The following is a 71152-nucleotide window of genomic DNA, read 5'->3' on the forward strand; positions in this document are numbered from 1 at the left end:
GAATCCCTCAAGCATTAATTTCTTGTTTTATTGGCTAGACGGTGCAATAGCTATGCAACAATATGAGCCAATGTCTCGAATTAAAACTCCCCAATCATGGTTAGAGAGAAAATAATTACAGGAGTCTGTGGCAGTAGCTGGCTAGCTTGTTGGATTATTTGTAATTGCCTACCAATTTGATCACGCAACATCAAAGCTGATAATGGGGTAACTGAATAGGCAGACCCAGTCCTGTTTGATCTGTCAGTGCTGTGTATGCCTCAGGCTGATGATGCTATTTGGTGGCTATTGATTGTGTTGGCAGTATGTGTTAAGTGACTCTGTTCTACTGCTCATGACCAGGTGAGCAGAGGGTGATGGTCTGATACATGTGTTGGTAGCCAGTGTTACACAGTTATAGTGTTACACAGGGTAGCAAGGTCACACGCAGGCCCCAGTGTGTAATATATTAGGTGGACGTGTTTGCTATGGATAGGTGTTCATGTGTGCATGTGTGTTCATTGTGGCGATGCTGAAACACGAGCACATTCTCTCCACTCTCTGGTGGTGTAGTGTTCCTGCCACAGGCTACGCTGAAGCTCAGGTTTCAAAGGGTCACTTTGCCCATCCCCTCCACAAACATGTCTGTGGGGAAATTCACATGATGTGTATTTGAGTGCTACATTTTGGCTATTATTCTGAGCTGTATGGTGTAGTTCCTTATGAGGGGGGTTTGGCCACAGTGCCATATTTCAGACAAACATTGGCACAGATGCTGACAATGAGGAAAACAACTTGCACTCCCTTTTTGTGTGTATAATCAGACAGAGAGGTAGGCCTAGCTAGTGAATAAGGGCTGAGGCCTCCCATCAAACTCTTGTGTTTTAACACTTTTAAGACAAGAGCAGTCTGAATTGCAGGTCATAGCTTGCTTTTATGTAAGAGGGGCTTTATATCTTGGCAAGAGCCCCAGCGGGACGCTGACCTTGTGCCACGACAGATATGCTGATGTTTGCTCCATGTAGCGAAGATGAGCCCGGGTCACTGATCCCATGTTGACACGCCGCCCTCTGAGGGAAGAGTAATGAGCTCTACTTTTTTTCTTAGTTGTGCATGCACTGTGTGTGTATTGCAGCTGCAAGAGGACAGCGTCCTACTTCTGCACCTTTTTTGGGGGTGGAGTTCCATCAGTGACATAATATTATTTGCATAGCAGATTATTTTATGTAGACCATCCTGCATAACTTACAGTTTGCAACTCCATTCACTTATATTGATATTGACATGCTTCAGGTTTGGTATATTCCTCATCTGCTTAACAGCAGTGTCCAGCTCACTAGCCCTACTAGCTGTTGCTTTACACTGCTGCTCCTTGAACCTTTTTGGTTGTTTTGGAACAATTTCTGGAACTGCAAAAAAAAATCCATCTCTCCATTCACTCTATCATTTTGGGTTCTACAAATAACTAGTGAGCTTACAATTACCAAGTTTGGATGCAGATTGACATGTGGTGACATGTGGTGAGAAGTCATAATTAAGGCACCTTACATCTTATGTAAGAGTAAAGGAAATCCATCAGCAACTGGAAACGCTGGAGCTCAGAATTTGATGATTGAGTGATGGATTGGCTCCGGCCCCCTGCCTGTCTTTGTGCGTCACATTCTAGTACTGTGAGAAGAAGGTGAAGGCCTATAGGAATGTAATGAAGAAGTCACTGTGTGACCAGCACAGCTTGGCCTCTCTGTCCTACTGTTGGTCACTTGTCTCTGGTTAGTGTGCAATCTTTCTGATGTTACAGTACTGATTTTGCAACCCCCCCCCCCCCATCCCCACATGCCTTTAAAGGTCAATACTGACTAAATGGATTGTAGGCAACCAGATGGAACAGATGTAGAATCTTGGATGACTGTCAGCCACCAGTCTACAATCATTGAGCCAGTCAGAGAGGAGGTTATAACTGGACTGTTTGACATTCAGGGTTAAGCAGGAACCATTGTAAAATTGTGAATTAAATATGTTTCAATCTGAAAAGAGCTCTAGCACCACGTTGGCTCCTCTTTCAGTATTACATCTGTTGATTGCAGAGTCATAGATGTGGTTTGACCTAAACTTGTGTGCTTACCCTGTATGTTGAAGATGAGAGGAAAAAGGTGTTTCACTACCTTCTAGAGAGTTTATTTTTGCTTTCCCACAGTCTGAGAGTGATTTATGAAAGCGCCATCGGTCCTTTACACCTTGGCAGGTCTTGTACTTTAAATATTTGTACTCCGGTATGGCAAGTCTTAACTAGTCCGGGGCCATTAAGTTTATAGGGAAAAGTTAATAGGAAAAATATCAACAGGAATGGCAATTCAACGGCAATGGGTGTGGGAGTTGTGGCTTGGATAAGACAAGGGGGAAGAGCTGGAGCAGGTCAATGTCACTGAGATCATTTGCATACACAGGCAAGAGGGGTGAAACAACAAGGGAGTTTAACTTACTGACTGGGTTTACAGAGCTGTAGAAGCGAGGGAGGTCTACTTACTGAATAAGAGGTGGTGATCGAGAGAGACTGCATACTGTTCCTTCAGCTCCCTGAGTGGGATTACCAAAGGAGCAGCATCCTGTAGTTTCACTGACTGGCACAGTGGTTGCGTAAGGGGGTCAAATTCTCCCCGTGGCTTATAGGTCATTTCCATTAGCCACATTGACCTGCTGGTTGACGGCCCCAGTGGACACGGGTTAGTCTTTAAAAATAGGCTAAACTGACTTTCCTTACATTACTGTAAGATGCACTTGGCTACAGAAGAATATCAGATATGTTCTTGTCTTCACCCCGCCTCTCTCACGATGGTAAACAAGCAACTAGTGCAACTGTTAGTTAGCTTTCTAACAAAATTAACATCTACTTTCTTATTAGCAGCTGGATAGCTATTTGTTCCAACTTCTGTAATTTTAATATTCTCTTGCATCATTTAACATAGTCTATGTTGGATAAGTGTTACTTCTCTTGTCTTTTGCCATTGTCATTTACAAGTAACTTTTAAGTGCAAAAAAGACACCGGTATGATTACAACTGAAAAAGCTCTCTCTTCTTTGTCCACACAGCAAATAATGTCTATCTGGCTGGACATGTTCAGTGTTTACTCAAAATCAGTTCTATTTGCAGGAGATTGCACCATTTACTTGGTATAATGCCAGTATACTAACCCCCTTCTTTATTCTGTTAGAGGGCTACTTCAGCCAAATGTAGTGTTTCCATGCCCTGGCTATATTCAGCAATAGGTAGCCAACTGTACCTGGAGCTACTCGCTTTCAGCCACACCTTACCTATACCTAGCTGTAAGTTGACATGACATTTTTAGGATGGCTGCATTTAAGTGCATCTGATTAAATTGTTGCAGAATCCTGACACCAGTGCAAGGGAAGTTGGGGAGAAGTGATTAGTACCTTTTGTAGCGATGGGGCCTTTAGTGCTCCAGCTTAAATTGAAGGCCAGGGAGGGACGACACCCTACATGAATTGGGGGTCACGCTCTTTGAAGCACAGCATACAGACAACAGAGGTAAAGTGGGTTGCAAAGTTCAGGGACTGAACGCAGTGCTTCAGCCAGTGAACGCATTGGACTCTCACTCACTCTGCCACCAAACCCCCCCCCCCCCCCCCCACCATGCTGTTATGCACTTTTTTGGTGAGGGAGTGTTGGGTTTATATTTAAACTCTGCTCTCACTGTCATCAGCTGAAGCCATTATCTGGCACAGTTACTAATTTGCCTTTCTTCTTTTTTGCCAAGCGCGGGAGCTGTTTTTAGTTCTCCCAGTTCAAGGTTATACTTAAAATTCCCCCTTGCAAGTTGAAATGTCTTGTGGAAAAAAATTCAGAGAGATTTATATATACACAATGATAATGATAATTGAGTATCAGAAACATGCTGTTCCATTTTTTTTCCATTGTGGAACACAGGCCTTTGGGGAGGGTGAGGCCTTTGGAGAGGGTGAGGGAGTCCAAGAGACCAAAGAAACGTATTGGATGGCATTGACATGGAGAGGAAGGAAATATGCCATTGCGCTCTTGCTTCAAACAACAAGTGTATTTTAAGTCACAATGAAAGGGTTTCACAAAATAAAGTGCAGTTTCCCATTCCTAACATGGTGGTGTCTGTTGAAAGTAGCATGTGTGGAGTTTAGCAGGGGCAGTATTTCTCTTCCCTGGATCAGTTCTCATGGTTGGCTTGCAGGCCGTTTGATTATTATAGTCACCGGATCAATGTCAGAAGCACGCTTACTGTCAAGATGAAATGTGACATGCTGCTAGGAGCTTGCAGTAACCAGATAACTCCAGCTGATTCTGGGACCACAGCCTTGAAGAATTTCCAAGCAATGTTAGAACGGCAGACACCTCCATAGCCCCTTGTCTTTAATCAGAATGGGAATTTGCCAGAGCTAGCACTGTATCACTCTGTCGCTCTGAAACAAGAACTTAGCCCTCGGAGGTCATGTTTTATGCCATGCAGGAAAATTCAGGCTATGGAAGTATACAATAATGACTGTGTGACTGTGCTGGACTGGGAGCTGCAGATGCATTTTCTAGCATCAGTACAAGACAAAGGGTGAAGTGTTTCACCATTCCACTTTGTTAAAGGTTTCACTCCTGTGGAGGCAATTGATAACATTTAGGGGGGTCATGCAGACCCCCAAACTGAACAATCAGTGACAAAGCCAGCAGAGATCATGGCTACTGAGACATTGAACCAACATTACCTTGCTCTCAGGCCCACTGCTTGTTCCACTGCTGGCGGTCCTTGGAGGTATTTGTGACCATAACATTAATCCAGACAGCTGATACACAATTCATGGAAGCCAACAGTGTTCTTGTGGGAATTGGGGTGTGTGGGATGTGTAGCACCCCATTTTCAGTCTCAAAGAAGCAGAGCACGGGCCTCTCCAATTGGAAAGGGATTTGGCTGAATTTCAGGCGGGTCCCACAAACCGAGGTTTGATTCTGCAAGCTCAGGGATGCTTGCATACGCGTGTTTTTTCTTGGCCTTGTCTCTAATGACCACTTACCCGGTTGGCGTGGTTTTCTATACCCTGTTCTGGGGTGGGATTACAGTGCTGACCTGGCAGACGCATCCTTCCTGGCAGCTCTCAGACTTTGCACTGGTGCAGAGGGAACTCCCTTATCTTTCCTTCCATTGTTCCCTGGCTCCCTTTGTCTTGTGGGATTTTGGTGGGACACTGAGATGTTACACAACCTTGAAATGGAGAGAGTCCAATAGATATTTATAGTCAGCCAGTCTGAGTGTTTAAACAGGGGATTTGTTTGGACGAATGCACTTGTTCAATAGCCCCAGCCTGTTCTGCTGCGTCAGGGCTGGTGTAACAAAACTCCGGCAGGGGAGTGATTGTGGCTGAACTTTACCTAGACTGACAGACACTGCTGTGTGCTGTGGTTGTGGGATCGCTGGGCGAGGAGTGAGTACAAGAAGAAGGAGTCCTTGGGAGTTTGGGTTCCAGTCCCTGTGGAAATGCTGTTGCTGTTCCCAGTTATTTCCTTGGGTTGCCTCAGAGAAAATAACCATATAGCTGTAGATGGTGGTCTGTGATCCTAATAGCTACTGAATGTCACTTCCCGGCTCCCAGTGTGTTTCGTAGGGCTGGTGTAGGGACATATGACTGGTTCAGCAGCTGATGTTTGCTGGCATTTGACAGGCTGATCGTTTAAGAGCTTTAATGTGATTCCATTAGGGTCTGGTTTCCATGGCTTGCTCACTAGGCATAGGGGTGGAAAGAGATTGTGAAATGATTGGAGGGGGGCTTTAGGAAGGAATGGCTGGGGTTCATTCAATGCAGATCCAGGCATTTATACATCATCAGCCACATAACTTTACTCCTGCCTCTCTATCCCAATCACACAGCTGCTTATATGGCTGTGTATGTGGCCATATAGGGTTTAGTAAGTGCTTTATATTCAACAGTGTTAGAGTAAGGTCACTTTAAAAGTACTGGGTGCAATAATTTAACTAGCACTACTGTACTAACGATGCTTCAAATGGTAATTCATATATATGGAGAAAGGTGTTTTACTGCGAATGTTCTCTTCTTCCATATTGTCAAATGGCCATCTTAATTGTGACTGAGGGAGAGGCATGGTGCATGATTGTGTAAGTGTCTGTGTGGCCAGGGAGCGTGAAGGTCTCTGCCAGGGTGACGTTTCCAGCCAGCGCTGCGACATGCTTGCACACGCAGCAGCGCTGCGGTGTTTGATGCGCCGCCACAGCCCTGCGACGCCCAGGACGCGCTCTCACAGATGACCAGATGCGCTGCGTCACACCCCAGCCTACTCCCAGCGTGGTGTCGCAAGCCAGGAGCCTGAATCACCCTCTGTGCGATATCTTCCCGCACAGCAACGTCACAGGGACACCGCAGCCCCGTCACCATGCTGATGTTATGGTACCATAAACCAGCAGCCTGGCTCATCGACCTCTAGATCTGCGACGTACATGTTAGTATACAGGAGGGCCGTTCACATTTCTGGTACCACAGATTGTATACTTTCATAGAATTGCTTTTTAGAACCAATTTAACATTGCGCAATGGGGCCACTACCTAGATGCTATTGTGAGGCTGTCATTATTCACAGCTCGTGCTTGTAAATGCAAATTTTGTGATTCCACAGAGCTCGCCTTCCGTGTGTGTGAGAGAGAAAAGGAGAGAAGAGGCCAGTTCGCAGTGCTATTGTGTCCTGTGAGCGTGTCTGACATTGCTTACGTATCCCATTGGAGGTCGTTGTCTGTATTTTTCCACTGCTGCCACCGCATTCCCTGTGTCCTTCAGCTGGAGAGTGTGAGGTTTGCCACGCTGTGAGTCAGGTAGCAGTCCCATCCCTCACCCCGCATCCCATTATCAGAGATGCAGCTGTCCTACTGGAAAATTCCACACGCCGTGCATCAGAGAGGGAGGGAGTGAGAGGCTGATGAGAAACGAGAAGTGGGGTGTGGGGTGAGGAGGAAAAGAAAGGGCCAGAAAGATGGTGAAGGAAGAAACAGTACCTCCCTGTGTACTTGTTGAAGTGCATAATATCAAATAAATTCCACAATGAAATATTTAGCAGTATCTGGAGCCCACTGGCCAGGCCGACCGCTGTCTGCGGGCATGGGCTGATGAGTAGCAGACCCAGCATGCTTTTCAGGAGGGAGGCGTAGGTCATTCCACTGCCTGTGTGAAGAAAAAGATGAGAGGAGTGAGGGATGTGCTGCAGAGAAGGAGGACGCAGAGGGAGAGAGGTGCAGGTTTGACTCAAGACGCCGGTTAGGGAGGGGGCCGGCTCTCTGCTCCGCAGGAACACGTGCGGCTCTATTCACATGCACAGAGGACCACAGAAACACCACACAGCAGCAGCTTCCACTGCAAAGGCTTCAAAATGATGCATTGCTTCACAAAGACGCACAGCAAGGCTGATACGCCGCTTGCACAGCAGTTTCAACGCTCACCTACTGCCACAGTGACACACTGAAGCTGATGCACAATATGCAACATTCACACATGTTCACAACATCAACACAGCATGCACAAACTTTCACATGCACATATCCTCTGATGATGACATGCAGAAAAAACAGCCATACGCACACTCTAATGGGTGACCTTCTGCAACATCATGCTTCCTGGTGTATTGAAACAAACATGGATATGCAGGTGCACAGTTAATATGGTACAAACACACCAACACGCACAGACAATGATACAGATACACGGAGCGAGTAACAGTATTGAATCCAGCGCTGAGGGAGACGCAGACACGTGAACTGCAGACTCGTGCTTCCAAAGGCTGTTCTGAAAACCCAATTTGCACTGTAAAATGTGCTACATGCTCTGCATGTCAGAGGCTGGTTTCAGCACATTTCAGCCGAATAGCCCTGCTGCCTCCCACCTGTTAAACCTTGCCACGGTGTGTGTATGTGTAGTATTGTGTGGCCGCGAGTGTGTTCTCATCCGTTCCCTGTCGCTAATTGAATTTCCGCTTAAAACTTTCAAAGCCAAGTTCAAATTTCAGAGTCTGACCCAGCGCTCATGGTGAGACATCTGCTTCTATTGGCTTGTGAGTGTAGGTTAGACCTGTGGGTGTCGCTGCTTGTGTCAGCTGACAGAGGCCTGGCTGACAGTTCCACAATCTTGTCACTCAGTATGGTGTCCACTGTGACTAATGCATGCACAATATGTGGAGATTTATGTTTTGCAACACATATAGTCATTTTTTTTATGTGTGTATCTATTTATGTCTGATCTGGTTTGTGCAGATTCTGCAGTTATGTATTCCTGTCCCTTCATGCCTTCCTGTGTAAGTGTGATGGTACCGGGTGGTGGAATTCCAAGAAGGCGGTCTAGGGGGGTGGGGTTTAGGGTGTCGGGTCCCCTGGAAAGCTGCTGGCTCTAATTATTGAAAAGTCCTCATTGACATTGCCTCATTTGCCACCTCTGTGGGAAGTGTAGCGTTGGTCTATCTGGTTTAAAACAAGGCTTGAAGTGCTGTAGGCACCTGCGTTTATATTTCCACAACATAATTCGCTTTCATCCTCGCTAATCAGGCTAGCTTTCGACAAGGTATCATACAGCAAATGTGTCTGGCGCCCTGAAGTCAACGATGGGGAATAAATCTGAGCAATAATGTGACAGTTTTAATGGGTGTTTATTCTGTATCATTTCACCTCGACCGATTGATGTCTGCTCCCTGTGTCAGTGTATCTCTACACTGAGGAGAATGATAGATGATTGTGTGAGCTTCAATTTGATGTCAACAATTTGATTAGGAAACAAGCAAGAATCCAGCTGTAATTGCAATTAAAGTAAAGATGGTAGAGATATCAGCCGAGATCCCCTTTCAGCCCACAGTGCGTATTGCACAAATAGGGGTTTGTGAGGACAGCAGTGTCTTTGTGTTTACTGACAGTCTGTCACAATGCCTGTGAAAGCTTCTCTGGTTGCAAGAGCCATTGTTCTGCACTGCAGGAAAATTATTCCGTGTCGCTCTCCCAGCTTTCGCGGGAATGTGCTGTCTGAAAGACACAGGACAGACTGGCCCACACACACTCCCACTCACACAGCTGCTCATAGGCAGACACAGCCACTTTGTGAAATTCATTGTGACAGCATAGCATCTCACCTCTGTAAATCCTAACACTAACCCCTATGCAGTTGTATTGTTGTCTTGTGGCCTTTGACACCTGTGTGACTTCACTTCCTATCAAGGTGTCAGACTGGCTAACGGGTGACAATGGAGACACCCGGTAGATAATTGTCTACTGATCTTGTTCCACCCTGCCCCACCTTGATGCTGGCCAGGGGTGTGAGCCCCACGGCAGCTGGTCTGGCTGGGTAATGACAGGGGGCCCACCTCGACGGGCAGACGGTTGGACAGCAGGGCTTAGGTTAGTGCTCCTGTGACATCGGATGTGGGTGGAAGTTTATACTGACTGTAATGACAGTGGGTTGGCCCGTTGCCCAGTTTACGTCATGACTGACAGAAGAAGGGCCAAGGCGCTGCGTGACGACACCTGCCCACAGCTGGACAAAGGCTGACACAGCAGGATGGCACTGACCTCACCCTGGTCACCACTGCCACTTAGTAATTACAGCTACCTAAGCTGGTCCTGGGTTTCAAAGAGATGGTGTGGTGGTGTGGGTATGGGAGAAGGCAGCATACATGAGCAGGAATGCTGGTCATTGTGATCTAATGAGTTCAATGTCATTTGGAGAGATCAGTCTCTCTCTTTCTCTCCTTCTCTTGCTCTCGGTGCGATCTACTCAATTCCAGTTGACATTGCCTAGAGAGAGTCAGACATGGACTATGTGTGAGTAACTGGAGTATGTGTGAGGAAGAGATCCGTCCCTCTGACCCCATCGGTCCCTCGGCCCTGCGGCAACAGGAGGTGACCTCAGGAGGGACAAGAGGAGGGAAGGGAGGGCGGTTAAGCAGTGAATGACACAGCCATCCAAGCCCAGCTCAGTCTGTCTTTGGAACGTGCCACACTGACTGGAACCAAATATCCCTGTCTGATCTAGCACTCAGCCAAGACAGATGGGACACGTTGCTCTAAGCAGAGGTGTAATCCACTGCGCAGAAATTTCGAATACCAATCAACTCAGTGCACAGAATAGCAATCTCCAGCCCACTGCCCCGTACTGCACACACTAACCCACTGCTCAATGTGGTAAACTGCAATAAAGAATTAAGAACTCCAAAATTGCTGTGTATTACACAGTTTTAATTTAAGTAAATCCATGTCATATTTTAAATATAGACACATTAAGGTTGTCTTAGTGCACTAATATATTTAATTTATTTTCATAAAATAAAATCTAGATGGAGACCCTATGTGTTACACATTGCTAAGTAAAAAGTGAGATATAGATACCAACAACACAAAGTACGTGTCAAGTATTAATGAGTGTCTTTCAAGAACCTGTGATGTCATGATAAGGATCCATATTTTGGTGGTCAGTTGTACTGCTGGATCAGTGTACTGAGGTACCTAGAGTGCTTTGTGTGTGTGTATGTGTGTGTGTGTTGGTGTGTGTCCAAAAGCTCAGCTTAATAATGCTGTGCATTTGGCTAATTTTGGTCCAACCTGAATCTACTCTTTTCCATTACCTAATCCTTAGCCAGTCACAGGGACTTGAATACTGTAAGCTGGTCTGTGAATCTGTTCAGCTGGTCAGCAGTTAAATGTCTTTGGCTTCAAATTGAACTGCTGTTGGTTCCACTGACACACACTGATGCCCGTGTAGCATGCACAGGCACTCTCAAGTACGTGGCTTCCTACTAGGCAAAATACCAAGAGAAAAGAGCCAACTGAAACGCCAATCATCAATATGTCAGGAGGACACGTGGCAAGCTGGAACAAGTCATGGCCTCAAAGTTCTGTCTTCTGTGTTCTGCTTTGAGGCTGTAAGCCCCAAAGTTGCAATTATGGTAAGCAGTAAAGCTAACTGTACCAGAAATGGTTGGACTCAGAGGTTGTGAAACATACAACTTTGGGTTTCAGGCAGTGTAACAGAACACAGGGCAAATTTGGTGAAAGTAGAAAAAGGCCCTGGACATTATTTCTTACCCTGGCATTTGGAATATCTGTGTGTATGTTGGTAGTCCACCACACGTGACATTTTGCAAGGCATATCTGACAGAGTTTGTATGCATATTATTCTTATACATGTTTACAAATGCCTATACGACAAACTTTTGTTTTTAAATTGACAAAATACTTAGAAAAAACACAGGTACACAACAAAAAAGCAGTTAATAATAAAATTTACAGTTACACAGCCCAGTTTCGCTTTACACTTGATATGGTTTAGTTTTCATCATCTGTGAGTAATGCACATACAGTTGTGGACCGTTTCTGTCTTTTGTCTTGTGACAGACATTTTGTTCCGTGTGTGTGTGTGTGTGTGTGATTTCTTTGAGCTCTGTGTAAGCCGGCGTTTGTGTGATTGGTCTGCGTATTGTTATGAGTAGGCAAGCGTGCATGGAAGGACTCTGAGTTCTTGTTGTGTTGTGTTGGTGCAAATGGACAGCATGCCAGTGTAATTCTGACCGTCCGTGAACTCTTCCCCTTTAACTCGTTGTCATGAGCCTCGGCGTTAAACTGCTCTCCAGCAGAAATTACATAACACACACTCTAATGAACCTCTCATATCTGCAGAAAAAAATGCACCCTCCCCATCGACCGCCCCAGTCAGAGGAAAACGTCAGGGCAGGGGTATATAATTTATACTTTGGCTTGTTTTTTCTTTTGAGCGGAACAAGGGGCTTTGCCGAGACATTTACAGCTGCTCTTTTCTTCTTTTCCTGGAAACCAAACTGAAGTCAGTGCATCTGTGTGTTGGAGGAGGGAGCTGGATGGGGCTGCGTGCCAGTGACCCGTGCCCTCAGGCACACCCACGCTCCCTGTGTTGTTTAGAAATAAGGGAATCCAGCAGGAATCGGGGGTGGGGGAAGGAGGGCGTTTTCCCGCACAAGAAGCTGCGGTTGGTCGGTGGCTGTAGCTTTGACAGAACTTTTCAACAATAACAGCGTACTCCTTCTGGGGCGTCTGTGAGAAAGTGTCAATAGTCAACATTTGGATTTAGATTTAGCCATTCTACTGGAGTTTGTCAGCCGCATGTGTTAACATTACCTCGTGCTTTTTGTTTTGATCATGTTTTGGTTTGACACACACAGCACTGTTGTGTATGGAGAGAATGCAGCTCATGCGTGCTTGTTTGCATGTACGTGTGCATGAGGGCTCTGATCCAAAGTCATCACATACCTCACGATGCCATATATTCCCAACTCAACAGGAGAGTGCACGTATGGAACCACTGTTCATTTTTGACGCAGCTGAAATGTTTGAAATGCGTCTCAAATGTGTTTCACATCTATTCAGAGTCCCCCTGCTTTTAATCATTCTGCGCTAATGGTGTGGAACAAAAGAGGGCTGACTGCCTGTGCTCTGCTACATGTGGAATAGCCAGACTGCCCCTAAGGACACTGTGTAACACTCTGAATCTCAAAAACAAATCAGCTTTTTTTGCTCTACATTTTGGCCTGTGAAACACTGATTGGGAAATGTGCAATTATATGTTGTGGTTTTGGTAAATCCTTGTTTTTTTAGGTCTCTGTATTTCAGGCTGTTACTGTTTTGTGTTTTCTTTCATGCATGGAGTGCATTGCATGTTGCACATTGCATCATTTCATTTTTTTTTTCTTTTTGTAAAAAACTTGCACCTACTGGAATTTCATTGGGCAAATACGACACAGCTTCTAAATCTCTTTTTCTGTTTCAAGGAGGAGTGGCCTATATTTCTAACAGACACAGCTGTTACGGAATTTTGTGGATGCTTTCACTCCTGGGCTTCTTCCAGTGTTACATCCCGTCATAAATGTGTACCTTGGGTTTGGACCTGTTTGGAGAACTTTTCCCCTGGGTTCACTTTGTGTCAGGTTAAATTATTTTGACCCGTGAAGACCTCTGATTTTTCGAGTCATTCTGTGAGGAGTAGGCCGCCCACACCCCGGTCTGCATGTGTGTAGACTGCAGCACGGCTGTGAGGGCTACAGGCCGTTACTGAAATAGGACCTGTTGAGAGATTGCTGGCTGTTTCTTCCCGCGCCACTGTGTGAGTCATGTTTCCCAAACCGGCTATGCTGAGCTCGGGGGTATTTCCCTTGGAGTCATTAGGCGGAGAGTTCTATTTTCCATTTAATGTCATTGCAAAACCGAGACTCATCCAGGGTTCCCGTTTGCAGACCTGAAATTGGACATGTTTGTCGCTGAAACCCCCGGTCTGAGGCTAAGACTCTGGACCAGTCTGAGAATTCTGAGAAGCCTCTCCCTCGGTGCCCCTCAGCCCCAGCAGATTTCCAGCTGGTTGGGCTGGCAGTAGGATTGTTTACTGTACTGCACTGGGTGTTCAGGAGCTTGAGAGTGTTTGTGTGTGCGTGCGTGCGTGCGTGTGTGCGCACGCATGCTTGCTTTATGGTTGACCTGATGGCTTCTCGTTTCCAAGGCTTTGCCCACTCTTTGAATACATGCGTTTGAGAAAGCTGTCTGTCACATTTGAATGTGAATCCAAAAAATAACAGAAATCCAGTCATAGTTTCACCTGGGTTGGCTCAGGTTTCTGAGTCATGCCTCGTAACCTGACTGTGCGGTATTGAGGTCATGCTTGAGCGAATGGTGTCTCAGTGTGTACATAAGTCATATAGAGTTTTGCCATACTGTGGTCATGACAAATACTTACCTCACAAACCAGAACTCGATGCAGTTCTGCATGGTTTATGGTGCAATTTCGGGTTGTAAATCGCCTCATTTGGTCTGTCTGTATTTTCCTGTATACCTGCTGCAAAAAGGATTTGTATGCTGTAATTTGGTGTGCTTTGGTTTTCCTGTGAATGGCGTCCTTTACTTGGACAGATTTTAAACAGCTCTTATCTGCTCGGCTCCATTGCGTAAGCCAAGCCTACATCACTTTCCAAGGAAGTTTCATTTATAATGTGAACACTGATGTCATTTCAATATATATTTTCTAAAATAAATGTATGCATACCCTTATTGCTTCCTGGCTTGATTACTGGGAATTTCTTCTTTTTTGGCACCTGGCTAAAATTGAGAAACTGCAGTATGCTCAGCTACCCCCGTTTTTGTACGGCATGCACCAGGTCATGTCAACACAGTGTTTAAACCCTGTAAACACTGGCTGCTGTTTAATTATCACATTAACTGCAAAGCTTTGTTGCTTACTGACAGATTACTGAATGGCCTTTTTCATGTCTGATATACTACAAGTTTCCCACAGGTAATGAAATTTCTAGAATAACAGGGAATTTAAAAAAAACCTTCCAGTTAGGGAAAATCAAACCAATTTTATTGTAAATGTTTTTTTTTCATCCATCTGTGGAAAATGTGTCAATCTGTCTCCATTTAATAATAAAAAACATTAGCTAAACATGGGATGTCATGATTGGGTGATAGGAATACAAAATGCATTGTTTATTGTCCTAACATTGATTGTTCTATCATGAGTGAATGACCTCTTCATAGTCATTGTAATTCATCATATAAGTCACAAATTAAATTATCACATAAATTCATATATAATAAATCGTAGTTTAATCTCTTGCTTAAAATAATTGATCGTTGTTGTTGTGCTTCAAGACATTGATTAAACTTACATTTCACTGAACCTCAGCTAATATTTTTGATTTGTCTTCATGGATTATTTTAACTTTTTAATGCTCAATACACTACCTGAGACTTTAAAGTTGGCAAGTGGACATCAGCATGTCCAAGTGTACTGTGGATATGTGGCTACTTCAGAGTGTTATATTCTTCCTTAGCCATTCTTGATGCCATTTATTTTGACATAAACATGTGATGTACAATCAGAGGAACATCATGGTTCAAAGTGCTGTTTTCAACTGGGAACAGCTGTGAAGCTTATGACCTACATGAGAGAGAGAAATGGTTATGTGTAAAACACATTCTTTAATGCCTAATTTACTTGCTTATAACCAGGACAACCAGGAGTAATTTCGGGGTGTGACAGTATTATTTCTGCAACTGGACCTCAGCATGGGCAAGTGATAAGGTGGGTGGAGGCCCGTGGGGAGACAGCAGTGGTTTCAGGGCACAGAAGGGCCATCTAGGCTGCTTAGTGACAGAGACAGTGGTGTGGAGCTGAAGCACCTGCAGTCAGCTGTGTGATGCAGGCTGTGCCATTACCTCTGTCCTTTTTTGAGGGTTTATTACTGCTTCCACTCAACAAGCCCACCCTGTCCCACTATTTCTCTATCACTGTATGAACTGTGTGTGTGTGTGTGTGTGTGTGTGTGTGTGTGTGTGTGTGTGGAAGAGAGACACGACTGATCTGCAATGCATCTGTATCTTGTATCTCTCAGGCTGAAAGGGTTGTTCAACTGGAGCTCATAATTACCTAATTGAATGCAATTGTTGGATGAGGTCACTCTTCTTGGCCTTTCTATGAGGGACAGGGAGATGCAGACCTGTTTAAGCTCACTCACGGTGATCCTTTAGGACTGAAGGCTTAATCCCCTGCAGTGGGCCAGCAGTCCCCATACTGTACTCTTCTTCCGTCTCTGGACCCCTGCCCTCTCAGTATAATTGATACCATGAGGTCAGCCTATGGTCTTGTCAGGATTTAGACCGGGGGGGGGGGCTCGATTGGATCTGGGGCATGGAGAGAGCATGCTGACAGTCCAATGGCTCACGTTGTCCTAAGGCTCCAGTGTCCAGAACTCAACTCAGGTCACAGATCCCCATTTTTGGGCGTGCTTTAAATTTTTGGGAAAGTTGTTGAGCAACACCTTGCCCACATGAGCACAGGGAGCCTAGATTTGGCAGCATGACACACAAATTGCTGCTTGGACTGGTACAAGAGGTCCAGTGGTTATTTTTAGGGCCTCTTAGAAGAGGGTTGGGACCGTAGTGTTGAAAAGGGATCAGTCTGTGAGATCTGCTGTGATAATGAGAGAGTAAGAGTAAGGACCCCTGTTACCCCCTGTTACTGTTACCAGTCCCTGAAGCTTCTGCACGTGCTGACAAGGGCCCCGTCCTCCTGGGGGACTGTCTGAGCTCCAGAAACTATATCCATGGATAGAACTGAGGGGACACATGGGATGTGTAACTGGGTCAGAATGGGGCTTTGTCACAGGCACGCGCGCACATACACACACACACACACACACACACACACACATCCACTTTGCAAAGTGGGTCAGAGTGGTCAGCTGGCAATTTCGAACCCCCCCATCTCAGTCACTCTCTGCTGAATCTCTATTCTGCAATACCAAACTGGGGATTTTGAGGGGTTGTGACTGAGCTAAGAAACTTGTGAAGCTCTCCATTTCCTTGCTCTGCACTCAGCTATGTGTCTCTTCCCCTCAGGCACAAGGCGCTCTGCCCTTTTGTAGTCTGGTGTTCTCACCCAGTCTCCGTGCACATGCACGCTGTGCAAGTGTTTGAGTGGAATCGGGCCTCGAGCACCGATGTGCATTTGAGCGAGTGCTACATTTGTAATTTTGACGGATCGATGGCACACACAGTGCCGCACAGCCATTGCTGTGCGAATAAACGGGGTTGGGCTTGTGGGGGGGGATAGATCTGGCAGACGGACCGGGCCGTCGTTGCGTTAGGCTGGGGTATGCGGGGAATGCTCGCTGATGAGTAGCAAACGCTGCTTGAGTAAATGGCGGTGTTTACGAGTCTGCCCTCGCCCTGTAATTGACACGGAGCACAGGAAGCGCTGAGTTAACACCTCCTCCGCCAATCAGATGGAGGACGACTGGAACTGCGCGTCCTGTCTCCGTCACAGCACGTGGGAGGGGGTCCGTGTGCGCGTATGTAACGCGTGGGCCGTGTGTGTGTGCACGAGAGAGAGATATACAACGCGTGTCTGTGCTAGCGAGTGGTGGTGTGCAGCTGTTTGTATACAGCGTGTGTGTGTGTGTGGGGGGGCGGGGGGGGGGGGCGGGGGCGTACGTGTGTGCGATTGAATGCAGACTCAGGAGCACATTCCCAGAATGTCTCGGTGCTGCCCAAGAATTCCTGGCATTCCCCGTCTCGGAGTCGTTCACAGAAGCGGGGCCCGTTTCAGAGGCGCCCTCTTAAATAAGTGCCATCTGCACTTTATCACACCCCATCAAAATAAAGAGCTTAGCGCCAGATAAAACAACAGCGAATGGGGCACGTGAGAGAGGGAGCTGTGCTTCAAACAGAGAGGGTTTAATCCGCTGAACTTATTTGGAAACAAGTGGCTATAACAAGTGGAGCAAAAAGTGTAAAACATGTTGTCATTGTGTTGATGCAGGTCTTTCCTGACCCGTCCTTCACTGGGGCCTGTGCAGTGTTATTTACAACTTAACATGTTCCTTTTCTCTGGGTGTGTCTGAGTACTCCCCTGCCTCTTCTTCTGCCTTTAAAAGCTGGCTGAGTCAGTATGTGTTGTTGTCTCTGTAGTGTGAACCCAGTCTTTCTGTGCATCAAATGTTTTCTGTAATTTTATAAGGATGTCAGTGTATGATTTTGTGTTTCCATTCAGTGTGTCTGTCCCCTGTGGGGAAATGCGATCCCTGTTTTTCCTGCATGTCTGTGTGTGCCTGTTTGTATTCTCTGCAGTCCATTCGTGAGGTTGCGTGCTTTGCAGTGCATGCATTTGAGTTCCCTGCATTGTGTGTTATTATGAGTGCATTTATGTTGCCTGTTTTGTGTCCATGTGTGTGTTTCTGTGAGTTAGCTTGTGTCAGCGTGTCTGCTCTCACGCTCTCTTTGCCGGTGCCACTCTAGGACAAGGCAGTGTATTATTACGATGAGTATGTCAATGGCGGGGGACAGGTAGTATTTTTAGCCGGCCGTTAAGCGGAGACACGTTTGGATTTATTAGCGCTGTTAATCTGCCTGGTAAATAGCCCTGTGATGAGCGCAGCTATTTTCCATTACAGAAGCCCTCAGAAAAGAAACAGAGACAGATGCGGCAGGTAAACACCCTCGACCTTCAGCACACCTTTGCTTTGTCTGCCTGTCTGTGCTGCTGTGCCAGCTGGACCCAGTCAGCGCTGTTACTTATAATAGCAATAATGTATTCCGAGCCCCAAAATGTACGCTCACATGCCAGCTTTCACATGCCCACCGTCTGACAATAGCCACCACGGCCAGCCCGTCTCACACGGAGAAGTTGTCTCTGTCTGTATGGTGCCATTGCTCTTTAATGACCTCAGTCGTTCAGCCTTTGCATATCCCATCTTGGCCCGGCTCGGTTCGCCTACTTCAAAGGACACGTTTCTGGCAAAAACAATGTCCACGCATTCGAGAACATCCAACCGAGAACGAACGCCAGCTGGGACCACTGCACAGATTCATCCAATTGTGAAAAACACTGATGGGTAAACATGGATTTTGAACAGTGGGAAGAAAGCCTGACTTTTCAGAAAACTGCCTAGACTGGAATTAATCATCACAACATCAAGGTCCCAAGTGCAATATTCAGCATGACTTTCATATTTAATGTTATTTGGCCCCCGGAGCTAAAAAATAATCAAAAGCCCCCGTGTCAACATGATTTATGAAAAAGGGAAACAAGGTGTTTGTGTCCGAGTGAGATGGCAGTGTTTAAATATTTATTATTCTACGATAAGCACAGCAAATGGGGTGGCCCTGTTTTAAGAAATGCATACTAATGTAAGGAATAAGAAAGAAATGAACTTGAATAAAACATATGTATTTCCAAGCATATCCATATGTTTACCTTTAAGCCATCAATAATAGTAATTTCTAGCTAGAGAAACTGTAGAAATATTACAGAACTCATTCATTGCTAACATAAAAGGTTAGCATTTTCAAACAAACTGTTCTGGCTGCAAGCAGACACACACTTTACATCTGCCATGTTGGCAGACCACCCTTTCACTTTTTATGATTGGTGCAGCATTACACGCGACAAACCAGGTCAGGCAATGCTGCAACGGGCTCAAGTGCTGCAGCTTCTGTAGGTGGTTAGCATTTCAGAGTTGTGAAGGAATAATTCATTGAAATTGGCCAAGACATTGCCATCTTGGCATCGTAGACCCTCTCACTCTTTACGATTGGCGCAGTGTTACGATTGGCAAATCGGGTCAAGCAATACTGCAAAGGCTTGCGTGATACTGCTTCAGCTGGCAGTTGGCAGTGCAGAATCATAAGGGAATATTTCGCTGAAATTGGCCAAGGCTCTGGCATCTTGTTTTAGGAGTTCAGCATCCTCGTCGGTTTTGCGCACCTGTTCGTATTCGTCAAAGGCGCTGAAAAAGGAGACAAAAGACATGAAAGGAAATTTGTCAATGAGACAAGTATAGGCTCAAGTATTCACACATTCATGTCGCATATCTCAGATAAAATCAGCAGCAGTCTCAGTGTAATTGACTGGAGACTGTAATAAGACATATCTCAGGAGTTTGGCAGCAGAGAACAGACATCTTAAGTTCAACCTGCCACCTGATGCTATGTAAAACCCGATGACTTCATTCAGTTCTAACTATAAGGTAACAGCTTCACTGCACCGGTCTGGTTCATCAACCCTGACTTTGCTAGAGGATCCCATGCTGACATGTTGTAGCACTGTAGGGTGGACATGGGAGAGCATGCAAGCATCATTATCAAAACATTATGGGCCCTCTCACTCCAAATGACCTCTGCTCCCTTCAGTTTTGAGTTTCGCCCCTCCCATTTCTCCCAATGTCAAAAACTGGTCTGTAACCTTATGCAGGCATCAGAAGATCTTCTAAGACCAGGCTGTGTACAGTAAGTGTGCCTTGAAGCTTGAAATCTCTCAATGTCATTGTATTGATTTCACTGCTGAAATTTCATTTTGAACGGTTAAGAGACCAACATGATTGATCCCTATTGGCAATTAAAGCCAACTTTAACAAGCTGAAAATAATTGCAAGTTCAAAATCACACGAAGCAGATTAGTCCTACATACGTTGTTGTTGCAGTGTTATTTAGGCAAATTAGTCAAGCTCAGATAAACTGTTGAGCTTGTGCAAGTTAACAGAAGTCACTTAAGATTCAGTGATTGCTACAAAGGGGCTGGAATCACACTGCAGACGCTGCACTGTGTGTTTTGCTATTTTTGGTAACACCTGCCTGTCTGAAATACTCCCAGCAAAACAACATAGATCAAAACGGCTTTCGCCACACCTTACCTTGACTCAGTGGGTGTTTATTTTTGGAAGCCTGTTCAGTCAGTTGTGAGGACCTTTCCTGGTCCTGAAGGAGGGGTTTGTAGATGAGCCCCCCTTGATACCAAGCAGCAGGCAAGATTAGATATTTTTAAAAAGATAAATTGTTTATAGTGCTAATGTGAGAGATGCAATGTAAGCCTGTAACGTATGCAATTACAGTGGTACTGTAGTCTGTTGTAATATATTATTGAAGGGCTCCTCAGGGAGTTCATTCTTTTCCTTTTTTTCTGGAGGAGGTTTTAAGTATCTGAAATGAACCCCAGGGGAATGTACAGTATAGGTTGTATGTAGAGAGTCTATCAATTTATTGGTCTAAACTTGTTTGCGTATTCATTCAGAAATGCTTTCCTTGGTAGTGGGTGAGCGTTATGGTGGGAGGATGGTTGTGATAGAGTGGACACAGTCACCCTGTCAGACTGCAGTACTCTGGTAGCGTATGAATTTGGCAGGAGAGGAGTCTTGCTCTGTACATCCTAACAGTGGCTTGGAAGAGAGACAGCAGGCTTGCATACTTTAATTCTTTGATTACAGCCCTGACTGAGGGGTGATTCTTTTCCACCCCCAGGGTCAAGCGTAGTTCATTATCTTTTTCTCTTTGATTTTATTATCATCAGTCCTTTTGAGTGGCCTTCCCACAATTCCCCCCACCCCCAGGACCCCAGTCCTTCTCCAGTTGAATCTGTGCAGTAATTTTTCTTGAGGAGATGTGTACAAATGAAGAGACTTGCTATGCTTCTCGGAACTGAATATGGCTGAGCTGGCACAGTGCGTAGTGAAAGCCGCGTAGGTGGAGGTGGTCATTGCTGGGAATGTGGTCCAGCTGTGATGAGCGCAGACAGGAATGTGAGTAATCGGGAAGGAGTGGCGACATCGTGGGCCACGGCTGCAGGGTGACACTGTCTGTGTGTGCCGTAAGAACTGAGGAATATGACGCCTCAAGGCCGGGACCGCAGCGTTGCGGGAAGACAAACTGCTGTTTGTGAATATGAGCGACGGAAGGGGGGCAGCCGTTCATTGACTGCTTTCAGTGTGGCCTGGGGGGGGGGGGGTACTTGGGGGAGGTTAGGGTTGCAGTATGGGTCAGGTCTCCTCCCCCTAGCCACAAAACTGCACTTTAGTGCTACTGACCAGCTATCTCTGTATAAATCCTCACATTAACATCCTGCCTCAACAAGGCTTTGCTGAAAAAACACTGACTTCATCAAGCTTCCATCATAGTGATTGCTTTTTTTTTTTTTGATGGTGTACAGAATAGACGCATATAGGCCGCTCTCTTTCGTAACGAGGCCACAGCTGCCAAGGTGGCTCCCATTGTTTGCGTGCATGGGGCTGTGTAATTCCGTGTCAAGCGGTGCCAGCCAGGATAATAGGCTGTGTCCCATCATATGGATGTACAGTAGGGGCCCCACTTGGCTCAGTGACTCACATAGCTCAGCTCAGCCGCGTTTAAGGTTAGGCCAATTACTTGTTTTTTTCCACTGCCAACGTCCGTTTTCCTGCAGTGTTTGTAGGAAGGTGGATTAGGGTGATTTGCGTGCCATTATGTGGCCGGTCCGGGGAATTCCAGAGACACCCACCCAAGCCCCTTAACCCCCAACGGGGACACTAATCAACCTGCCCTGAGTCTCTGCCGCAAGAGCATTCCAGTTCTCAATGGCACACAATCTGTCCGTGTGTAGATTTGTTTTTGGCTCCGCCTTCTGTGAATGGAGCAGGCTCGCTGCAGGTCTAATCCCTGTTGAGAAGTGGAACATTGAGGATTAGGACGTTCTGAGTGTCCACATGGGCTGGCTGACCTTCCGTTATCCTCTCTGCGGCTCACCCTGGCTTCATTCACCTCTTGCGGACGGACACGTCCCTCCCAGCCGGCGTCATTAATTCAACACTGCACTGCAGTGTGCGTTTTAAGGGACATACACATTGCCCCCTGGTACATTCCTTCCTTTCAGCCAGGAGTTGTGTGTTGACCAGGCCCAACGTGACGACAGAGGGTGACAGTCCTGAAATTAGGTCCAGTTATGTCTCTATATCCCTGTGCTGGTTGTTTGTGTGTTTTGATGTTTGTCTTGGTGTTGTTGGGTTTATCTGAAGCCCAGTTGCAGACACACCCGCACCCTTTCAATTTTGGCACACCAGGGTTCTTTGTTAACACTTGTCATCTTGTACTCTAAATTGAAACCTACAAATTAGTGTTCTTCCACCATTGACTGCTCCTTAAGGCCAAGATGATCACTCAGCACCCTCTATCTTTCACCCTTAGTACTGCAAACCATTTCCTGTCTGCCTCTCTTTGTTTCAAACAGTCTTTTCCTTATATGTTGTTGGGAATGCCTCACAGAGATAGTCTTTGCTGAGGTCCAGATCCTCAGTTAGAGGCCAAGTGACCAAGGAAGATGATTCTGTCACATTGGAGAAAAAAAGAACAGCTGAGTACAGCAATGTTCTCTCAATGTTCTCTCTCTCTCTCTTTTGCTCTCTCTCTCTCTGTTTTTGTGCTTCTTTCTTCCTTCTCCCCTCCCCCACCTCTCTCCCTCCCTCTTTGTTTGCCAGATCCTTTCAATCACTCAGTTCTCCACCCAACAACACCTTCCAGCTTCTGATTGGCTTAGAAGAGGGCCGGGGGAGTGGCCAGCTGACTTGTTGTGATATTTTTCTAGTCCCAGGCTCGCTCTAAGCCTCAGTTCCCGAATCCACACGAGAGAGTCAGACACGCAATCACAGTGTAGCAAAAATTACAGGCACAATTTGCGTAGAAACCATTTATTTCTGCCCCCTTTAACGCGAGAGGCAAAGGGAGATTAATCTGAACACAGAGGAAAGCAACGCGTGGCTTTTCTTTTCAGGATAAAAGAACAGAAACACTCAGTTTTTTCTTCTCTTCTTCCTGTCCTACCCTTTGTGTTTGTCCCACAGTGGCCTCCAGCACAGGGGATTTCGCTTAGTGGTCGGAGATCAAGAGAGAGCGCCTGCTTCCTTTAGTCTCTCAGCCCACTCTCGGTGGCCTTGGATCCCCCACAGAAAGAGTCTAATGCTTGTGGAGAATGAGTCCTGCCCTGGAAGCCATCATGCAGGCGGAGCAGCAGAGATATTCCAGCAAAGGGGTCCTGCTTGAGCCCTTCGTGCACCAGGTTGGGGGCCACTCTTGCGTGCTCCGTTTCGGGGAGCAGACCATCTGCAAGCCCCTGATCCCCCGGGAGCACCAGTTTTATAAGAGCCTCCCGGCTGAGATGAGGAAGTTCACTCCGCAGTATAAAGGTAAGGCCCCCGCCGGGCAAGTCTTCTACTTTCGCCAAGATGCTGTTTTGTTTCTGCTGATGCTGCTGCCCAGTCTCCTCTCCCACCCCCCTCCCCAGTCTTTCTCCTTTTCAATGATCTGTGGTGCTGTTATGACTTTATTGAGGAATCAGGATTGTTGGCTGTTGTGGTGTGGTCAGATTAAGGATGGTTGTATCAGGGGATGTTGAACGATGTCATCATTGTTTGTGTGTGACTGCAGTATCAGGTAAGGCGCAAGGGAAATTTCCTTCAAATGTAGCAGGCCTCTGTCTAGATCGAGAATTCACACAAGCCAAGATAAAAAGAATTAGGCTGACTTCCTACCCTCCCACTAGAGGGTGATTTAGTACCAATGCCCCTTACCCCAGCATCAGAGTGTTTTTGTGTAGGATAACAGGTAAGTCACAGAGACAGGTGGAAGGGTTAGGGTTAGGGTCCAATTTTCAAATGCTATTGGAACAATACATCATATCTTCTGAGCGTAATCCCGCGGCCTTCGTCCTAGTGTCTTTGACTATGTTATAGTCCTACAGGACTGTACAGCATAGTATTCTCTGATGCCCTGCCAAATGGGATCTGGTCCATGACGGGGGATCGTGCCGTGGCAGAGCTCAGAAGGAGTCTCCGGTTTCGGGAAAGGCGAGAAAGGGGGAGGGGGCGATGAATTGATGAGCAAGAGCGAAGCAGGATTACGGGGCTCTGACCTAAAGCACCACGAGGGCCTGAGATACCTGGACATCAGCCCAACCTGGAGCACTCCAAGTTAACATAAAAACAGGGCAGTTTAGGGGACTTCCACATATCTTACAGGGTGTCTGACACACGCACGCACACACACACACAGACACACACAAACACACACACACACACAGATGCTTGCGTGCAAGACCCCTCCACCTTCGTCACTCCTGCGACACACACTGACGAACGCAAGGAGTCGACAAGGCACCTGACTCCGCAGCAATGTCTTGTGGGTCTATAAAAAGAATAGTGGGATGTGGGGAATTACGAAGTCAGACAGGGCAATGCGGACAGAGATTTCAAGAGAAATGTGGTAGGACGGCTCGTTCCCAAACATTCTGAGTCACAAGCAAACACTGAATGGAAGGCTCACATCAGGGGACCAGGAAGGAAAGGGTTAACTCTGCCTCAGCTTATTAAATGCAATGACATCACTACCTATGACATCACTCCCAAAGGCAGGAACTGCGGAGGACAATGAATTTCTGGGTCCTAAAGGCCTTTCCTGCTTTCAAATTCCACAATTCTCTGTCACAACAATCAATGAATCATTTTTCTCAAGAGCAAGTTGTCATTTACGATGCTTGTTTATTTCAGTTCCTTTTAAAACATAAATGCTTGTTGTGTTTTTTTTTCCCTGAACAGCAAATAATAGGCTAGCCTTCAAAGACAATGAGTGTCAAGGCTAGTGAGTGTAATTGCCTTGTACTGATGCTATTGAAAAAAGTTGTAGTTTGTTTATTGTCAGGGTAGAGTTTTTCCACCTATGGACAATGTATGTACTGGATATAGAGCTTCTCACGGTTTCCTTCCCTGCCTTTTCTCTGAGGTTATTCTGCTCCTTCTCTCTCTCTTTCTCTGTTTATATAGATATGTAATATATAGAAAACCACCTTCTCTCTTTTTATACTGCAGTTCCCTCCATCCCAAGCTTATCTGTGTCAATAGCTCCCGCACTCCTCCCAATAACCCAATAACGCAAAAAGCCTCAGTATGCCCCACCCATGGACATTGCTGTAATGACTGTAATTGCTCGTGCCTCTGAAGAGACTTTCATGAAGATGCCCTTATCATGATTTTTGGGGGATGGGCAGATTCCTTAAAAGCAAAGCAGAAGGACTCATGGCAATGGACTGAGGCCCTGTACAATGTCCAAAGACATTTACTTTAAAATGTCATGTTCAGAGCTGAAATGTTTTGTTGGGATGTTGAGGCTGAAGCTTGATTGTCATGTTTTCAAATGCTGTCTTTCTGACATCTTGTGTGTTTTTGTGAAGGTCGTCTGTCTGGTGTGGCGTACTGCAGCTTGTATTCATTTTTGTTCTTTCTTAAGATATCCTGTTGCTGGTGTTGCTATGATACAGGGTGGTTTTATTTTATTGTTCTTGTTACAGTCTCAGTACATATATAAGACTTTGCAGTGCATTGCTGTAATGAACTGTTGTTCACTGCAAATAAAGCTGAGATTGAATTGCATCCATTGCAGCCTCTTGTGGTTTTTGGGGGTTTGTTTCTTCTTGTTGTATCAGAGGAGGGGCGTATGCCCCTGCTACACACAATACACACAAGATCAGGTGCATATCTTTCCACTGCTATCCCCATCCCCTGTCTGTCTCTACTGTATCTCCCCCTCTCTGTAAACCCCAGAGAGTTCCCCACGTGTTTGTGTGATGCATTTGTCCAAATCCTCAAATCTCTGTCAGGTTTGAGAGACGTCTTTGCAGAAAACTGCATGTATAAAAGGCTGGAAGCAGGCAGGAGGGGGTAAGAGTTGCTGAATAATTCCTAAATTTGTTGCTTTTGGCTGTGCTCTGCTGAACGCCTTGATCGTCTGTTACCGCAAGCGCTTGCCTGCTGCAGCCAGCACTCACCATCCCCCCCTCTGCTCCCTCTCCCCAGGTGTGGTGTCAGTCAGCTTCGAAGAGGACGAGGAGGGAAACCTGTGCCTCATCGCCTACCCTCTGCACAGCGAGCCGGGGGACCTGGAGAACGTGGACCCCTCGGCCGACTGCGAGCCCAAGAACAAGATGCTGAAGTGGGGCAACAAGAAGGCCTCGGCCCTGCTGCTGGAGAACGACAAGTTCGGCAAGGAGAGGGCCAGGCAGCTGCGCAAGGAGGAGAGGATCAAGAGGTGAGCAGGCCGGGGGCCAGGGGAAGCACGGACGCATGCTGATGGGTCTGCAGGGCTCAGGCGCGCTGAGCCGGAACGGAGGCCTGCGTCAGAGCAGCTCATGCAGAGAGATGGGAGTATGGTACAGCGTGCGCCGGGGGGCAGGCCCGGGATGGTGTGAGCTGGAGGCTTACATAACCACTAGAATGTCAATGACGCAGACGTGACCTGCAGGGGGCGGGGGGGCTGTGGGAACGGGTCGCGGAGTCGGTGCAGATGGCTCCTGGGGGGAATCGGGCTTGAAACCACCGTGACCCTCAGGTCATGTGCTCTGTATTTGCATGTGCCACATTACTGCATGTATCATGCGTGCCCAGTCCCTGCTGACCGTCTCTCTCTCTCTCTCTCCCTCTCCCTCTGTCGCCCTCCACAGTCACAACCGCGAGGAGCTGCAGCAGGCCGAGGTGCTGTACTACAGCCTGGAGAAGGGCAACGTGGTGCCGCAGATCAAGCACAACCCCTGGAGCCTCAAGTGCCACCAGCAGCACCTCCAGAGAATGAAGGAGAACTCCAAACACCGCAACCAGCACAGTATCCTTTCTCACACAATCCAACACATTGTCCGTTCAGAGGCAAATTAGATCTGTGCCTTTTTATAGGCAAACCAGCTGAATGACACAGGCATTCACAAGCAAATTAGCAAAGTGGTTCATTAGCCTGAAAACCATGTCTGTTAACACAGAAATGGCATGTATCAGAAGTACATTGTACAGTTGTCTCTTCCTACTCACAAGAGCAGAGAGTATTCACGTTATCTCATTTAAACAGGCTTTAGTTTCTCCCTTCATTTGGTTTAATTTGTAGTGTTTTTACACTGTAGACATTTAGGAAAATCCCCAGCACTAGCAGCCAATAAATTCTAGCTTCTGCATCCCTTAAGAATTGAGAGCTCAGCTGTAGGTGAGAGGAGACATTCACAGTGATGAGAGGCTAGGGTTTCAGTCATCCGCCAGCTGCCTTCCTTGACTCGCTGGCCTTCTCAGAATTCATCCTGCTGGAGAATCTGACATGGCGATACACGATGCCCTGCGTGCTGGACCTGAAGATGGGCACCCGGCAGCACGGGGACGACGCCACCGAGGAGAAGAAGGCCAACCAGATCCGCAAGTGCCAGCAGAGCACATCGGCCTCCATCGGGGTGCGGCTCTGCGGCATGCAGGTGAGCCAGGGGAGGGGTGTGCAAAATGACAGGGCGCTCGGCCAGTCCGGTCCCTGTAGTTCCTCTTTCCTTCCTGGAATGTGACATCATTGCGTGTTATTTTTATGTGTTTAATGTTATTACCTTATAATGCGTTGTAGGGGTAGATGTTGTGTCCAGTTAGCAGTTATCTAAGTAACGATTCATTGTCAGTAGGGAGGCTTAGCATTTGAATGATTAAAGTGGAGCAGAGTGCTAATGCTTGCCCTCCATCCACGCAGGTGTACCAGCCTGAATCAGGCCAGCTCATGTTCATGAACAAGTACCAGGGGCGCAAGCTGACGCTGTCAGGCTTCAAGGAGGCGCTGTACCGCTTCTTCCACGACGGGCGGCGGCTGCGGCGGGAGCTGCTGTCGCCGGTGCTGCGGCGACTGCGCGAGATGCAGGCCGTGCTGGAGGCCTGCGAGTCGTACCGCTTCTACTCCAGCTCGCTGCTCATCATCTACGACGGCGAGCCGCTGCGGGGCCGGCGCCCGCGCCACCGCGGCGGCGAGGAGGGCGAGGACGACGAGCTCTCGGAGGAAGACGAGGAGGAGGAGGAGGAGGAAGAGGCGGAGGACGACGAGGAAGGCCGGGGCGCCTTCGGGTACCCGTGCGGCGGGGGGGCGGCGGCCGGCGGGAGCGGCGTGGGCGTGGCCGGCAGGACCCCCGGCGGCGAGGGCGGCCCCGCGGTGGACGTGCGCATGATCGACTTCGCCCACACCACCTGCCGCCACTACGGCGAGGACAGCGTGGTGCACGAGGGCCAGGACAGCGGCTACATCTTCGGCCTCCAGAACCTCATCACCATCATTTCACAACTGGAGGACCACGGTGCGGACTAGGCCAGTCTCTGGCTCTGAACTGAATTAGGCTCCAGCTCAAGCCCGCTCCATGTGTGCGTACACATACCACGGAGACCCTGCCTTCCCCTGAGGGGGGGCACGTGCGGCCAGCGAGAGTGTTTGGAAGGGCGGTGGGAGACGTCCCTTCACCCGGCGCCCGACCGAAAGGGACAGAGCCGCTCGCGCTCTGCCGGCTCTCCGGTTTCTGTGACAGCGCTGTCGCTGCTCCCTGTGTGTGAGGGACGGCGGCGGCGGCGGCGGCGCTTCGGTAAGAAGCGGCCTTTTCACCCGTTTACTGAGTCGGAGCCTGCTGCCTTTCCTCCACCGTTACAAGTTTCTGTTCCCTTTTTACAAAATGACGGAAGTGAAGTCAAGTAGCAGACGAAACTTGAACTGCAGAATTAAAAGGAAGAAAGCAGTCAGGACTCCTTAGCCCCCCCCAGTGCCACATGAGCCTCCGCACAAGCGGGCGAATCTGTAGCAAGTGGTGGCTGGGAGGAGGGGTTTCTCTGTCGGACATTTCACATCCATGTTTCAGCCCTCTCCCGGCAAAGCACAGGAGCATAAATCCTGCCATATGTTCTGGGGAGGGGGGCCTTGAATGAGAGACCAAGAGAAACTGTTGGACTTAAAGGAGGAGAAAGATGGACACAAAACTGATGAATGGGTGAAGAGGGTGAGGAGTGGGAGTGTGATGTTTATTTTTGGGAGAGGGGATGGCATTGTCACACTTTATTTTTCCTGATGCACTGTCCCACTCTGACCCACCCTTCCTCTTTCCTGCAATGGTGACAAAATATATACAGATAAATAATCAAACTATAGAGACTATACAGATATTTATTTATTTGACATCTTTCTTACACTAAGATTGAAGACCACATTCCATATTGCTGTCATTCATGTTATAATAATAAGAAAAATAATGATGAGTATTGTTATTTGACATGTTCAGATAGAGCTATCTTATACACCTGTGTGTTGGCAGTATGTTTGAAGAAAAATAAAGAGGACTTTTGTTTGTGGTAAATGACCTTCTTTGTTATTTCTGTGTGTGTGTGTGTGGATTTGCATGTTCAAGGAGAAAACTGGGGGAGGGGTGGTTTTGACTGAGCATGGAGGTGAAGAGAGGGGTGGGATGATGATTAGTCCAGCACAAGAACACATTGAACACAGTGAACATTCAAGCCCAAAGCCTTACGCTATTCCAAACTGTAGCCCTCCATTAGCTTGCATTCTCCCCCACATCACCCCCAGTGGGAACAAACATTTACAGTAAAACAAACCCCTCCGGCTTCCGCTCCGTGAAGAAAAAGATTTGAAAGTGTTCGTTATGTGCAATAAAGTAGGAATTAATCTGGAGCCGCTTCTCAAGAGTCCTTATTTATGTAATGCTCTAAAAACAACAATTATCTTTAGTGTTTGACTCTGTGGAAATCTATGTTAAAGCCAACCAATCCTGCCTGGGCCAGTATTAAGCTCATGCCGGAAGCTGTGGTTTCCCTGTGCAGTCTCTGTGTGTGGTTCAGTGCGGTTGATCCTATTTACCAGTTTCCATTCATCCCTCCCGACGTCTGCAACTGACACGAACATTCCAGCACGCTCTATGAATGAATTCCTCAGGATTATTCCCCTAGTTGGCGTAAAGCAGTAATAATGGAAGAAATGTCGCCTAAGTTGGTGTTTTTGAGTCGAGAGGCACCAGGCACCATGAGCGTGGTGGTGGGGGTCACCCTGCTGGAGACCGCCGTCACGCCACTTTCTCCGTTGAAGCTGCTGGCTGATGACCCTGCGGTTTCTGAGCCCTCACCCTCACTGCCTTGGAGGAAAGTCTATGATTCGGTGGTGGAAACGTCATTGAAACGTGATTAATTCCACTGATTCATGTGGAAAATATGCGAAGAATCCGGCTTCACAATTGGAGGCGAGGTTTCGTCTTTCCACCTGCTGCTGGTGGAAAAAAAGGAAGTGTGGGGGGCCAATAATCTGATCCCCTTCAAAGAGGCGGGGCTGGAGGAATGGACAGCATAGCTTGGGGAGGGGGTGAGGATACAGCTGCATTTGAGGAGTGTAGGGTGAAGCAGACTGTACCTTCTTCAGAAGAGCACAGGGCCTATAAGGTATCTGCATTTGACCTCACCAAATCATTGGCAATATTCTAAACAGCAGTGGAGATCAGTTGCACTAAGCATATCATTCAGTTTCCGCAGATGGAGCATTTCTGTTCTTCTAGACATTGTGCACCAAAAAATCCTGCCTGACTACCGCTTAAGCAGCTTTGAGCAAGAACAGAACCTGAATATCCAGCTGTATGAATGGACATTAATGTGAGCTTGGCATCCTAACCTGAATGAGGGTGTCCGCTAAGCAAATAACATTTAGGGTGTGAGGGGGGATGGCTATAGCCAGTGTGCATACTGCGAAAGATTTAAAGCAGTTTGTAAGCAAAAAGGGTATACTGTGGCTAATGGGTCATTTTACAGGATAACACAGCCATGTGTAGCGTGGACGTGGCATGGCTAATGCGTTTGTACTATTAGAAGGTAAAAGCCATGCGTGGATTGGAATGGCATACTCTAAAAGGGTTAAAGCTCCACTGCCCACTCTGGTGGTCACCAAGGACACAGAGTGTGAAGGAATGAGCCATACTTAGCTGGCCTTTGTCAGGTCTCAGCCAGTCTGATGCAGAACAAGCCTCTTGAAGATGAGTCACCACCTCCAGTAGCCGACCTACATCCAGCCATCTTTGTGTCATCAGCTCACCCCCTTCATTGTAAGACTGCCGTCCCACACATAATCTCATTCAACTGTAAAAATGCTGTTACGCACGCCTGATTACTATCAAGACATACACAATGTTGTCACAGTGAGTAATCAACAAAAATCCCCATTACAAGAATCAGTTATGTAGGTTTGCAAGGCTCATAATCTGACACCTAATACCAACATGCAGTGCATCACTCCACTATTCAGCTTTTCCATCACATTCATTGTTTTGTATGTGTTTGTTTTGGGGGGGGTTGTGCCATTTCTCTTTTGATTTCTTTGTCATCTCTTCTTCTCACATGGCAGGTTTTGCTCATCTGTATGTCCCCGAGATGGACCGTGCCTGGCTGTTTGCCGTGTAACCCCATGGATTGACCCAGCTCAGGCAGCTGCCACGATGAAAGGAGGATTTATCATCTGGGAGAGATGTGCTGGGAAAAATAAAAGCTGGATTATTCTGGAAAAATCATAATCATAATAGCCCCTAAATTTATGTTTTTGCCTTTCTGAAATCATACTGCTTGCTAAAGCTCTCTTAGCTCAAATCCAAAACCCAATGATGACCTTTTTATTGTTCTAACTTGCAAGCACTAACTACTAACTCTTGCTTTTGTGCACTGAGGTTGCGTTGCGTGTATGTGTGTGTATGTGTTTGTGTGTAAACAAACCTTGTCCAAACCCATTTCTTTTTTTCCCTTATCCACATCACCCAAGATTTTAGGGTTGCCATGGCAATGCAATCCGTTTCATAGCGGTTATATATCGCTATGGCAACAGCACCAGTATTTTTAGCATGTTTATTTCCTAAGGACACAGATGACTTTGAGTCCTGAATACATTGATGCTCTGAGGTGACACTGAAAGAACAGAGGGCCAATGACCCTCGCGTGTTTGGCTGATTCCAGAATTCCATTCAAGTTCCCAGCTCCCCCACCACGCACCCCAGGACACAAAAGTGCCGCTCCTCTTTCCCTGCATTTCCCAGAAAGTGAACATGCAGAGGAACATCGAAGCCCTGAAACACACTGATGGTTACTGATTTCAGTGAGGGCCAAGAGAACTGTGCAGAGAGCCAGATTCTTCACAGGCTGGCTACAGTAATGAGAACATTGTAAATGCAGCACCCCTGGTTTTATTGCTTTTAATGAATCTCTCTAATTTTGCTGGTTATGAGCAAATCAGGGCAATAAATGATCCATGTAATTCGGCCATTAATCCTGAGCTGCCAGTGTAATCAGGGTTACGTTCTCATTATGATTATCATTCACCTTGATCTTTGGCCTCTATAAAGGGGTGTCTTTATAAAAAAATAATCTGACACAGATATTGAGTGAACCATCCAATATTGAAGGAAGTAATATGTACAGACGATTGGTGGCTGGTGAGCTACAATTAGAGATGCTTCTTCATCTGACAGTTATTCTGAAATTATTTTGCATGATTAACACACATGCTAATTTAAAATTCATTTATCCATTAGGTGCTGATTTCTGAGAGTGTCTGGTATTTCTGCTAAAGAGATTTCTGCCTGCACAATTCACATGAAATCATTTTATCAGTCATGTAAAAACAATTGGTTTTAAGTTGGACACCATTTCCCATTTTCTTGTCACTATCAGAATGCTTTAATGTAGCCGAATATTTTAATTTCTTTGCTTCTCCTTTTTCTAGCCCAAAAGCCACTACTTATTCAAACAGCATTGTGAGCAATATATATTTCTTATTAATGTGCTCTGTGCTACGTACACTGTACACCTACCTTTTTCACATTACGTTCAAAATTACACAATATTCACAGTACACATTATTTGATTCATTATTTACAATACAATACTGTAGGTACACATCAAACTATCTACAATACTCTCTTCACACAATACTTCATTCAAAACATTATTAACTTCAATCCGGTAACTTTCCACACTTTGCTACATTGCTTTGATTGCTAATACTATGGTGCCTGAGGTTTTATGTAACAAAGCATTCTGTAAAGTGTTTATACAGCCAGATTTGTCAAACGCTTTGGGTCACTGGAGGTGATGTGTTCAAAGTTCCTCGAAAAATATCTTCTCCGTACTGACGTCATTTATATGAGGACTTTATCGCCTGCTGTGGATCTGATTTGCTGCTTTGCAATCTACAGGCACATGTGTGTGTGTGTGTGTGTGCGTGTGTGTGTGTGAGTGCCAGCACGTAACCTTGGAAATACTACTACTAATACTAACTTTTAACTAAGTTAAACCATACCGCATGTTCAACTCCATTTTAAGCACACATGCAGTCTTATTGGGACATGGTCTGTTCAAATTTGAATTTTACTTTGGCATCCAACGCTTAATAGAAACATGTTATCTACCCATTGCCACCTTGCCATTATGCAAACTCGCTGACCTTCAGCATCACATGACTCACTCTGCCTAGATACAGCCTTTAGCCCTCTCTGGCAGAGCACCCAGGTCCACACGCCAGGAAATTCAAGCTCACTGAATCAGAGGGCAGCATCACAACAGCAAGCCCAAAAGCTAAAAGATCCTCAGCTTCCATGTTGGAAAGCCAGAAAACAGCTGAAAGTGTGTGGCCCTCTGTTCCAACTTTTGCCCCAGGACTGATGACCTGATTTGAATTATGCAATCTGCTAATTAATGGCCCAACCAGTGAGTTAATGAGCTCACTCAATAAGGGCAGAGAGCTGTGGGAGATGAGATATCAGTCCGGAGTTTGGACTGCGGTGCAGGTGGCATTGCAGGACCTGAGGCACATCTCAGATTATATCGATCACTTACTGAATGTAGGTTAAACCCACCAGGACAGCTTGTGCTCCTTTACTGTCTTTGTTCCAGTTATCACTGTACTCATTATGTGACTTATATAATACATTTTATGTGGGGGTCAGCCAGGCACAAAGAAAACATGTTACATATCAAAGTTGTAAGTTAGTAAAAGTATAGGTCAGTATAGTTTCATCCTATTTCTCTTTCTAGAAATAATGCTTGTGAGTATTCTGCGGAGTGGCAGGTGACAGGGTGGAATTATGTTCTGTTTATGGGGGATTATAATAAGTTGCTGCAATTAAACTTGCCCTCTTACATCACTTGACAGATCAGTGTTTCTCAACCAACGGTATGTGGCAATGTTTCAGGAGAAACACAATGTGATCCCTAAATTGTGAAATGACAACAAACAAAAATCTTCAGGGTAGGCAGAGTAAACAATAAAATTTGGATCAGCATTAGAAAATAACAATTTAAAAATCTGTATGAAAAAAAAGAAGAAAGAAGAGCCATGAAAAAAACCCTTAAAATATTTTAACCTCTTTTTTGTTTGGTCTGATTAGGCAGTATTTGAGATATAATAAAAAAGCAGTACAGCAGCCAAAAAAGGTTGTGATACACTGTGATAGATAATATTTAGTTTGATTTAATTCACTTGAAAACCAGCAATGACAGCCAAGGTTGTAACCCAAATGTTTGCAGATCTGATTCTCAGGCAGGGTGCTGCTGCCGTACCCTTGAGCAAGGTGCATACCTTAATACTTTGGTAAGTATCCAGGTCTGTAAATTGAGAGTATGCGAAAGTAAACCATGCAACATTTAAATGACTGTTAAATGTTGGGAGAATCAACAATAATGCTGTAGGCATCTTTGCAAAATAGTAGAGTCAGGCTCTGATGGGGTATATCCCAGAAACACAAATCCTTGGATTCTGCTGTTAATATGTGTCCTTGAACGTTAGCCAGGCACACAGTTCCCATAAATCTGACACAAAATGTTTCTCTTTGAGGAAAGTGCACTAATTTGTGCAGCAGTTTGTGGCACGCGTGGGTGCTTGTTTGTGCAAGAATATTTGCTTGAACTGTTGGTAAAAGACCAGTAGCTGTTTTGCATTAGTTACTTGCCACACTATAGGACATATTGTAGTATTCTATGTTTTATCTCCGAATACCTGACTTTTAATACAAAAGTTTTATCAATTCATCAACACGCATCAAGGTTGTACTCAGCAAAACATATTGTTTCAAGTTAAATGGAAGACATAGGTTACATAGTTCTCTGTGTGTGTGTGTGTGTGTGTGTGTGTGTGTGTGCATGCATCATTCTTAGTTGGCAGTGACAATGACCGCCGAGGCTTTTTCTGGGAGCAAAGTTCAATAGATCGGTGCTGACTGCAGAGATTTGCTGTTCTGTAGAGCTCAGCCTTAGAATCAATGGTCAAAGTGCGATCTGATGAAAGACCTTGATTAGTTCGATAAAGGCTGCTTTGTCTTCCTGGAAATTCAGTCATTGTTCCTGAGATTTTTACGTTTATCTGAAAATGAAACTGAGGAATCCTGAGCTCTATACACTGTAATAGATGCACGTTGTCATAGAAGCACTCCACCCCACCACTCAGTTGCACACAGATAGACCTATACACACAGCTACACTGCTTCCATTAGTATGAAACAGGAAACATACAGTATGTCATTTAATAGGATGTGCGCTGTGATGTTATGTGGCTTGAGGGTTATGAGGTTTGCCCTGGCTATATCCTCAGCACAGCAGCCATCAGCAATGTAGTTGCCAAACAACACACTTAGAGATTGGACAAAAATGCTAATAAGGGGCTTCAATTAATTAACCACCCACCAGTCCGTGTTTCAATGGCTGGCAAGGGCCGGAAACAAACAAACCTGCCTTTCATCTATGAAAACCAGAAGCTTTTGATCCATCGGCAGATTAACCTGAATGTTTGATTGAGCGAAAGCAGGCTTGGGCAGCCTGATCATTTTGTGACTAGGAAAGAGACAAACAACCTGATACCTCTATGTGAAAACCAATAAAGAAAATTAAAACCGGCAGCTCATGAAAAGATAATACATAGAGTTGGGACGAGGGCCACGCAGTCTGGCACATGGGGAAGTGCACCAGTGCTGCCCCTGTCTGTGTTTGTATAGTTTGCCTGAGGTCCCAGTGGATAAGCTGGAGAGAGGACGGGGAGAGGACTCGACAGCACCCTGCCACAGGGAGCAAGTGTTCGTACCATCAGGGAGGTTGAGTCGACAACGCCACACCAAAGCATCCGAGCAGGAGAAAGAGCAAGCGGGCGAGGACATAAAAAGAACCTTACATAATGGCCATCTTGACGCAGGCTTTGCCAATTCAGGGCAGGAGTTAGCCCAAGGCAACTGTCTTAACAGCTCATTTGTTGCCATGAAGTAACTGGATGAACGTCCAATTATTTTCATTAAATATGGTGAATATTCTCTTTCAAAAGAATTATTCACATAATGCGATGCAACAAACCTTGATAATAGGCATTAAAAAAGACACAATAGAATGCATACAATTTTCATCGAACACTGCAACTGTGTCATAAATAATTTCAAATTTTTAAAATGGTCTTTGAGTCTCAAATTGATTCAGAGCTGTGCTTTCAGAATAGGAAATGAACGGAAGAGAACCAACTCAGACTCTTAATTTTCAGTTCAAGCACCCACCCTTGTCTGACAGCTGTGTTACTTTATTCTGTTTCTCTAGTCTTTATACAGTCTCTACTTTTTGGTCTGTGTGATGGCTTTATATAACATAGAGAAGCAAGGGGAATCTTCATCCTTTTCTATCTCTACCTATCTGTGCATTTCTATATACACACATGCACATATACAATATATATATATACACATATATATTCCACGTCTGTTCATGTTTGCTGATCTGCTTTAATCCTAAGAAATGAGTGAAGAGGAATATAAAGAGTTTACTATAGGTAGGGCCCTGCACATCTGAATCCCCAGGGAGTGTGTAATCCCTTTCATCAGATCAGCCCGTTACTAATACTTGAGATTTCCTATTGACCTCCTTCTGGATGCACTCTCATTTTGGGTTGAATATGTCAACGAAGCAGAGAGGCAGAGAGTATTCAGTATCAGGCCAGGCAGGATGAGGGGAGAGGTTGTATCCATATATATCCATCAACCAAAGCCTGCATTGCCCTCTCATGCTCCAAAACAAGGTTTATTAGCATGAATGACTATGAATGTTCAGAACTGATTGAAGCATCATAACAGCAAGGTACATGTAGAGGCAACTGAAATGGAAGCAGCAGCGGATTGAGCAGATGTCAGTCGAGAAAGGAAGGGAAAGTGAACAGAACTGGGGCAGAATGACTGTGAGCTGGAATGATTTGATTCGTGAATAGGAGAAAGGGGAGGAGCCTTGGTGTCCCTGGCCTGGGGATAGCAAGACCTTGCCAGACTGGAGGCCACATGAACGCTGAAAGTCTCGCATTGAGTCAGTGCCGGCCTTTGCATCCACAGTGGGGCACCGTATATTTAGCTGCCGCTAAGAATAAAGAGCGACGGAAAAAAATGCAAAGAATCCGTTTCCGGGCGCCGGTTTGTCGGCTGCCTTCGTCACTCTGTTTTCCAGGTCATGAGTCTGCCTCCTACACCTCATCGACGCAAACAGGTCCCCATGTTCTCTGTGCTGTTCTCTATGTGTGAAGTTATGTGTGATGGAGCATGAATGACCTAACTGTCATTTTCTGAGAGTTTTAAAGACTTGAATGGCATCCCTGAATGGCACCTTACTTACGTTCATTTCACTGAGCGACATCACTGGCCCCCATCTCACAACCACAATTACTCCCAACTGTGAGATGCACATCCCACACAGTGACATCACAGGCTATTGCCCAGGAAACAAGAATTACCATACTGGTCAGTGGTCTGTGCTTTGAGGTTCATCGCTTCCAGGAAGATTTGTGAATGGATGTTCACTGAGCTCTGTGTTGTGAGAGAAATAAAGAGGGACTGAAACAAGAAGAATAAAACCCTGTTGTCGTATTATGGGCGTGGCATGATATCACAGTCAAACACTTCTGATTCTCCTTGGAGCATTCTGAGTGTGAGGACATCATTGTGAAGCTGTCGCATAAATTTGTCACACTGCTTAGCTTCTCTGCTCACTTTCTCCCCTCACCCACTCCATCCCATTTCCAGCTTATCTTCACTGTCTTGCAGTTCCCTCACAAATTTACCTTAGAATCGTGGTTGTTGCTTATCAGTGTTATCCATTCTCTTTTTCTTACCTTCTGTTTATCAATTGCTCGTACACCTCTCCGCATGTATCCCGCTACCCCGCTATCATTATCTGCTGATTCTTACTGCGTAAGAGTGTGTACTGCCTATCAGTGCTAAGGATAAAATCATGTCATGTGCCAGGTATGTGTTGTGTCAGAGGTGTGAAATGCATCAGGTTATCTTTGTGTATCCGGTGACGGTTTTCCAGTAGAGCTGGATTTCCCACAGGTGTCCATATATGTATACAGACAGCCTGATAGACACCTAAGCTCACTGACCCCATGCTCTTGTATACATGATAGCACACTGTGCTACCACTGATAATCAGAGAACTCAACATGCAATTTTTCCCCACACCATGACATGTAGTGTCTTTGTGTGCATGCATATGTGTGCACATGTACATATGTTTAATGGTACTCTTTGTATTATTTATCTACTCTCTAATTAGAGGGAGAATATATAGAGGATAACTGTTAAAATAAGCGTGTTTCACAGTTCTTGATTATGTCAACAGGGCATGTGAAATGGATATTCATAAAACATTGAATGGTACATTTACATCTAAAACCATTCATTCCCACACGTTCATGCCACATAATGGACTGTGATGTAACTGATTGACAAAAGGCAACACAACGGCATATCATTCACAGCGCACACATACCTTTCCACTGTCTTTCAAAACTCTGTCCCTTGTGGCATGTCCATACTACCGACCCACAATGCACTGAGCCATTGTGTGATGTCAGCAGTGGTCTGACCAATCCACGCTTCAGAGCCTCTCTCTCCCCTTAACCCCCTCTACCTCTCTCTGCCCATCTGTGCATGTGTGGCCTCTCTGTTTGTGTAAAAGGTTGTGTAAACTGTCATGACACACCATGTCATGGACCGTGTTGCTCTTCATTAGAGGGAAGATGATAATGGGGCAGGAGAAGGGAGGGGGACATTGATCTGTAACATGTTTATGTAACCAGAGGTCAGAGACAGAGTGTTCTCTTGCATGACCAATGAAGTGGAATAAAGGACAGGTTGAGCCTCTGAAGAGCTGCCGCCTCCCCAGAGCCGTGACTCTTACCCCTGTGCGCTGTGTGGCCTTTGAGTGAGACGCGCTCACTTCCCAAGGGGGGAGAGAGTGCGTTTGTTTACTTCCCCTCTCCCATCACAAACCGTGAGAGCCCAGCCTGGAAAAACCTCTAAACAGGAACAGATGACCTGAGCTCCTATCCCCGATGAACACAAAATACTGAAAGCAGCCTATGCAATAAAGGCTGTGATTACTCTGCTTTAGAAAGGCACTGAGCAGATCTCATTTTATAGGTGCTAAAAAAGCAATATATGAGCAGCCAGATGGTGGTTTAACACACCACATACACGCAACACATTTTGATCTTTGTGTTTTTTTCAGGCTTTTCAGATAGCATGCTGGTATTACACTGTGCACCTTTCAAACACACAGTAAACGTCTGTCTTGCAGACTGCTTCCCTATGTCTCAATAATTATTGACAGCTCTGAGCGGTCCAAACTCTCCCAGTGCCTTGCTTTTGGTTACACTTTAGCATTGCTTCTATCTGTCTAAATCTCAGTGATTTTCTTAATGTCCAAGTGTACAAAGAGCTTCTGACTGAGGGAATTATATGCTGTCCAGATGTTCTCAGCTTTTGATAAGGATCAGGTACTATGCTCTGGATGATAAATGCACGAGCTGTGGTTATCCGTAACCCATAATACTAAAACCCACATACTAAAATTAAAATCACCACTTAGGCGCCTGTCACGTGACCTCTAGCGCAGTGTAGCTGGATCTCTGTGTTCCATTGCCCCATGTGTCCCCTGGTCCATCTCAGTGAGAACGAGACATCAGCGGGTGGGATGATTCACACAGCTGGATCTCGTGGAGGTCTTGTGACAGCTGCTGCTGTGTGTTTCCCCCTTGCCACATTCTCAAGAGTTCACATGGGCACACACACACACACATACAGTCCGCATCCATCACTCTGTCACACAAACACACTTTCTGTGCTATTCTCTCAAAGACTTTTACTCCATTTGTCTTTGTTTCTGGTTCACACGCACACACACAGACACACACACACGCTCTCTCTCTTTCTCTCTCTCTCTCTCTCTTTCTCACGCACACATATTTTGTTTTTCTCTTTCTGTTACACACACACTCACACATACACAGTAGGTACATGTGGATCTCTATCCTGTCCAAAATCTCTCTATCCTGACTCTCCTATAAATTCGCTCACACATAAAAACAACCAACTGATTATTATCTGATGTTTAAATTAGTATTCACTCTCTTCTTTGCTTTCTTAGAGATACAAGTTACTGAATGTTTATGGTGTGTTTGAGCAGTGTACTGGAAACCTCCATGATACACATTTTTGATTTTTAACCCCAGTTTTTCCACATAATAAATGATCTTGTGATATCTTGTATTCCATTACTGACCAGCACTGAAAATGCAACAGCCCACACCCTTCACAGGATTCAATTTCATTCAACCCAAACCACAACATGCTCAGAAAAACTGTTTCTCCCATACATACTCTTTATCTTTCTGCTTCACACTCTCTCTGTCTCTCTGTTTATCTCACACACACGTATATTCTGTTTATCTCTCGGTCTCTTTACATATACACGCAAGCATGTCTGCATGCACACGCACACACACAAGCACACTCACGCACACACACGCATACACATAAGCATACTCACGCACACAAACACAGACGCGCACAAATACGCACACAGTGGGTGGGTTTATATGTCCACCCTTTCCAAACACACGGTGGGAATGGTTGTGTAACAGGGTGTCTGTGTAAACAGTCTCCTTTGAAGCCGGACTGCAGTGTGCACTGATCAGAGCTGCTCTTCCCTTCCTACTGTGACATGGCTTCTGCTGAGCCTGCTGTGCTGTAGTTCTGTTCCCCCGGGAGGAGTAAGTGTGTCTCAGCACAAGGGCCCTGAAGCCTGAACAGCGATATGCTGGATAGCAGTAGCGTGCAGAGTCATCCCCACACAATCCAAACCATGAAGTTCATTGCCCTCACAGCCTTGTGGCACATTTCTGGCTCCATACCATCTCGGTGTGGAGCGCAGCAAACCTTCAGACTGCAAGAACATGTTGCTCGGTATGAGAAAAACGCAACTGACTGCTTCTGTACAGCATGTATCACCCACAAGTAGTCTTGACAAACACCTTAATCCAGGGTAATTTACAGTGTGCAGCAGCATGAAAATGAAAAGCTGAGTGCGGTGCAAAGTGCAAGTAACCAACTGCAAGCGCAGCAATTCCAAAATACAGGCCACAGCCTAATTACTCACCAGCAACTGAGCATGAGTGGATACATTTGCTGAGAAGCACACGCAATTTATGAACAATGTGTGAGTGATATGGCAATTTAACTCAAATTTAAAAAAAATGAAATATTGACTCTTATCTGATCTTATTTGTGCTCTTGCCTAAGTATAACACAAAACAGATCACTTGACAGAAAAAGTGCTATTTCAGTAGTCTTAGGAAAAGTGCTATTTCAGCACTTCCACACAAATCCAGAACCATTTCAGTGCAATTGAGATACAAGTACAATCTAAAGAGGTAAGGCTTTAGAGATGAACAAAAAGTGGTGAGGGACCTGAATGTTCTGAGGGTGTTGGGCAGTTTATTTTACAGGAAGGGCAGATTTTCTGGCAGACTTCCATAAATTTCCACAGCCCTACACTCTGTGTGAGACATGTCAATATCCACTGCCACGTCTACTCCCCTAACACTGTCTGTCTCTTTGACCCCCCCATACTTTCTCTTTCCATCCCACCAAAGCACTGCACTTTCACTTCCCAGAGCAGTGACAAAATAAAGTGAACAGTTATAATACCAAATCCAGGAAGTATACACAAATATACATAATATACTGCATATATAGTATATAATACATATATAGATAAGAATAGCGTAGTATAGTATTGTATTGTACTGTGTAGAATTTAGGGGATGTTAACCTATATTGGTGTAAGATAATGGAGGTTATTGGGAAAAAGGACAAAACAAATGGACTGGAAGAAGTTGTAACCTAATTTCATTAAAGAAGGACTTACTGATCCCATGAGAAAAAGAAAGACAGAGGGTGACTAAGGGAACCAATAAATCACCTGCGTCGGCAATCAAATGGAATGTCACCAGAGGACAGAGGGACAGAAGGCGTGAAATGGAGGGGGGAGTGGTGGTGGAGAGGGAGAGAAGAGGAGAGACAGCCAAAGATCTAGAGAGACAGAGAGAGTGAGGAAGAGAGAGAAAGGAATGTTTATCTTCACCTCAGTGTTAATTCTCTCTTCTCTGGTTGTTACATAACAAAACTGAACAAACAATATTTTTTGTCAAGGGAAGAATTTAGAAGTGCATGTCCTTATGTCTAAAGTGGTGTGTGTCTGTGTATGTATGTATGTTGCCTTTTGTGTAAGAAAATATCAATGAGAATATTGGCTGTGTGCCTTGTGTCTCAAGTTTATCCATGTCAGTGTTTGCATGCAAATGGGTCAATGTCATGGTTATGCATGTCAGAACATATTTATTACGTATGTCCTGCATACAGATCACACACACACATGCACACATAATACCTCGAGCACAGAAACTTATAGAAAAGAACAGAAATTTCACATTAAAATGTAAGCCAGTTACACCATCAGGAAATGCCATATGTGTAGAGGTCTGCTTCAGAAATGGCTCAATTCAAGGCTGATCGCAATTTGCTCTGACTGTTAAAACCCTACCTAACAAGTCATTTGTCCACATTACAGGAAAAGAAAAATAGCTTTTCCTCTCTGGGTATTCTATTAACTTAAAAGAGTCTTCAACTTTTTTAAACCACATTCCTTGAACAAAAGGAACACTTTTGTCTTTAAACACACAGCAGCAATTTTACCTCTGCTGAGTTTTGCTTCTTGGTCAAAGTGTAACAATGATCTGTGAAGTTCCCAGTGATTTTGCAATATCACCTACAGCAATGAACATTGTCTTAGTCACTGGATTCCACAGTCGTGTCATGGAGACATTCCTCATCTGCGGAGTCAATCAACACAACAGTGACATCACCTTCAGTGTGATACCTTCTTGGTTAAAGGTGGTAACAGTGGTAGCCTCACTGCATCACAAGCTGTTTCCATGCAGATTTTCCATTCTGGTTTTAACCTCCTCTGTTCATGTTCTTTAAATGGATTTCACGTTTCCAACTTTCTGGTATTTGTTTCTGTAAGGACTGTTGTATTACATTGCTTCCTTTCTCCTCTCATTTTTCATGGGGAAGCTTTAGGCAGTATGACCTCTTGAGAGACATACCCTTCCCTACCTATACATTTTTTTGAGAAGGTGTGATAATGGCTGTGACATCACTGGAGGAAGCTTCAGTACCATTAGTTAAAAAGATAAAGATAAGATAAAGATTCCTTTATTGTCATTGCACAGAGTGCAACGAAACTGTGTAGCAATCCTGGCAGTGCACATAACACATTACACATAACAAACAGTAATTAAGAAAAATACAAGAGTTCAAGCTAATTAAAAAAAACCTAGGTATATACATAAAATATGAACAATAAGATATAGAACAATAAGATATAAAACAATAATAATACAACAATAACAATAATAAAAAAGTAGTTGGATATTGACAGCTGTGTGCTAGATTCATGATGATTGACATGTTTCACAATGGAACAACTTTCCACATGTCCAGACACACATCTTACCCCATTCACCATTTTATCAATACTACATCACACTGAATTTCTTGCACAGATATTGGGAAAATGACTTTTAATTACTGCATACCTAAAATCTGTAATAATCTTCAAAATTAACTGTAACTGGTCTTATTAACACCATTCTATAATTTAAAATATTTATTTCACAGTGTTAAAGGATTGAAAAACTGAAGAGTACACCAGTTTTTAATCTTGTTTATCCATTGTATATAGGTGTGTCTTATCACCTGTTTATGTCTTGTCACTGTGACATTGTAACTACACTTCTATGCCAGGTCTGCCTTGAAAAAGATGTCGTCTCCTTGGGGCCTTCCTTACTAAATAACAGATAGATAAATTTAAATAAAGAGAAGCATAGACCTACAGTGATGCTTGATCCATAACCCCATGTTATACTTATATAGACAATACCTGCAACTTTACTGCTACTAATTCTACTTCAAATACAGAAGGAAGAAGTCATGGACTTATTTTACATATTTATTTTTCACTTTATACTGTATGCTGTTTACATGCATGGAGTGGTGTCACTTCCACCAGGAGATAAGTTGAGCATGTAGCTCCTTACATATATGGATTCATATGGTCTAACTTACATACGGTTCTTTGGCAACAGGAGTCATCTTACTTTCAAGCTCCACTTACCCTGTTTTCCTCCATAGCATTATATGGCACAGTCTTTATGTATGAAATAATTGCCTGTGCCTGTCTTCTGTTTACTTTACTACAAAATCCTTTCTTACGCATTACTCTGTCCTGTGGACCACCAATCAATTTTCTGTTTCATCTACCAGTAGGAGAGTGTTGTATACTAGGTGACTTTTTTGCCTGGTGCAGTGCTGAACCCTGGTGGTCCTTGACTAAATTACACTTCCAAATTAAATTACACTAACAAATTTGTGGGATTTAAAGGGGTGTGGATTTTTTTTTGGAGTTTTTTCTTTTCAAAAAATGGTGTTGCCCAAAATAAAAATAATAATAATAAAAAAAAGTTAGAATGGAAAAATAGACTCCCTTTCAAGCAGAAACAATCACTGTTTATACATTTCAAAGAATGTCAATATTTGCTGCATAATGTGGTTACAGGAGGCAGACAAAATAAATGGAAGTACCAAATAATGTATGAACATTTAACATTTAATATATGAACATGTCTGGACTAATAAGAATTTGGAACATCCTTTGCCTATAGAACAGCTTCAGTCCTTCTTAGAATGCTGTTATACAAGTTTTCAACTGTTTCTAGCAGGATATTGGACAATAGTTCAGGAAGGAAAGCCTCCAATCCTTTGAGAAATTGGGAAATGAAGGTGGTGGAAATATACTCCACAATCTATGTTCCAGAACTTCCTAGAAAGGTCCGATGATATTTAGACCTGGTGATTTGGTAGGTCATGGAAGGTGTTTTGACTTCATCCTGGTGTTCATGGAACCTGTTTAGCAGTGTGTATGGAGGCCTTGCAGTTGTAGCATATGGGAACATTTGAGGAAACAATTTTTGCAACATAGGGTACACCTGGTTGCCTAAAATAGCTTTGTATTTCTTGGCTGTAACTCTACCATGCAGAGTATTAATCAGACCCAGTGACTCCCTCAAGATGGCTGCCCATAAAATAACAGATCCACTACATTTAACAGCTGGGGACAGGCAATGTGGGTTGAAGGCTCACTTTGCCATTCCCGAAACAAGAACCCATCCAGATGTAAGGAAAAGAGTAATTGAAAATTCATAAGACCATATTTCTTACTACTATATCACCACTGCTCAGAAGTCCAGGTTTGTACTCATTACACCAGGCTATGCATTGTGCATTGGTCTTGGTTACAAGCAGGCAGAATAGCAGCTCTACCAGCTTTGTTATAAGCTTTGTAAAGCTCATGATGTACAGTTTTTGTTGTAACAGGAAAGGCAGATTCAGTTCTGGGGTAACCTTTGAAACTACTTTTACATTTAGCAATCTCAGCTTCAACTTGTAACCACTGTTCCAAGTTCCTGATGCAGTTTTTCCTTGTTTGACACATGTCATCATGCTTTTCCATACACATCTCCTTGACACATGAAATAATTTTGCAGTTTGTGTGACTGACATAGCTGTCATTTAGGCCCTATTCGACCACTTCCAAAATCTGTCAGATCTCTCATGTTGCTTTAGAAACTCATCCATTGAAGTGCTGACTTTAAAACGTCTTTTAGAGCAAAAACATACTGGTAATTAGAATTGATGTTGTTCAGACTACTTTAACTTTAGTTACGTCAAAATACGATTCCTTTTTCATTTGGTGTTTCCACTATTTTTTTCAACCCCCTGTAACTAAAACCTGTTCTGGTACGTGTCAATATCCCCGCTAAAATACTGAAGGTTCATGGAGAAAAGACGTGTTTTTGCGAGCGCCACGGCAGAGACATGCGCAGTCCAGACTGTTTCCTCTTCCTGTGGTTCGACCACAGATAGTCTACTGAGAGAACAGATATTAAGCTCTGTTTGCGCAGGACCACGAACAAAAGAGACTTGCCTCGAGTTCGATAATGGATGTCCTAATAGTTGCTACTTGGACTTCAGCTGTATATCAGCCTATAGAGGAACAATCGATTTTTTCAGTCATGTAAAGACATATTTTTTTCAATACAAAATGCATCCTTTTACTTGGTCACAGTATTACACTCAACAGCTTACTTGCATTACAATGGCCAGAATAATTTCATTTACAGTGATAAATAGATTTGTGTTCTGCGACTGCAACGACCAGTTCAAACATTTTGTCTTTCCTGAATGATTCCTTGTGTGCTCTGACGTACAATTTGGATCATTATAATGAAATGGAATGGAATACTCGTTTTTTTTCCCAAAAAAGTTTTTTTAACAGGAGAAACTAGCCCTTTTCGAAAAATGTCCTGGTGTCCATTTGAACCCCCTTTAATCCCCCCTCAGCTCTCACAAGAGCAACAGATAAATGTAAAGTAAATATTGGTCCAAATAGCAAATTCAGTTTCTGTTTAATCTGTGAAAAATGTGTTGTGTGTTAAAATGTGGTGGTCAGAGGAATCTGCATTGGTTATTTTTGTGTTACGTGTTCTGAAGAGGCATTTATCTTGCAATTCTGCTGTAAACTACGAATTCATGAAGCCAACGAATGGGAGTTTGCATCCCAATGATCCCAAGTATGCCAGAATCTTCTGATCGTTAATGTTTGGCCTTGGGTTGAAGGTTGTATTGTTGCATTTTGAAGCTTCTGTGAAGTTCCGGAGAACAGGCACCAGAAACATGATACAAGATTACAATTTTGGTGAGCAGGATTGCGAGATGAGGACGCGCAAATAGAAATTTGATCATTGTGTTAAAAGCTCCTCGTGATGCAACAGCAGAACTACTTTGAAATCCGTAGAGTATCTTCGCTTTAACGCTGTGCCCGACCCTCCTCCCCATCCACTACACGCTCTGTGCGTGTTGAACGGCTGTAGCCGTGACGTGTCTCAAACTGCAAGCCGGTGCTACATTTGCTGGGGAGATCAATTGCTGGGAACCTACCTGGGGGCACCATGGGCAGTGAGTATATCCCTTGCTTGACTGGGCTAACGTTGGCTAGCTGACCAGTTAGCTCTCTTAAGTCAGTGATTTGATTATGCACACTTGAAACACTCTTTACTAGTAAGTTGGTGTTGCTAGCTAGCTCAAGTTTAACATCAATGGAAAATTTCATTTTGGGTCACGCAATGGCTGTCTAGCTAGCTAGCTACACTGCTAAAGCTCCAATCCTGGCAAAAGTCACTGGAGGCCATCTTTATTTAAGATTAAAAAATCACAGTCTTGTTCCCCTTAAGTGTGGCATTTTTAACCTTTAGATCAGTGTTGGCTAACTTAAGGCTTGCAAACTTGGGTGTCGACAGATTGGGCTGAACAGTAGCTTGCCCATTAGAAAGCTGGGCAGCTACGAATGTTATCTGTAGCTTTCTGTTGTAGCCAGCCACCAAATATGATCGAATTTTACAATATCTGGAGTTGTGTGAACGGTTTTATGGCCAAGTTGTTTCTATGCCTAGAAACGGGTATTGACTTGAGTTAGCTAGTTGGCTAGCAAAATTTAGCTAAACTTGTCGAGATTGGAACCAGTGGTTTGAGTGATGACGTAGCATAATGTCTGAATTTCTGTAGCTAGCAATTTAGCCCATGTAGTACTGGAATTCCCCCTTATCTGGAGTTTTTCGTTATTCTGTTGGTGCATAATGTATCTTTCCACTTCATGTTTTAGCATAGCCACCTACTTGAGCAATTTAGACGGCTAGCTAACTACACGTGAAAACTGCCGTGATGCGCAATGATTGCTTTGCAGGACTCCTCTTAACGCTACAAGTGTACAAATGACTCCTCTACCCTCGCTGTCCCGTTATGCCACGTCTTCTACCGTCTGAGTTGGCAATTGAGATGAATTAGCATATGTATCTTCTTGACACAAATTTCATGAGGAATAATTCTTTTTCCCCTCTCTTTTTATCTTTCAGTCAAATTTTTGGAAGTAATAAAACCTTTTTGTGCGGTTCTACCGGAGATCCAAAAGCCAGAAAGAAAGGTAACGTTACGAAATACGTGTTGTCATCTATGGCTCCTTGTATATTTCAGCAAATTGTAATTTAGCCAAAGCATAAGAATTAAATGTTTTTTTTTTGTTGTTGTTGTATATCAGATTCAATTCAGGGAGAAGGTGCTATGGACGGCCATCACACTTTTCATCTTCCTAGTGTGTTGTCAGGTGAGTCAAACTTTTCCATCTGGGCAATCGAGAATCGCCATGTCTCAGAGTTTGTCTGGATTATAGTTATTGGTGTATTTTCCTTCTGTATCAGTTTTTTTTTTATTGAATTCGGGATGTGTTTTTTTCATGCCATGGCCCTTTTCACATTGCATTTGAAGTGCAGAAACACAACTCAAGTTTCAGCTGTGTGGGATGTGTGAGGACACTTACAATATATGAAAACTGGCCGATAATAGGTGAATTGGGGCTGTTCCATCCCATGCTGCCTTGGAGTGTTATACAGTAACGTGTTATGTGGTGTTCTCTTTCATCTTCCAGATACCCTTGTTTGGGATCATGTCCTCAGACTCTGCAGATCCATTCTACTGGATGAGAGTCATCCTTGCATCTAACAGAGGTTTGTTCCCAAAATGTTTCTTCCACCAGCTTGGTTTATCTCAGTGAATGAGGAATTTGTTTATTCAGTTTTTAATATTTGTGGACTTTATTTGAAACAGGGCTGTGTAGATTATGGATGCAGAGTTAGAAGTACTAGTTATACTTTTGGAACATCCTCTCACATTTCAGAATAAAGATAAGGCAGAAAGTTTAAAACATTTCAGCATGCTTTTTTCATGACTGGTTTGTTCTGTTACCTCTCACAGCGTATATCTAAACCTGGATTTGACTCGCACGCTGGGATTGATGCCATTTTGGTTGCAGTATGTTTAGATAGACATGACAGGCTGCGTACGAGAAAGCAAGCAAGTGAAAGCAAATTTGGATTTGAAGAGTGCAGTTTATTCTACAAAGTCTGGCTTCAGGCTGGACGTGATGGTACACTGAAAGTCGGATTTAGAGCTTAATGCTGATTTCATTTGCATCCTGCCTCAAAGTGACAGAACGTTGTGTTGCATGGTGTCCCTGCAGCTCTGTTATCCATGCTAATGAAAGGAAAACAACAGATGCAGACTATACTGCATGCTAGGTCCAGGGCAAGTATTTTGAAAAGGAGGAGAGTCAGCGTGGCACTTCATTTCTCCCCAAAACTACTATGTGCACATGAAAAGTACAGCATTTTGGGTGCAAAGCATCTTTGGCAGAATGGAAAGCAATGTGCAGACACCTGTGTTTATGTCCTTAGCGTACCTGATGTTCTGCGTTACCACCCACAGGTACGCTGATGGAGCTGGGCATCTCTCCCATCGTCACCTCTGGGCTCATCATGCAGCTGCTGGCTGGAGCCAAGATCATTGAGGTTGGAGACACGCCCAAAGACAGAGCACTGTTCAACGGAGCACAGAAACGTAAGCGAGCTGCCCTGGTTGCTGCTCCTTTTGTTCTGTGTGTGTGTGTGTGTGTGTGTGTCTGTGTGTGTCTGTGCACGCGCATGTGCGTGTGTGTGTTTACACACACTACAGTGTATTGAGGTTACGTTTTTATGTACTGCTCCGGTACATGTGTAACACTGCCCGTTCTATTCACCGTAGTGTTCGGCATGATCATCACCATTGGCCAGGCCATTGTGTATGTGATGACCGGGATGTACGGAGACCCCTCGGAGATGGGAGCTGGGATCTGTCTGCTCATCATCATTCAGGTGAGCTCCCACCCTCAGTTACTCTGGGCTGCCAGTGCTGGAGTGACTCTCTTTAAAAGAACAGTACAGGTGTCTACTGTTTTGTCAATGGATTCAGTGGTGAGATATGTAGTGTTGCAAGTTTTTATTGCAAGTAAAATGGAGCTGAATGTAGAGCTATGTAGTTGCTACCAGTGGCCTTCTCAACAGTGGCCTCACTCCTCATGCTGTAGTTGTAGGGCCCTTGTACTCTCATTGTGCAATGAGTAAGCTCTTTTTCAACCTTGAGAAAATGTGGCAAGTTCTTGCCAACAACTTTAAAAATGTTTATTCTTGCAAACAATTGTACAAAAACAGTTTAAATTATTAACATCTCAGTACGCTTTCAGAGCGCGTGCCTGTGTTTTCTGATTCTAATCTGATCCCCATCTCTACAGTTGTTCGTGGCAGGATTGATTGTGCTGCTGCTGGACGAGTTGCTGCAGAAGGGCTATGGCCTGGGCTCTGGCATCTCACTCTTCATTGCCACAAACATCTGTGAGACCATCGTCTGGAAGGCCTTCAGCCCCACCACAGTCAACACAGGCAGAGGTAAGCCATTATGCTCCATGGGACTGAGCTGTTACTGAGGTCACCATAACGAAGTATGCAAGGTTTATGATGTGACCTATGCCCTGTAGCTGTGCAGCTGCTGATAGAAAGAAAAACACTTTGTGATGTCTTGGCAGTACAGCATGAAATCTTGCATATGCCTGCATCAGTGTTGTTGACACTAGTTTCTCTGAAGAAAAATTGCATTTACATTTTGTCATATTGCAGACTCTTTTATCCAGAGCGACTTCCAAAGTAACAGTACAAAGTGCATTTAATAAAATAGCATGAAATTTTGAATAAAACAAAGACACAGCTAAACATATTCAAACATGCATCAGTGTAAAACGCAGAGCTAAGATCACCAAAGCAAGAGTTTTGGAGGTGGTATCTGTGCTTGGTTTCTTGGTTGACTCAGTTACTACACACATTAAAGTGAAATGTTTGAATTGGCCTTGTTTGAACAAAATGAACAGTTATCAAAGCAAAAAATGGCACACCCTCAAGATGGCAATTCAAGAAAACGTTTCAGTGCACTGTGGTTGCATCACACTAGTGTTCCTAGTAGTACATGTAAGCTTACAAGAAAAGCATATACTTGCATATACTTATGCAACTCGTCCTCTTTAGTCAAGGTTGCAGAGAACTGAGACTAACCTAGCTCTTCTGTTCAGGAACGGAGTTTGAGGGAGCTATCATCGCCCTCTTCCACCTGCTTGCAACACGCACAGACAAGGTGCGCGCACTCAGGGAGGCCTTCTACCGCCAGAACCTGCCCAACCTCATGAACCTCATTGCCACAGTCTTCGTATTCGCCGTGGTGATATACTTCCAGGTCAGTGTGCTGCTTTTTTTTTTCTTGAGATAGGCTTGTGTTCATTGTTATTTAACAACTTGATTCATCTGTTGGTGTAGTGCTATATCATGAGATTATTTCATCAAACAATGGAGTTGCTGGTCTTAGAAAAAGCAAGAAGCAGTGTCTGTTATCAGTTGGGTGTAATGATCTCCATCTGTGTTGTTATAGGGCTTCAGAGTGGACCTCCCCATCAAGTCGGCCAGATACCGTGGCCAGTACAACACCTATCCCATCAAGCTCTTCTACACCTCCAATATTCCCATCATCCTCCAGTCTGCCTTGGTGTCCAACCTCTACGTCATCTCTCAGATGCTCTCCACACGATTCAGTGGGAACTTCCTGGTCAACCTGCTGGGAACCTGGTCTGTAAGTAGCTGTTCTCCTACCCTGCCTACATCATTCATTGGACTTTAGTAGCTAAAAAGATGAAAGGATAGTGTGTGACAGAACATTTCCAAGTTAAGGGAGTATCTCCCTGAGTAGAAAATATAAAGAAGTATTTTATGTGGAGTCATATGATTAAGTCCCTTTCTTTAGAACGGGTTTTTTTCCCCCAAGGCAGCACCATCATGTGCTTTTCTAACACTGAGAATTTAGTGTTCGTGAGGTGGACAAAACAAACAGGAGTATGTTGTGAACCTCTGTGTACGTTGTGCGTGTGGTTGTACAGGATACCTCCACTGGCGGCCCTGCTCGTTCCTACCCTGTTGGTGGGTTGTGCTACTACCTTTCCCCTCCGGAGTCCTTCGGCTCGGTTCTGGAAGACCCGGTCCACGCCATAATCTATATCGTCTTCATGCTGGGCTCATGTGCCTTCTTCTCCAAAACCTGGATCGAGGTGTCAGGATCCTCTGCCAAAGATGTACGTTCTAACCTTTGTGCATATGCATATTCGTACCTGGTGTTGCATGTGGCTACTTTGGTCTTTGTTCATTCCTGTGCTGTATGCATTTTGCATATATTTTTTGTTGGTTTGTTGTACAACAGGTAGCTAAGCAGTTGAAGGAACAGCAGATGGTAATGAGGGGACACAGAGAGACTTCCATGGTGCACGAGCTGAACAGGTACGGCCCAAAGCTTTAATATGGTGAATAGGTGTGGCCCATTTGTCCCTCTTACAACTCTGTAGCCACACACCCTAGCCCATTAGTTTCATTTGTGAGTTTATTCAGGGCTCAGTTAATAATAACTCCTCTGTCTCACAACCCCAGTGCTCAGATGACTTAGGGCAGGTGATCTGAGACTGGCCTTTCCCCACAAGTGTTCTGCACTGTATTGGCATCTTAGTCCCCCCCTCTCTTTGCAGGTACATTCCCACAGCAGCGGCCTTCGGCGGACTGTGTATTGGGGGACTGTCGGTGATGGCCGACTTCCTGGGAGCCATTGGCTCTGGCACCGGGATCCTGCTGGCCGTCACCATCATCTACCAGTACTTTGAGATCTTCGTCAAAGAGCAGAGTGAAGTGGGCAGCATGGGTGCCCTGCTCTTCTAAAGCCCTCCCCACACCTGCCAGACAGACCCCACCGCCCACCTTAGTATTATTACTATTATTTCAGTATAGGTTAGGTTTTTTTTTTTTGACTTGTTTTGTTTTTCAAAGAAATGGTTAAAAGCACAAGTGTTATTATTGAGGTTCTCTCAGTGGATTCCTCCATGGCACGATTGACTGAGACAGCACCACCTAAAGACTGTTCAGACATCCATTGATCGTATTCATATCAGACCACAATTTTTTTTTTTTGTAAGTGGATAACAACTGCCACTTCAGAGATGCAACAGAACTACCCAAATGTGCTTTTTTTTGTTTCAGTATCGCTTTCAATTAGTTTTGAAGGATTGGAGGAACCTTTTTTTTTGTTTGGAGAACATGCCTATCTGTTAACGGACTATACCTGCACACCTGGGCTCCCAGGCGAGAGAAGTTTATGGCTGTACACCATGGTGCTGGAGAAACTGGAGCATAGTTATTTCTAGATATTTCAAGCCATGAGGGAGAGGTGGAATCATTGGGAAGGAACTTCAGAACCACTGTGTGCAGAAGTTTAATGGCTTGCTGGAAGCGTGACCTTGTTTTACATCTGTGATCAAACATGGCAAAGCAACCACATGAAAACTCCCACAGCTCTCAGTGGTGTTCAGCTTAGTCTTTTTTTATGAGTGTGTTCACACAAGTCTTAAGAGTTACGCAGGCGTTCTTTTCTCTTAATTTTAGGTAAAGGAAAGAGTTGTCTATGCAGGGGGATGTTCCTCCTAGACTGGCCACATGCAAGCACTATAATGTGCTCTGCAGGGGGTGGGCAAGATTTTATATGAAATCTTAGTATGTGTCTGTTTTGGTTGTAAAAAAAAAAATTTGGACATCATGGATTTTGCTTTTCTGTATATATGCTCCATTCCAGTCAATCATCTACAGTGTAAAATAATCATTTTTAAATATGTAAAAAGAAATAAAAAAAAAACCTCAGAACGAATGCTTACTGGTTAATGTGTCATTCATTCTAAACAGAAACTTTGGGGAATCTCTGGGGCCTGTTGGAATTTTCTCCAATCTCTGTCGCAGTCATCGCTATAGCCCTGAAAATCTGCACCATCGCACAGTAAAGGTGTGTTATGTAGTTATGCATGTTTAAGATTCCGATTTTTGAACTCGAGCGTCTCAAAAAGCAATAGGCGTAGAAAGGCTGGCTATTACGCACTCATAACCTTCGCTTCGTCTGACGTCACACAAAACGTGAAGACGTAAAAGGGGAGGTCTGAGCATGAGGTTGAAGGTCACCACGGGAGTTATGTGACAGAAAACAGCGCTAGTTACGAAACCTTGACCGATCAACGCAGAGAAGCTATACACCAGGAGTGGTGGGCTCAGGGTGGCGGCTACAGACATGTCCTATAGCAGACAGGAAGGTATGGTGGTATATCTGGCGTGTCTTCTAATAGGGTATCCATTTCGATTGGAGCTGAACGCAGGCAGGCTTGGCTCACCATTCATTCATTACTACTTACACTGCCTAGCTAGCTGACCAGCTGTACAATACAACTGAATGACTGAGGCTAGCTAGCTAGCTAGTCAATTGCATATTCAGACTGCATATTCGTATTGCATATTCGTCTGCCAAAGAGGGAAATGTTTGTAACTAGAATAAATTTGTTAAATCTATTATGAGTTGTTCGCTGCATTCAGCTAACATTGGCTTGTCTAGGTACATTGTATATCTTCTCTAATAGTGTAGCTGCTACTTGGAAAACACTGGGGTTTTGCATCAAATGAATGGTCGGATACGTTGTAGTTTACGCATGTAGCTAGTCTACAATCAGCGCTGAAATCCTAACAGTGCGAAGTGCTCATATAATTTCAATGTTAAACTCGACCTCGTGTCCCTGAAAGTAAAGGTGTTCGAGTACACATGCGGCGCAGGACGTGTTAAAATCGTTGGTATGTACATGTCCGGATGGCATGATCGTGCCTGCATGCCATCCTATCCTTAAAGATCTCGTAGCAACATTAATAACAAACAGTTTGTGCAGGTCATGCTGATCTGAAACTTGTGTCAGCAAGCTGATGGCCCTTGTTTGACAAGCGTGGAAAGTTCGCGAGCCAGCCGGTAAATGAGTAATCGGCGCACAAAACACGTTTTGTTTCTGAAGACGTTTAAGTAGTATTTAGCCGACCCAATATTACTCGCTTTTACTAACATTATATGAGAAGTCTTATAACCTTTTATTTTTTAAAGAATGAATAAAATAATCTGGTATGAATTTGCTCGACCTAATCAGTACCAAACTTAACTGCAAAAAAAATCTCCCAGTGATGCATTTCGCTATTTCTCCTTTTGAATTGAATCTCCGCCCCGGATAATTTAACTGGGCGTGGTTATGAAGCCTTGCTCGTACAACCTGAAGAATTGTGGAGGTCTATGTGGAGTCCGTAATAAATAATTACGGTGACATCAATAACATTGCATGCTTTCCAGCGACCTGAAGGACCAGCATATTAAATTTGAAGTGTAGATTAGTGGTGAAAACATTTTTGTGCTAATAATCCATTTGTTACTGCAACCTTTCATTTTCATAGATGTGGATTGTTAATAAATGGGGTACATGCAGACTGTGACACATGAAACGTGGTTCCTTTTTCATTGTTGTCAGTTGTATGATGGGAAGAGTTGTCTCTCGGTCATCGCGTTGTGACAGTTGCATCAGTAGAAAGGATAACTGTACAGAACAGCTAAACCAACGAATGTAGAGGAATTTCAGCTCCATACAAATAACCGTCTTTCTCTGCAAACGTGTACCATTAAAATGCTTGACAAATTTCAAGCAGTCAGGGTGTCTTATTGGTTTGCACTGTATTAACTCACAAACGAGGTACCAAGGAGGTTGTGTACACTAAACCTGAAATACTGCTTTTCTTTCATGCTAGCTACGTAAGTAACAATACTGTTAGACTATATTTAACCATATTTGTCCCATTTATATTCCATTTTGCTTTGATTTGCAGTTTGTGAAAGTTGACATATTATGGTGCAGTAAATATGATTAGGATAAAGGGATTGGGGATTAAGTTTCTCATCGTTTTGCTCTCTGTGTTTTCAGGCCTGTTGTTGTAGCATATCTTACTAGGAACTGCACAGTGTAGGACTGCTTTATAAAAGGAACTGGGGAAGAATTTCAGGGTTTTTCCTCCATATTTGCTGATATGTTTTTATTTTTTTTCCTCTGGCTGTTTAACCTTGGAAAAGTGGTTAAATAAATGTCCAGATTCAAACAGTTTGTTTTTCTTGGTTGGTTATTACACAAAATGCAACAAGACTATACATTTTCATTTGAAGGGTGTGCAGCCACCTACAATACATGGATCCATAATGAATGTTTTAAATATAGTTTATACATTTATAAAATGAAAAGGGCAGGACACCTCAAACTGAACCCAAGTTTTTACCAGCCTTCCCTGCACTCACTGCTTGGTTAACTGGCAGAATACAGTGCACCTGTTCGCATTATGCTGCATGTATTCACCATTAAGCAGGGCGAGGGGTTGACGAGGATTCACATGTGTTGGAAAGCCTTGTCTGAACTTGGGTGAAGTTATTTGGATTTTCTTTTGTTTTCTGTAACTATTGCTTCAAACATTGTTTTCATGTTTAATGAGTAATTTTAGAAACCTTGTCTTTGAGCTTTGGAGCAAGCTTATGGTTGTTACAGTACATGCATAACTGAAAATTATTATTGATGTAACCTCATTTAAAAAAATTTATATTTTTATCTAGTTTACATTCAAAAACCTCATGAAAAACTAGTATCAAGCTAAATTATGACCAGGTAACCCATGTTTACTGTACTGACTCAATTTGGGATTAAATATGTACACAAAACCCAAAATTACATTGATAAGGTTGGTATTAGGCCTGTGTGTAATTGTGGTAAATGAAACAAAGCTACACTACCATGGTAGTACACACTTCAAAAAAAACATGAATTGTTTTCCTTCTGAGTCAGAGTATGGTTCATTCTGTGTGAAACGTGTTGACACCCAGATCTTGAAAGCTCTATCTTGGAGCTTCAATCACAATGAAATACTTAAAGTAAATTAATTTTTGTTCCGTGTTTTTATTTAGAGTAACATATTTTTTCACCTTCTCGGGCATACCATTTAAGATATTGGCTATTTGAGCACTGTTGAGAATTTAATTATGTAAATCACCTAATTTGAAAAAAAAGATTTTCATCATGTGACGATTTTGTCAGATATTCTACAGAATTCTACAGAAAGGAAATTTTCAGATTTGGACCTGTTGTTGTTTCACAGATATTGTTTATATAATACTCTAAACAGGCCTGGCAGTTTTGAACTAAATGCAAAATAAAGGGATATTTATTTCAACCATTTTCTGAAGGTTATATATATAATGTGGCATCGGTTACAGTATATATTTTGAAGTACACTTTTTGAGGGACATACTGACCTTTGCACTTTGTCACTGAGTCCCTGTCTTTCTCCTGATGTGGGTTATGTCACAGAACTGTCACTCATATTTGACTAGTGAGGGCTTCTCTTAATTTTCCACACCAACAAGCTTTGGAAAAAAATTGATACTCAAGTAAAAGTAAAAAAAAAAAAACGTGAATACATTTTCTGAACCTTTTTATATGATGGCGTACTCTCAAATGATCAAAACAGACCATGTAGAGATTAACCCACGCATCAGTATTGTCAGAATTACATTATTTGAAAATACTGTTGGTGTGCTGCTTATGCGCTTGAACAGTGCCTGTGTAAGCCATCGGAAACACTATGTGACCAAAAAGTAGAGAACTTATAGTTGAGGGAAATTTTTACTTAAATAGGTAGGCCCATTTTATTTTCAGTTCAGCAAACTGAGACATCTGATGAATAAATTAGGAGCTAATTACTGTGGTCCTGTAAGTGTAAGGCTCATTCTAGTTTTGGACACTAACTGAAATCACTATCAAAAGCAAGATCATACTGATTTTTGTGTCAGCTGTAATAAGACAATCATCCCCTCAAAGGTTAGCTTTAGTGTTGTAATATAATACTGATTCACTGTCCTGATGTACTCACTCCACAGGGTGGTGCACAAACATGAGACTTCACAAAGTTGAGATGTTGCAGCTGCCTGTGCTTTCCCACATTGTTGATTTGTGTACGAATGGCAAACCTAGTCCTCTCGGGTCTACATTTGCATATTTAATTGATACTCCAAAACAGAAGAAAATCTATAACAGGGATGTATGTGTTGATTTCTTTACTGGAGAAATGTTACTTAACAGGTTGGTGGCAAGCTGTTAATATTTCAGTGTTCAAAGTATAAAGTTATATTATGACTGATTCAGAGGAGTGGTTAATTATTTCTTAACCAATGCCTTGAAGAGTAGAACACAATGCCTTGCTCTGAATCTCTGATCCTACTCCGAATTCTAAAATATCTATCTCTATTATCTAAAGATATAAGCAGAATGTTACAATCTTGGACACAGTGAAGCTAGGCTAGGCTATTTCTGCTTGCCTCTGTGGTTCCTTTAAAATATAGTTGCTCTCTCCTCTGTGGCAGGTAAAGATCGCATTATCTTTGTGACCAAGGAGGACCATGAGGCCCCGAGCAACGCTGAACTGGTGGCAGAAGATCCCGATGACCCCTATGAGGAGCATGGTAAGGAGGAGGAGAGAGATGCGGACAAGAGGGTGGGGAGAGAGGAGTGGAAGTGTGAAAATATGTAACTCTGGACAATCATAGCAATGCAGAAGCACAGGTGGTGTAATTATGTGCAGGATGACCTCATGCATTGAATATTGCAGGGGTGCAGGCAGGCTTTACCACAGTTTACCTCACCTTTGGCTGGAGCCTCATGTCTGACTCTGAGAGGGAGCTGAGAAAGCTGAGTCAGTCTTGCTGTTTTTCCCAGGTCTGATCCTGCCCAGCGGAGACATCAACTGGAACTGCCCTTGCCTGGGGGGCATGGCCAGTGGCCCGTGTGGACAGGAGTTCAAGTCGGCATTCTCCTGCTTCCACTTCAGCAAGGAGGAGGTGAAGGGGTCAGACTGCATGGAGCAGTTCCGCGGTATGCAGGAGTGCATGCAGAGATACCCCGAGCTCTACCCCCAGGAAGATGAGAAGGAGAGCAGCTCAAAGGGCGGGGCACCTGACACTGAACACGCCCCTCCCAACCAGGACCCAGTTCCCGCCTCAGGATCTGATTCCATCTCTGTCTCAGAAGACGCACCCCAGACAGACAGCCCAGCCAAAAGCTAATACCAAATTCTGCTTGTATTCCTTTGCCTTTCCTCTGCAATCAAAGCAAGAAGCACTTATTTGAAAACATGTTTATTTCTGTGTATGTGTGAAGACCTCTGTCATTTTTTGATTTGTTTTTATACCTGATATTTTAAGAGGAACAAAGACACAAAGGCTATCAGTTCCAGGCAACCTTTATCCCTCCGGTAGGGAGTTTTAAGACACAAAAATATGTTTTGACCTTCATGGCCATGGGGTAAAAAAAAATAAATAAAAATCTCTGACTGAAAATGCATACTGACACTGTTTTGTACCCAAGGTCATGTATTGAGTTGAAATTATGGGGTTGGGCTGTTAGAGGCTCTCAGGTTGAGGGGGGTTGCATCAGCCAGTATTCTATCTAGTACTTCAACATTTTGGGAACTCGCTGCTTCCTTTATGTCTGATAACACAATAGGTGCTATGCCATAATAGACCAAGGATTTATCAAAGTTGTAACTTTCAGTTACTATCCTTGATCAGTCTCACTCCTAGCCATTTCACTTGAACTCATTTCCTAGTTCTCTTAAACAATTAAATATGTTAGTACTCTTAAACATAAATCTTGTCACATGACAATTGCAATTACTAGTTATTTTGAAATAGTGCTTTGTCATCTGTATTTTGACCTCATGTTTTTTTTTAATTATTTTTACTGTGTTCTATTCATTTTATTCACTAAAATGTTTTCATTTGAATTTATGTCTATCTGATTTTATTTTTCTTTCACACCTTTTCACAGGCAGTAAGGTGTGAATGGAGGTTTTGTGCAAACTGACTTGCAGTACCTCAAGTGGTTTTTTGGTGAAGTCAGGGTTCCTAAGCTATTTTATGACTTCTTCCAGCTTGAGAGAGCTCAAATGTAATACGCATCAATCCTAGAGAGGCCTCTAGCATCTTGGCTTCAAACTGGGACACAAGGGACCGAAGCAATTGTTCACTCTTCAGAATAATTAATGTGTGCAAAAATGCAGCATGTGAGTCATTAGCAGTATTTTCATCAGATGTTGGCATTGTTCTTTCACACCGGAAGCTATAAGCAAACAGTTCCTGTGAAATCTTTAAAAATGGGTTGATTTATACAGCCTCTGCATAGGTATCTACTTTTGAATAGAATCCTCACCCGATATATCTAGACCTTTCAAAAATACCATGTTCTAAATCCATGCAAAAAATGATCTAAATTGGAAACGATCATCAGTTTTCAACAGATTCTGCACAGATTCATGTTTACGAATGGGTTAACCTCATCTGTGTCTACTGTCAGTGCGTCAAGATTCTGTCAAGTAAATTTATGAACCACCTCATATGGACTGATGCATGTGAATAAACTAAGTTATATCATCGCTTGGTCAGCTTGTTCCAGAATTTGTCAGGCAGCAGTGGGACAGTATCAGCTTGTTGCATGCAATGCAATACTAAGCCACAAATATGATGCAGGTGTCAAAGCCATTAGCTTGTCAGCGTACTAGCTTGCTAACATGTATAGCCATACCCAAACAGCTAAAAGGATGAGGGTTTCTTGCTCAAATCAGAGCATATTTCTTCCAGTGTCCATTGTGGTTATAATGTTCTGCACTGAGAACAATTAAACAAATACTGAGAACACAGGACTCACGCATTTCAAGAGGCCAGCAGGAGCTAGAAGAGATGACCTATTCCAGCTGTGCTAAAAGAAACCAGCAGCTCCATTGTCTGGCAGTGACCCATTCAACTTATCAGTGTGAATGGTAATAAGATGTACATACAAATAATACAGGGAAGAACATTTACAGTGGTATGTAAATTACTGCCTAACAAGGCAACAAGTATGACATATCAATTTAGTGCATATGCCTGCTTACTTATGGTGTGGTTCAGTGAATTGAAGACTGGAGTCTTTCAGTTTAAGCATTAATATAGCTGACTAAGCAAGAAGAGTATTGGAACAATTAGTGAGCTATTGTGGACCTATGTGCTTTTTTCTTCTGTTTTTTAAACTGACTCATTTAATTTTTTTAATTCATAATTTTTATAGTAAACCTTTATTGTTACCTTCCTGAACACATAATTAAATTAACTCGTCAAATTAAATTAAACATATGTAATCAAATGTCCTTTCCTTTTAATGAAAGTCCGTTGCTTTGAGCTCTCTCTGGTCAATGGAAATTATGGTATGATAAATTCATAGCATAATGCAAGGAATTGTATGATTTCTCCCCTGGTGTGGTATTTCACATCACACTGTTACTTCCTGATTGGCTTTCTTTAGGTGTCAATCTTAGGTGTCAATCCAGTAATGAGTGACACATGTGAGAGAGACAGCATTTAAATTTGGGATGGTGGGGTGAAGAGCCTTCAGCTTATTCACAAACTCACTGCCTGACTGTCTCTTTATGTGTCTTCTAGTAAAGGCAGTTTATGTCAAGTTATGTTGAGAGCAAGTCTCTTCTGAGTTATCAGTAGAAGAGGGAAAAGTATGACCACTTCAGCTACATTCTCTAAAATGGAACTGAAGCTGTTAATGCAAAGATTGTTCAGTTTCCACACTAAGGATTGACAGCAGGCCAATAACATCAGCCAGTGGCAAGCCTTATCTGTGTTATCTACTTTGGCATACAGGGCGCTGATAATGCTCCTCTGCCATGTGCTAGCATGGTGCTTCCTCCAGCACGGCTATATGATCATTTGCCTATAACAGGATGCTTGGTGGATTAAACTAAATGTGCCTGAAAAACTGGAACATGTCTTGTGAAAGATCATCGTTTGCATGAGAAGTTACTAATCTAATTCATGAAGTAAGAAAAAATATGTCAGCAAGAGTGTAACTGGGTGCAATTGAGCGGCATCCACTATTTCAGCAGCTAGCTAACAGACCTAGCTGTCACTATCGATAGACTAAGTGTAGTTTGTAACATGCACAGTTGTCTTCCGACACCAGGACGGTAATGCATTATATCCGTGAAATTTTATTAACACAGGAAGGCAATGTTAGTTGCCAGTTTTCAATTTTTAACATATGCCATAATGTGTTTGGTTTTTCAACAACAAGCATGTATGTTAGCTAGTTTCCAGTAATATCTATTACAATCATTCTACCGCATGCAAAATAATACTGCATAGTGCATTTTTGTTCTGACAGAGAAATCAATTAGCTTCCATGTGATTTCGTTTTAGTTGCAATTTCTGACAGATGGCTGAACAGAAACCCGTATCAGAGTATTTTTTATCTCTTACTAGCAGCAGATATGTGGGTTATCTGCCTGCTCTCTAAAACAGTACAACAGTATGTGCCCTTAAAAAAACTGATATTGATTGACCTCTGTTCCACACCTCTGTTGATGCAGAGCCCCTATGCCACAGTAACCACCTATGTCTTTCAACTGGATCCATAAACATAATCACAGGTAGCAAACAAAGCCCTCCAATGCTCCTGAATATTATACAGGTCATGTTTTTTTGCAGTCATCATCTCAAGGACTCCCACAGGGTCATCATCTTTCCTCCACAAATCACAGAAATGATAGTGCTTCTGAGAGGCAGCAAGTGTCACTTACAGCCTAGAATTTTAGCTTGTGCTAATGACTGCTGGGGGTGGCACCATTCCCTGTCTGAGCCCACAAAGTCACACTTAGAGAAGAAAGAGGAAACACAACTAGTCAAGAACACTAAACCATGCTGTATCTCCCCCAAACGTTAAACATATCCCTCTGTAGTTCACACGTAATTTAAAAGTAACATCACAGGCATAAGCACATATACAGATGCACACCAGATAATTCTTTGTCTCTCCCATTGGTGTGACAGACATGCAGCTGTATTTCAAATAGCCTCAGAAAAACAACAGAGAGCTGTTTGAATTATATTATTGTAAAATGCTGTTGCACAGCTTTTGCTCAAATGCAAATATTTGAGAGATGTCAGAATAAAGAATGATAGCATAGGCTAGGAAATTGTGCCAAAGGGTTTTCAACATCTAGCAGCTCTATAACCTGTCAGGCAGGTACAAAATGCAGTGCAGTGGGGATTTGGGAGGTACTATGAAACCACAGGAATGCAGAGTAAAGCAATGTTACAGGCACCATCCTACTGAAACAGTTCACATTGGGAAGGAAGGAAGGTAGGACGATTTGCAAGCTCCAGCATGTTTCTGTTCCTCAGCTTTGTAAACTTGTTGGGATCATTGCAGTCGCTCTATAGAGAAGACAGAGGGGCTGTAACAGGATTAAGCCCTCTACACTTGAGTCTGACTGTACATTAGTCAGGACTGGCAATATTTGGAGAGTAATTGCCATTCTTCAGAGCAGAAGTGTATTGAGGGTTACAGGATAAACGGTTCTGTCATAAATCTCTCTTTTTTTTAATGAGACTGCACAGAAACAATTGATTAAATCCTCTGGAAGGCAGAGAAACAACTTTTTTGCTCCCAACTTCATCATACAGGGTAAATAAACCAGTTTATTTCAAACTTTGGTCGATGCCTCACACCCTGCTAACAATTTATGTATGGGCAATAGCAGAGAAGGCAAAGTTGTTAAAAATGATGTAATTTCAAACATGAACCAAACCATGCTGTTCATGTTTGTGTTTAAATTGTGCATAATCCTGGTTTATTTTCTTTGAGTGTTTTTACAATAATTTTCATTTATTTCCCTTCATTTTTGAACAAGGAATGCTGAAATCACTGTCTTTACCTAATTTGCTACAACTGTAACTTCATCTGACAGCTCAAGTCATCTTAAATTGTGCCATTCTACACACTAATTGCTTTCTAGTCTGCCTGTCAATGGTCAACCAAGACTCTAGCTATCTGTGGAACTGGGAAATTGCACTTCACGGATCATGCTTCTGTTGGGTTTATCTTCTGGGCTGCTCTTGCCTGGTTGTGCTGCAGTAGTTGATTCATTTTGTGTTGAATTTTGAAACAAAAACTTAAACGTGAAAACTGACAGAACAAGCCACAGCATAGCAATTATATCATACTCCCCTTTCTGGTACTTGACAGGTCAGGCACTTTTCTCACTTTATGTGTAATGTTATGTGTAGCTGGGCAGGTCAAGAAAGCACACATACCTACACATCTTTTGCAGGTCCTGCTAATGTCTGCTTTTTTAAAAAACTGACTTGTTCGCTATTCTACTTACCTGAATGAAAACAAATCTGAGATTGGTTCCCATGTCTGCTTGTTTTACATTTGATGGTAAATGAGTTGTAGAGTATGACAGTCCCATTAATTGCTCATTACCCAATGACAGTATTGAGTGTATCAGGAGGTAGCTATAATAACATTCTGCAAAATTGTGATATTACTGGGATTATGAAGTCATACTTCAAAAACCACATTTAGGCAGATTGTGTGCAAGAGAAGCCCTCAGAACGAGGTAATCAAGAACAGGATTTTTCCCATAGTTATATAGGTTGTTAGCAGGTTATAGGGGCTGCAGTAGTCAGCTGAGGAAGAAAAGATCATTTGTACATATCCAAATTTATATCCAAATCCCTAGCTGGCTTTCTAACTACTGATTCATGCTACCCTTCATTTTCTAGTTCCATACAGTTCACATGTCTTGTTTTACTTAAGGAAATCCATGAAATGCTTATCAGAATAACGGATGATAAACCAGTCTGTAGAATAATTTCTGAATCATTCCTCAAGTGTCATGGTGACTTCCATTTACTGTATTCTAAATTTGGCAATTTTAAATGAGAAATCCTGAGAAATCATAAGATATCCATTTCATTATGTTGGAATTCTGAGCCTTGACACCTAAAGATGGAATCCAAAAATGCTGTCTTGAAACATTCTTAAAGATGCCAGTTACAGTGCAGTGGATTCAATTTTCAGAAGAAGTAAGAATAGCCATCAGGGGTAGTTATCAAATTTTTCTGTTTTTTTCTGAGTTCTGTTAACATAGAACTGGACCTGAGTCTTATACCAATGTGATCTGTCCCCAATGCAGCGACACTGAGAAGGGGGTTAGGGGAGGGAGATCAGATATACTCTGTGCTTCACTGAGGTCCAGAGTTGGCACTGTACCAGAAAAGAGAAATGATAGAAGGCTGCAGAGAAATCACTTGACACAGATAGTCACCACATCTTTGTGATGACATGCTGTGAACAATGGAAAACCCTCATCCAACTGCAGAGTGACTTTGAAACATTAAAACCAAAATGGGGTGGGGTCATTTGGCATGATGGCTAGAGGCCACTGACTCAGAAGCCTTAGCTAAAAGTTTACTTAAGGTTAGGTCGGTCAAAGGTTGGATTTGTGTCTGTCATGTTCATTTCTGTTTCCCTCGGCAGGAAACTAAGCAATACCAGTTTAGAAATGTTTGTCGGGGGGAAAGAGTGACACATCATGTTCTACGGGATCAATAATTAGCCCCAGGTTGCTCTTTGGTCAGGATTGGTGAAGTCCAGTGGGAGCCGAGGTGGACCGGCCAATGAGACGGAGGGGAGGAGGGGTGCACAGGTTCCCTGTTAGGGTAGCTGCCCCTAATTGCAGGCAGAACCACTGAGATACCTGGACCAATACTGAAATCAGCGGGGACCATCAAATAATACTGTTGCCAGCCTCCAGTACACAACCAGTCTCCCTGTCTCTGTGTTTCTCTGGGTGTGTCTTACTAACTTTCTCACTCTACTGAACTCTGAAACTGAAACTTTCACTCCTGTTTGCCCTATAACTACACATCTGTCCTGACAGTCCTGTTCTTTCTTTTTCTGGTTGGCAACTGGAAACAGTATGTCCACTTTAAAGGAGCTGTGTGGAGGGTTACCCCTGAACCCTCTCCCCAGCAACAGAGGCAGGGATCCAAATGTCCCACACGCACCGGTCCGGACACCCAACCTTTCGTCTCAGGAAGAAAGGGTAAGTCCTAAGTTCCTGGCTCAGTGAGAAGAAAAAAGTTATACAACATGCAAAAGTAGATCATGTATAAAAATCAACCTGTATCTGCTCTAGATCCTGAGTCTAGGGTAAAATAAGCTTTCTTGTACACGCTTGTATGTCTGGAGTATGCTGATATTCCACACTTGAGACACACATACTTACACTTACATTTAGCCATTTCTGAAGTTTGATTCCCTGGGAAACCATTGTAACTTGCATTGTATCCAAGGCTACATATGCAGTTAAGTAATTAGCCATGACCATAAAACACAATTTATGACAACATTCACTGTATTTCTATTTCTTATTTATCATTGCTGTAAAGCTACAAGAACTCTGGCTGTATCCAAGATACAGAATAGCAGTTAGGATGATCCTGTGTTACAGTCACTGGTCATTTTTATTCATTCAATTGAACAAGAAAAAGAAGAAGAAAACGTTAGGAGTAAAAAAGGTGATCCATGCAACACTAACTTGTTCCAGCTTCTGTGAAATGTTTACCTACCTGAATGGCAGACTGCTTTTGGTCAATGATTAGAAGAGGAAGAGATAAGAGCTGCAACTCTTGAACCACATGGCTATGGGGCCATGAAAAGCAATTCCACCACATAAGATCTATGTCGGTCTACAGTGATCAATTTTAAGCACTGACATATTTTTGACAGAGTACAGACTCAAAGGCAACCCTGACTATCCTGAGAACAGAGGCTGAGGTCACACTGCCGTTGAAAAGGGATCAAAACAGAGTTGCTCTAAATTACACAGTTTGAAAATACAGGGAAGTCAGAGACACTTTGTGAAAGCTAACTCAAAATCCTCAGAGAAGTTACCATCTTCCTGAGAGTGAAACATAGGTGTGTGAGGCACTGATAGTGTCATATGTGGATGCTCACACAGCAAATGTTTTAGTGACACAAAATGACTTCATTAATACCTTAATGCTTTTACTTTGTAAAATGAAATCTCACTACAATGCTCTCAGCATATAAATATGCCAATTTTCTCATAAATCGTATATGCCCCATATGTCAATACATGCACATTTGCAAAATAGCTCTGTGACTTATAGTGCCGTAACTCTGTAAAGTGCTCATATCAATGTGAGAGCAAGCATTCAATACAACAATTATTAAGCGTACTCACATTACACAAATAAAAGAGGCATTATTTCCTGTGAATGGTACTCAGTATTTCCTCTGTTCTTTTCAGTGACTTGGCCCTGTTGTTTTAATTATATATATATATTTTATTCTAAGCTGTATTTATGTATTATGTTTATCAATTTATGGCAAATTGAGCTGAATTAAACTAGGAAAGTGGGAGGGAAAAATGGTTGACAGTTACACAGAAAGAGATAGTGAGAGAGCAGGTCCAGATCATGGTCCATAATGCCTCTGTAGTACGAGCAGTATGACATACTCTCTGCAGCATGACAGAAAAGAATATGTTATGTCAATAGGAGGATTTGTAACAGGCACATACACAAAGAGAACAGGGCTGATATGTTAAGGAACTCTGCACTGTTATAACACTCAACTGTATTTCAAAAATATATAGAAATAAAAAGGAAATGTAGTTTGGTTTATCGGAATACTATGAACAGCATTGTCAAGAGCTATCATTCCAGGGCTCAGCTTTTTTAAAAGGGCAGGCTTCAACACGGTGCTCTAAGATTGATGATCGTTGCGCAAGCATAGCTGTATAGCTCTCTATTCAGTAGCTGTGCAGTGGATGCTCTTATCCAAAGAAACATTCAAAATACATTTAACTATACATTTACATTGTTGACATCCAGTAGATGCTCTTGTTCAAGGTAATGTACAAGATAATAATAATAATATGACTTTATTGTCCACAAATGTGGAAATTTGTCTTTGGCTCCACAGGTAGTTGTTAAAATACAGTATGAGTATGTATAATATGCATATATTTGTATATATATTTGTGTTATTTGTATGGGTAATATACATAGAAAGGTACAGTAGGTGCTGTAACTTGCAATCCAATTAGGTGGTTAGCTAAGCTGCTAAGCTAATTAAATGCACAGCTGCTGACACACCTGGGCATAACCTAGTAGTGCATTTCAACAGTGAGTAATTTGATTCCAAAAGCAAGCCAACCACATTTACAAAAAAGGCAAAGAAGTATTCATTTCTATCCATGTTTGCAGTCTAAACTGATGTCCTCCTTCCTCTCAGCTGGCGCTCAGGAATGCCCTGAGGTACTTCCCCCCTCCCCTCCATTCCACCCTGGCCACTGAGTTTGCCCAGGAGCTGCGTCAGTACGGGCACATCTATATGTACCGCTTCTGCCCTCCCATCCAAATGAGGTATGGCCCTGACACGCCCAGACACGCCCTCAGTCATATGCTCTGCCTCAAGAATATTCTAATACCCCAAGACACTGCAACAGCAGCTGTGCCTCTGCACAGCAGTGCAGATGCAACAGTGGAGATTGAGAGCAAAACCGGGGGGGTTGGTTGACAGGGAACCAGCCCCAACTCCCAGATCAGACCGGAATAATCTTTAATGTAACAATCTGACCCTGGCTGGTTGTCAGTCTACTTTTAGTAACTGATGTAACAGTTAGTCCATTGCCTAAGAGCTTTAGAGGAAATGTTATCTTGTTTTTCTCAGTGTTGCCATCAGCTGTTTACTGGTGAGTGTGTGTGTGTGTGGGGGGGGGGGGTACATAGAGCATGTTTGATAATGGAGTGGTGATATGTAACATAGCCTGTGTTAACTCCACGCCCAGAGCATACCCTATAGATCAGTACCCCTGTCGAACACGCCAGGCAGCTGCAATCATGCACATGATTATGAACAACTTGGATCCTGCCGTTGCACAGGTAATGGCCTCTATCACACTGCTCAGTTTCTCTGCCTGGATCATATGAGGTTTTCTATGCTTCACTGCTGCTATCTGTCTAATACAGTGATGTGGATATTGTTGACAGCAGTATAATGACATGGTCACCACCTTATATGTGATAGATGTGCTTTATGATATGCGTATGGACTTTGCAAGACAAAGTTGGCTTTCAATTCATACTTCAAAAATGAATAAAATGTGTATGTCTTAAAGATAAAATAGACCATTATTGCTTGACCATGCACCTTAGATTGTTTTTGAAATAAAGAGATCACATGGCTCACTGCCATCCTGCCTCTCCTTTCTATGTTCAAGTTTCCACAAGAGCTGGTCACCTATGGTGGAAACGGACAGGTGTTCAGCAACTGGGCTCAGGTAAGGAGGCATGTACATCAGCCTGATACACATGAGCACTCAGGTTTCACCGATCCCATGATCCCTGATCAGCTCACCAAAGAGAGGATGAGCCATGGCCTCCGCAGACTCCCAGGAGTGACAGAGCCCACAATGGTCATGTCACCCTACAATATGGAGACCCTGTCCTATTTGATGCTGGTTGCTGAAAATGTTAATGCTCTTGGTTTTAGTTTTATGTTTTTTATGGTTTTATGTTAGTGGTTTTCGATCTGACAGTGGCGTTTTGCAGTTTTCTCAGTGGCATGTTGGAGTTTTCACTGGGGCACTCACATTGATGTTGTATGTTAGGTTTCTCGTGCTGATATTGTAATATTGTGGCTTGGACTCTGACTGTGCTCGGTGTATTTTCTCTGTATCTCTGCAGTTCTGGCTGGTGATGCACTACCTGAGTGAGATGTCAGAGGAGCAGACTCTGGTGATGTACAGCGGACACCCTCTGGGCCTCTTCCCCAGCCTTCCCTCTTCCCCCCGCGTCGTCATCACCAATGGCATGGTGAGAACATGAAAGCATAAGAACATCATAAGATTATTGTTCTGATGAGAACAGGACATCTTGGCTCATAATTTAGCCCATATCTAAAATCATGACAGTTAATTTTATTCATGATGCTTATCATGCATAAAAAGCTATTAAAATGGTAACATCAGCAAATATAGCAATACTATACAATAAAAACTAAAAATAGATTAAAAAATATAGGCAGTTATAAAAGTATAAATTGAGTGTTAAAAAAACAATGAAAACATGCATAATTCATAAGTTAAATAATACAAGTCAGCACCCCTTGAATTAAACAATCATCGTGCCTAGTGGTCTTGAATGATCCTAGGCTTTATATACTACAGATAATACGGTAATGAATCTGTTTGAATACTTTGCAACATTTGTCTGAAATTTACTTTTCGCTATTTTCCACTTGACAAAACCATTGCCATTTGACAAAACCTTCGAACGGCTTCCATGGAATGCATTAATAATCCCTTATTTTTACACTCAGGTCACTCCTGACCCCCATAACTCATACCTGTGGCATTGTATAGATTTACCACAGTCTCCTTTCGCTATGTATTCTATATACCCCTGCATCCAGTTGGCTTTTTACCTGCTACAATGTCTAGTTCCTTACAGATGGATCTGTTACAACAACTAAGACTTTTTCTTATTGCGCATACTCAAGCTCAAGACACTTGACCCCAGTGACTCGAGTTCTGGCAATTTTATCAGGAATATTGCAAAAAAAGAGAGTCAAAAGTGTAATTTCCCCTCTTAGGTGAGGTAATAAGTTATGGTAAAAACAAATCATCATTTGCAACATCCAACAGCTCTTGCAGGATGGCAAGATAGTTTAGGTTCTCCAATATCAACATTTCACCTTCCATAAAAGCTTTTTTGATATTGTGAA

The 71152-nt window shown here is 43.5% G+C and overlaps 4 protein-coding genes across 5 annotated transcripts in view; all 4 read left to right on the forward strand.

The window, feature by feature from the left end:
* Positions 1-22921: 22921 nt before the first annotated feature.
* Positions 22922-29485, forward strand: LOC118780530 (inositol hexakisphosphate kinase 2-like). The gene is made up of 5 exons (XM_036533075.1): positions 22922-23488; positions 26150-26381; positions 26794-26951; positions 27404-27579; positions 27840-29485. Exons 1-5 carry the CDS (start codon positions 23275-23277, stop codon positions 28440-28442), a joined length of 1383 nt encoding a protein of 460 aa, XP_036388968.1. The 5' UTR covers positions 22922-23274; the 3' UTR covers positions 28443-29485.
* An 18018-nt stretch (positions 29486-47503) lies between these two features.
* On the forward strand, positions 47504-54261 carry LOC118780456 (protein transport protein Sec61 subunit alpha-like 1). The gene is made up of 12 exons (XM_036532937.1): positions 47504-47586; positions 48540-48607; positions 48722-48787; positions 49109-49187; positions 49945-50076; positions 50260-50369; positions 50786-50939; positions 51614-51774; positions 51967-52164; positions 52469-52660; positions 52786-52862; positions 53105-54261. Exons 1-12 carry the CDS (start codon positions 47580-47582, stop codon positions 53289-53291), a joined length of 1431 nt encoding a protein of 476 aa, XP_036388830.1. The 5' UTR covers positions 47504-47579; the 3' UTR covers positions 53292-54261.
* A 298-nt stretch (positions 54262-54559) lies between these two features.
* On the forward strand, positions 54560-60072 carry LOC118781229 (mitochondrial intermembrane space import and assembly protein 40-like). Its single transcript, XM_036534167.1, has 3 exons — positions 54560-54703; positions 58870-58968; positions 59222-60072. The coding sequence occupies exons 1-3, from the start codon at positions 54682-54684 to the stop codon at positions 59566-59568; spliced, it is 468 nt and encodes a 155-aa protein (XP_036390060.1). The 5' UTR covers positions 54560-54681; the 3' UTR covers positions 59569-60072.
* Positions 60073-63775: 3703 nt separating this feature from the next.
* uroc1 (urocanate hydratase 1) overlaps positions 63776-71152 on the forward strand; it is a 14796-nt gene continuing 7419 nt past the window's right edge. Inside the window, exons 1-6 of one of the 2 annotated variants that reach the window (XM_036532410.1) lie at positions 63776-64012; positions 66314-66440; positions 68660-68790; positions 69216-69309; positions 69648-69707; positions 70114-70242. In XM_036532410.1, coding sequence (XP_036388303.1) covers positions 66315-66440; positions 68660-68790; positions 69216-69309; positions 69648-69707; positions 70114-70242 — 540 coding nt within the window. In that variant the 5' untranslated portion in view covers positions 63776-64012; position 66314. Of the gene's footprint in view, positions 64013-66025; positions 66186-66313; positions 66441-68659; positions 68791-69215; positions 69310-69647; positions 69708-70113; positions 70243-71152 lie in introns of those variants that run through there. The other variant, XM_036532409.1, reaches the window with a different exon arrangement.

Source organism: Megalops cyprinoides, chromosome 7, assembly GCF_013368585.1.
Source record: "Megalops cyprinoides isolate fMegCyp1 chromosome 7, fMegCyp1.pri, whole genome shotgun sequence".
Lineage (NCBI taxonomy): Eukaryota > Metazoa > Chordata > Actinopteri > Elopiformes > Megalopidae > Megalops > Megalops cyprinoides.

Excerpts from the sequence above, each read along its gene's own strand:
- LOC118780530 (XM_036533075.1), top strand. The coding sequence starts at position 23,275 with ATGAGTCCTGCCCTGGAAGCCATCATGCAGGCGGAGCAGCAGAGATAT. Across the intron at positions 23,489-26,149 it reads GTTCACTCCGCAGTATAAAG|GTGTGGTGTCAGTCAGCTTC; the intron begins GTAAGGCCCCCG and ends CCCTCTCCCCAG. Across the intron at positions 26,382-26,793 it reads AAGGAGGAGAGGATCAAGAG|TCACAACCGCGAGGAGCTGC; the intron begins GTGAGCAGGCCG and ends CGCCCTCCACAG.
- LOC118780456 (XM_036532937.1), top strand. Across the intron at positions 48,608-48,721 it reads TCCAAAAGCCAGAAAGAAAG|ATTCAATTCAGGGAGAAGGT; the intron begins GTAACGTTACGA and ends GTTGTATATCAG. Across the intron at positions 50,940-51,613 it reads CACAGTCAACACAGGCAGAG|GAACGGAGTTTGAGGGAGCT; the intron begins GTAAGCCATTAT and ends TCTTCTGTTCAG.
- LOC118781229 (XM_036534167.1), top strand. The coding sequence starts at position 54,682 with ATGTCCTATAGCAGACAGGAAG. Across the intron at positions 54,704-58,869 it reads GTCCTATAGCAGACAGGAAG|GTAAAGATCGCATTATCTTT; the intron begins GTATGGTGGTAT and ends CCTCTGTGGCAG. Across the intron at positions 58,969-59,221 it reads TGACCCCTATGAGGAGCATG|GTCTGATCCTGCCCAGCGGA; the intron begins GTAAGGAGGAGG and ends TGTTTTTCCCAG.